The sequence below is a fragment of the Physcomitrium patens genome, chromosome 9 (genome assembly GCF_059467195.1).
Source record: "Physcomitrium patens ecotype Gransden chromosome 9, ASM5946719v1, whole genome shotgun sequence".
In the NCBI taxonomy this organism is placed as follows: domain Eukaryota; kingdom Viridiplantae; phylum Streptophyta; class Bryopsida; order Funariales; family Funariaceae; genus Physcomitrium; species Physcomitrium patens.
Window position 1 is genome coordinate 12,798,550 of NC_143418.1, and position 72,089 is coordinate 12,870,638.

The 72,089-nt window shown below is 35.4% G+C and overlaps 4 protein-coding genes and 1 long non-coding RNA gene across 33 annotated transcripts; 3 read left to right on the plus strand and 2 right to left on the minus strand.

The window, feature by feature from the left end:
- The first annotated feature begins 33,538 nt into the window (after positions 1–33,538).
- Positions 33,539–36,855, plus strand: LOC112286565 (ABC transporter G family member 6). 2 transcript variants are annotated; one of them, XM_024528536.3, is made up of 3 exons: positions 33,539–35,943; positions 36,124–36,180; positions 36,349–36,855. In XM_024528536.3, the coding sequence occupies exons 1-3, from the start codon at positions 34,065–34,067 to the stop codon at positions 36,621–36,623; spliced, it is 2,211 nt and encodes a 736-aa protein (XP_024384304.1). In that variant the 5' UTR covers positions 33,539–34,064; the 3' UTR covers positions 36,624–36,855. The 2 variants fall into 2 exon arrangements, with proteins under 2 accessions (XP_024384304.1, XP_024384303.1); XM_024528535.3 differs by having other exon boundaries at positions 33,541–36,180.
- Positions 36,856–38,877: 2,022 nt separating this feature from the next.
- Positions 38,878–41,131, minus strand: LOC112286674 (FLUCTUATING-LIGHT-ACCLIMATION protein 1, chloroplastic). The gene is made up of 5 exons (XM_024528795.3): positions 40,294–41,131; positions 40,015–40,117; positions 39,817–39,872; positions 39,408–39,686; positions 38,878–39,250 (listed from the first exon to the last, which is right to left on the minus strand). Exons 1-5 carry the CDS (start codon positions 41,050–41,052, stop codon positions 39,158–39,160), a joined length of 1,290 nt encoding a protein of 429 aa, XP_024384563.1. The 5' UTR covers positions 41,053–41,131; the 3' UTR covers positions 38,878–39,157.
- Positions 41,132–41,525: 394 nt separating this feature from the next.
- LOC112286673 (G2/mitotic-specific cyclin-2) lies at positions 41,526–45,098 on the minus strand. Of its 2 annotated transcripts, none has more exons than XM_024528794.3 (7): positions 44,503–45,098; positions 44,128–44,191; positions 43,746–43,935; positions 43,572–43,629; positions 42,940–43,452; positions 42,310–42,830; positions 41,526–42,202 (listed from the first exon to the last, which is right to left on the minus strand). In XM_024528794.3, exons 1-7 carry the CDS (start codon positions 44,515–44,517, stop codon positions 42,052–42,054), a joined length of 1,512 nt encoding a protein of 503 aa, XP_024384562.1. In that variant the 5' UTR covers positions 44,518–45,098; the 3' UTR covers positions 41,526–42,051. The 2 variants fall into 2 exon arrangements, with proteins under 2 accessions (XP_024384562.1, XP_024384561.1); XM_024528793.3 differs by having other exon boundaries at positions 44,128–44,194; positions 44,503–45,097.
- Positions 45,099–48,435: 3,337 nt separating this feature from the next.
- LOC112286213 (uncharacterized) lies at positions 48,436–50,568 on the plus strand. Of its 15 annotated transcripts, none has more exons than XR_016504801.1 (5): positions 48,436–48,775; positions 48,944–49,168; positions 49,327–49,423; positions 49,682–49,757; positions 50,039–50,568. It is a non-coding gene; the product is annotated as an uncharacterized LOC112286213 (long non-coding RNA). The 15 variants fall into 15 exon arrangements; XR_016504802.1 differs by having other exon boundaries at positions 49,698–49,757; XR_012218125.2 differs by having other exon boundaries at positions 48,451–48,775; positions 49,078–49,168; positions 49,698–49,757.
- A 5,151-nt stretch (positions 50,569–55,719) lies between these two features.
- Positions 55,720–66,461, plus strand: LOC112286599 (uncharacterized). Of its 13 annotated transcripts, none has more exons than XM_090253225.1 (18): positions 55,720–56,204; positions 56,756–57,147; positions 57,354–57,794; positions 58,142–58,198; positions 58,614–58,911; positions 59,340–59,464; positions 59,809–59,988; positions 60,280–60,537; positions 61,057–61,309; positions 61,412–61,516; positions 61,766–61,838; positions 62,092–62,332; positions 62,552–62,827; positions 63,037–63,326; positions 63,585–63,696; positions 64,377–64,430; positions 65,165–65,359; positions 65,520–66,461. In XM_090253225.1, exons 2-18 carry the CDS (start codon positions 56,920–56,922, stop codon positions 65,805–65,807), a joined length of 3,474 nt encoding a protein of 1,157 aa, XP_090109351.1. In that variant the 5' UTR covers positions 55,720–56,204; positions 56,756–56,919; the 3' UTR covers positions 65,808–66,461. The 13 variants fall into 13 exon arrangements, with proteins under 13 accessions (XP_090109351.1, XP_090109354.1, XP_090109355.1 ...); XM_090253228.1 differs by having other exon boundaries at positions 55,727–56,204; positions 65,168–65,359; XM_024528617.3 differs by having other exon boundaries at positions 55,750–56,204; positions 56,748–57,147; positions 57,354–57,486.
- The last annotated feature ends 5,628 nt before the right edge of the window (positions 66,462–72,089 follow it).

Consider the following 72,089-nt stretch of genomic DNA (forward strand, 5'->3'; position numbering starts at 1 on the left):
GTAATCTTGATATTAAATATTACCCACCTTCAGTCGATCGCTAATCATCTTGAAATAAACATCCCAATGCATAGCTTCCATTTTTTAGTTAGATTTAAAATAAGACTATTAATGGTAGCGACTTTGGCCTTGTCTCTTCTTTCATCCTTTAAATTTGGTCTTAGCGATAAGCTGTCTAGCATAATATGTTGTTGCCCTTGCTTGCACTGAAGTTGGATATCAAAAAGTTGTAACTATTCTTTTTAACAATGATGCCACAATTTTATATTTTCTAGATGCAAATCATGTACTAAGGGTCGATGGTCAATTCAAAGAACCATTGGCTTTTCTAATAGATAGTGTCGCCATATCTTTATGGTATGTATAATTGCTAATTGCTCTTGATCATGTGCAGAGTAATTGTACTCTGTCCTTCTAAGCTTAAATGATTCATATGCCACAAATTGAAGGCCCCTACCAAAGTCTTGTTGAAGGACCATTCCAATAGCAAAGTTAAAAGCATCAATATGAAGTATACAAGGAAGATTAAGATCACATGGTTGTAATATTGGAGCAGTAATGAGTGCTTCCTTCAACTTATCAAAGGCATTTTGCTGCTCTAGTTTCTATTCAAATGGGGCACCCTTCTTCAATAGGCTTATTAATGAGATAGCAATGTGAGAAAATCGCCAAACAAAATAGTGATGGTAACCAGCAAGGCCTAAAAAAAAATTAACTTTAGAAGCATTTTTGAAGATTAGCCAATCTTCTACTACTTTTATCTTATCTTATTCCATATGTATACCTTCAAAAGACACTATATGCTCCAAAAAGGTGACTTTAGACTTTCAAAGTTCATATTTTAATTACTTGCAATAGAAGCAACTTCCTTGCAGCCAGCGCAGTCCCTCTCATAGGTGTTGCTCATGCTCTTCAAGGATTTTACTATATACAAGGATATCATCAATGAAGACAACTACATACTTGTCTAAAAGGTCTCAAATCAATCTATTCATTTGACCCATGAAAGAGGCTAAAACATTGGTGATGCCAAAAGGTAAAACTAGGTATTCAAAATGTCCATAGTGCATATAAAATACCATCTTTTTCACATCCTTTCTTGTAATAGGTGTTTGCCAATAATCACTTTAAGGATCCAATTTATTAAAGATGATCGCACTTCAAAGTTAGTCAAGAAGATCATCCACACATAGAAGTAGATATGCATTTTTAATAATTTGCTTATTGACGCCTCGATAGTCAATGCAAATGCAAAGTCCAACATCTTTTTTGGATGCAAAGAGTACATGTGCTCTCCATGGTGATATGCTTTCTTTAATGAGGTCTTTTTCTAAGAGTTTGTCTAGTGTCTTTTGTAGCTCTTCAAGTTCTTTTGGTACTAGATAATAAATTGATCAACTTATTGATTTGGTTCCAAGCAATAGTTCTATTTGAAAGGAGACACCTCGATCAAGATGTACGCCATTAAGTAGATTGGTTGGAAAGACATCTTGATATTCTCATATGAATTACTCTGCCCATTCTATTCCTTTGGCTATTATTTCTATCATTAATACAACATTAGAACCACCATATATAATGGTTTTTCATGTTGTATTTGCTTCTTCATAAATGTCATGCATACAAATAAGTCTTTGATTGTAAATTGTCTTTCCACTTAACTTGATGCAAAGGTACAAAGAATCACCTTGCATCTTCCATCTTTAAAAGAAATTATCCATCATATCCAATCAACTTACTTATTTTCCATTTCTAGCCATGGCATACCAAGGATAACATCATACCTTAGCTTTTTCACCTTAAATCTTTGTCTTAAGATACAGACATCTATCAATCTCAAGGTTTCTTTTCACATGTCTCACTCAATACGTTTTCTTAGTCATATGTAAGGTATATACTTCTTCTCTTTATTGCCTTAGTTTTAATTCCAAGCTAGTCAATAATTTTAGTTGAAATGCAATTTTCTATAGAGCCATAATCTACAAGCACTTAACATGGTTGTCTTCTTAGTAGTCCCACTATCGAAGTAGAGAGAGTTTGCCTCAAGAAACCATTCGGCTTCTAGCTACCACTAAATGCTCAATCAAGTCTAAGATATAAAAGTACCAAGTTTATATATATAATATATTTCCTTTTACGGCAATTACATCATAACATAAGCCAAATACTAAGAAAACACCCAAATGTATGATAAAGTATCTTAAAACCTTATATATCCTTATAAGAAATGTTTTCTAAACTTCAACATCTCATATCTCACGATCGGACTATCCAAAAAATCGTAAATTTTACATGAAATATTGATATACTTTCGAAAACTTATACAAAAAAATTCAATTGCAAATTCGTTACGAATCTTGAGATATCACCAAAACCCTAATAATATCTTTGAACCCTAGCTTACATACACTCGTATACTAATTTCTTCATATTTCACAAAATAAGTACTCAAATACCATGAAACTTTGATCTATAGCTTTTTAACTTAATAACTCACAGTTATAGAAATTTTGAGCCAAAAATTCATCTAAGAACTCAAGATATGGCTCCAACCATTACTATCAACAAAATGACTCACTTACTGCCTTTGAATTACATGTGCTGTCTTCAATGCCCTATAACTCCTTTATTTAGACTTGAAATTCATCAAAAAGTATATGTAAAGTATAGCCAAGAAAGTTTTCTCTCCAACTCCTATCGCCAATCTTTCATTGCTTTCCGTATGCATATGTTATGCTTCAAAGAGTGACAATAGGTACAAATTTGACACCTTAACTTTGAACACATATATCTCCTTCACAAAAACTCGAAATCATACAAACTCTTTATCCAAATTATATCTAAAACCTTAAACTTGCTGATCCTAGCCTTTAAAGTTCGAATGAATTCGAAAGAAAAACCCTAATCCCTAATAAGGCCTCGTGCAGCCTCTTTGAAGCCCATTGGACATGGCCTTCGACCAATAGGAATGAAGTTTTCCATTCTTTGCCTTCATTCAACCATACCTTGCTTTCATCCCTTCCAATAAGCCTCCTATTAGTTAAAATTTTCTTCTTTAGGCCCCAACCTTCTCTTAAGCTTTATACTAAATATCTAAATCCTACATAATATAAATACTATAATTAAAATAGATAAATCTCCAAATAAATTTTCTTATATCAATTCTCTTTAAATTTATTTACTAACTACTCTAATCTACATCAAGACTTATAAACATATTATATATCTTAATTAATTTTTACATACTATAAGCAATTATAGTACGATACCTTCAAGTACACCAATCAACTCTTTTTAAAGTTGTCTGAGGCTATGCCATTTGTCTCTAAGAAACAATGGCTACTCTTAATACTGGCCTCTGGTGCCTTTACTAGAGAGCCTTGTTTTTCTGCTCTGACTCATTATCAACTTGGTGAGTTTCGAGATTGTGAATTCTTCTTGTCTTGCTGGTACTTGTACTTTGACATTTTGAACGACCTTCAATATAATGGCCTGGTTCCTGACAATAGAAACACAATCTTTTTTGTACTAATATTTGTCATCTTTATAGTGTCAATGATCCTTATAAGGCATCAATCTCCATTTGCATTGATTGTTGTGCCATAGTATTAGATAGTAGTATAGAACTTCGTACTATAGGTCATGCTCCATGATTTTGGAAATCTATAACATCGACCCATTCTGTAATCCAAATTGAATCTCTGAATGTTTGTGGATCCCTTAATTCTACGTCTTGCTAGACTCCAAGTTTCAAACCTTATAAAAATTGATCTATCATCTCTGCCTTTGAAACATTGCTAATTTTGAGACATATAGATTTGAATCAAGAGACATAATCTTGCACCAATCTACCTTGTATAAGAATTACCAATTGATTGCATGCTATCTTCTCCGCATTGATGGGTTGTAATTGATTCTTAAACTTGGTTTCAAACTCCACTCAATCACAAAATCCACTTTGACCTCCATAGCTTTGAACTCAATGTGACAATTTAATAGCTCCTCTATCTATCAAATAGCTAGTTGTATATATAATTTCTTTAGTGGTATTTGTCCCAAATAGTTGGAAGTATTGTTGCACATTATCGTATTATGTGCTTTCTTACTCGAGAATGCACCAAGCGTCTTGCTGTAGAAGGTAGTATGGAGATTCGCTAATATTCAAGCAGTCTATCGATTTTTGACTGTTGGAATATAAATGATTATAAGAATATACCATAAATCTATACAAATGTCCTTCGACTGCTTGCCGAAATCCTTTTTGTCCCAGCCGGTAGGTCTCTAGACGTTACAGAGAATCCTGAACAATCCAATCTACTAATCTCCAATACCGCTTTATACTCACTACCTTGTATCCACTGACTGTCTTGTTAGATTAACCCAAAAATTTTCATTCACTCCGCATACTCAATCCTATAGACACCCTTTTAATTCTTCAATCACGGACGTAACTTTGATTTCACAAAACAGTCAAGAGTAATCACACCCACTTAATTAAAATCTCGATTCACCAGTACAACACTGACTTAAGTAACGATTGCCTCAGTCTTCCCAAAATCTTATGAAGAAAAAAAAAATCCCAATTCTTTGTCTTTTTTCTCCCTCCGAAGCATGAAGCTAGCTCTCCCACCCTTAAAACCCTAATTCTCCCTCCTTCATTTCTTAACTTATCCTCCTCTTTAATCCTAATTCTTCCCTCTTTCAAACCCTAGCCTCTAAATTTCTTCAATCTTTTGTCTTGGATCCGGAATTGGCTCCGCCATCCGAGCTTTCTCCTCTATTTTTTGCCTTTTAAAAGGTTCTTTTTCCAGAAACAACGTTCCCTGAAAAGGCATAGAAAATAGGACAGCCTAAAATGGAATCAAAACTCCCGTAATTGGGACCACATTGAGTTGCCCGACCAATTCAGGTCTCATATTGGCTAAGAGGCCCGTGGTAAGACCTGGATGTTCCTATAATTGGGTCAAATTGGTCCTTCGTATCAAGCTCGCTCAATCATCAATTTAGTCCTTTCGATTCTGTTGACTCCCACTATTGGACTCAAACGGAGCATTTTGTTACAGATAAGTATGCCTTGACCGACTATGACGGGGTCTCTGAAATTGGCCCCTGAATATTGGCACTGGAATCGATCGTTGCTTCCAATATTTGAAGTAACTAAACATTAATAAAAGTCCCCTTTCTTTATATTTTCACGATATACTAGTGTTACAACACGACATCCACCCCTCTGAACATGTGCATCCTCCGGTATGCACCAATTTACCCAATTGCTGTTTGATTTATAATATATTCTCTACGTCTTTGTCCAGTTCGTCTTCATCACCTTCATTATCCAAATCACTTTCACCTTCTTGTTGCGGAATCTCTATACCTTCATTAAGGTCTTCTATATTCATTTTTGTATTTCTTTGTTTAAACAATTTCACTCTCTTCCCTGCAATTGGTATTTTTAACCTTGTGCCATCTAACTCCCGCAATGAGTAAGTCGCATTATCATGAACAGTTGTTACTACATACGGTCCAAACCAACGTTTTGAAAACTTCCGTAAAGTGCTATATTGGTTATCCAAACTACTATCATAAATAAGTACCCAATCACCTTCTTCAATTGCTTTAGGTCTCAATCGATGTTGCTTATCGAATTGCACCTTATTTTGTAACCTTGCTCTTTTTAACCTTCCCAATGCTATTTGCACATCTTTCGATCTTTGCTCCAATTGTCGAATCCTAAAAGCCATAAGTTCTTCTCTTGTCAATCCATCTTCCCACGGTAGCATACTCCAAGTAAGTACCTTTTCTTCAATCGACATAATTCGTTTTCGACCTGTCATAAGTTCTACTGGCATATATCCTATCACTAAACTATGTGTTGTTCGATCAGCCCATAATACAAATGACAAAAGCCATGGCCACTATCTAACTTTCCCATTACAAGCTTTAACTAATGCTTTCACAATCGGTGGGTGACCACGTTCACTTTTTGCATTCCCTTCTGGATTATAAGCAGTAGTCAGTGATAGTTTAATTCCACATCTTTCAAAGAATTTATGAGCTTCTTGTGCATTTAATTCTCCACGATCTACAGTGATTTTTTCTACGCATCTGTAGCGGTAAATAACATCTTCAAGCAAAAACCTATAAATCTCTTCTATAGATTTTGTCCTCAATGCTCTTCCTTCTACTTGTTTTGATAAATCTTCATGAGCTAAGGCCAAATATCTCATCTGCCATAACCCAACTGGCATAACAACCAAATCAACAACCCATTTAAAATGAATAGCCAGAGGATACGTAGGATGAAGACCATCTTGATGTCGGATATTAGAATACGATTGACAGATTTCACATGACTCTATAAATGAGAGCACATCTCGATACATATTTTTCCACCAATATCATTCCTTGAGTTTAGCAAAAGTAGTCCAGATTTCTCTATGCCCTGCCTATAAACTATCATGAAACTCCTTTAATAATTTTAATTTTTCTTCTTTTTTACATATCACTTGTTCTGGCATCCCAATTCCTTTCTTTGGTCTCTTCTATAAGAATCCATCTCGAAGCAAAAATCCATATGCTTTTTTTCTTATTTGTTTGAATTTTTCTGTAGACAAATTCCTTTGCTTAGTTAAGGTATTCAAGTAATGACCAATATCCAATAATTCTCCTTCATAAGATTCTTCAAGAAATAGCTTGTCTTCTCTATTGAGATTTGATATTGAATAGAATTTCAATCCGACGTCATCAATGTCTTCAACCATTTCGTCCTCTCTCTCGTATCTTGCTCGAGATAGCATGTCTGCTACTAAATTGTCCTTTCCAGTAACATGCTTAAATTCCGGATTTAGTGACTTAATATAAGGAATCCATCTCAACATTGCAATATCCGGTATTGAATAGTTAGTAATCATTCTAAGCAATGGCAACTAATCTGTTTCAATTACTACTACTGTGCCAATCAAATAGTCCTTTTCAGCTTTCATAGCCGAAATAACTCCCCAAAGTTCTCTTTTGACTTGCGAATATGCACGCTGACGAATACTTAAAACTTTAGCTCCAAATCGAACTGCAAATCTATTCTCACTTGAATCATCTTGACCCACAGTCCATCCAATGGCAATTAGACTAGCATCCACAGTAAGAATCACTGGTCTATTGCACTTATAATCAACCTTCCTTAATATTGGAGGTGACATCAATAATTTCTTCAATCTTTGCATTGCCTGAATATGCCTTTCTTCCCATTTAAATCGGTAGCCCTTGCGTAACAGTTCATATAATGGATCCGCTATGTGAGCATAATGAGAGATCCAGATTCGATAAAATACACATGTACCTAAAAACCTGCGAACCTGTGTTAAAGAATCACAATCCTCTTTTATCCTTCCAATTGTATCAACTTTAGTCGGATCTGGTTTTCTTCCGTAAAATCTACATAAATGTCCAACAATCACAACCTCTGGTACTCCAAATATGGACTTCATATCCGATAATGTAAGATGAACTTCTCCAAGCCGAGTTAAAATCTTTTCACAATCTTGTATATAATCAACAACATATTTGCGACATCCCATCTTATCTAAAGTTTTATCCTTGTCTCCTTCTCTGCACCCTTTTATAGGAACATCATCCAGAAAAGGCATAGTCTTTTCTGGAATAAAATCTCTCAATACCTTATTCATTCCATTCATCATATGCGCAACTGAGTTGGTCACGCCTTGAGGAAGAGTACACATTCTAATCAATCCAAGTGGTGTCCTCATCGTTGTCATATCTCTACTTCCTTCGGCAAGTTGAAATTGATCATAACCTGAATACAAGTCACCCATTGAATAGACCGCCCTTCCAGCAAACGCCTCAACAAATTCATCCACAATAGGTCCAATTCCTGCATTCTTGACAATTATTGCATTCATCAGTTGCATATCTTGAATATACCATAGTGACCCATTCTTCTTAGGTACCATAAACCATCGACTAGAATACAATGCAAATGAGGGTTCCAATATTTTCATCTTCATCTTTTCTTTTAATAGTTCCACCAATTTAGGTAAATGTGCCCTTGGTACTAGAATTGGTCTTAGATTCCAAGGTACATGCGATACAGTGAAGATAACCATATGTGTTATAATATTTGGATCCACACACCCAATTTCATAAGATTCGAAGGCAAACGATCTACCTTGTTTAGCCAGCATCTTTTTGAAGCAAGTAATTTCCTCCTGCAATAAAGAACCATCAAAACCAATCTTCAATTCTTCAAAAGTTTCTTTAGTAAAATTGATGTCCAATACTCATTGGATCTCTTAAACTTGCTTCTTTTGATGCTTCTCCTATTTTTTCCTTAGAATCTTCTTGTAATGGTCCGACAACAGGCTTTACCTTCTTATCTGTCGTTTTATATTTCGTCTCTACAATGACTTTTGGTGCTTGAAAAGATTCAAGTATGGTATAAACCTCTCTCGAATGAATCTCAATAATCTTATCATTATCCCCTAACCCAATAGATGTAATCAATTCCAATGAATCTTCCAGCCCATTTTCTTCATAAACACCTAAAATCCTCTCATCATATTGCAATGTATCTAACTTGCGTAATTCTCCTTCAATATTATATAATCTTTTTTTTTCTTTTCTTTTAAAATCATCAATTTTCTTATACATAATATTTCCATTCTCCAAAATATCAATAAAACTCGCATCAAAGGCACCTTCATCTCGTGAAAGTACCTCCTCTTTTGTACCTCCATAATCTCGCTTTACAGTGGTACCTCCCCAAAATCCTTAAATCCTTCAACAATCTTTGGCAATGGTTTCTCCCTCAACCTATCTCGATTCCGTTCATGGCTAGGAGGTACTGTTAGAAATTATACAACTTTCCTCCCATCTTCGCTACGTACCCTTGTATAAGCAGAACCATCGTCGAGTACTTTAGTTTCCATCATATTGCCGTAATATAAGGTTGTCCTAAAATCAACGGATAAGACGTTGTATCTTGAACAAAGAAATATTGCTCCATTGCAACATTCCCAATCCGAATTTTGACATCTGGATAAGCTCCATATAATTCGCCTCGTGTGTTATTAGCTGCTGGTATTGCCCATCCATATTCTATATCAATTGGCCATTTTTGCTTCTTATAAAGATCTTTAGATATGAGATTTATTTCAGAACCATGGTTGGAAAACGGATTCGTCCAGCTACAATAGGGACCGTGCAGCTGGAACCTTGTACAATTCCTAATGAAGGTCCTATCCTCTCCTCAGAACCCTCTCCTTGTTTTATAATAGACTTATGTTTAGGACCTAAGAATTACAAAGCCTCTGCTTTATTAGATTCGGGAGCCTCAGCATGTTTTTTAGATGAACAATTTGTTAAAAGTCTTAAAATACCCTTTGTACAGAAACCTAAACCAGTACATGTAGAAGTCATAGATGGTCGTCCCTTGTCTTCTGGAGATGTCACTCATGAAACTCATCCTATAAAAGTAACAATAGACGGTCATGATAGCTACATAGCTTTTAACATAATTAAATCCCCTTCCAATCCAGTTATTTTAGGTTTATCTTGGCTAGAAAAATATAACCCTCGAATAGATTGGAATTCGCGTAAACTTGACTTTTCCCAGAGCGTTATTAATAGTTCTACTAACCAAGTAAAAAATTATAAGTCTAATATAGTAAAACCCGCACTGATAGGTGCAAAAGCATTTATACACGCAGCAAAAGAAGGATCAACTTTTGCTATTTATACTGCACCTATTTCTGAAAACGTAAAGACTTCAAGTGGCATTCCAAGTCAATATCAGGAGTATCAAGACGTTTTTGAGAAAAAGAATGCAGATATTCTTCCTGAGCATCATCCATATGATTGTTCAATCGACCTCAAGGAAGGAACTCAGCCACCATTTGGACAAATTTACAGTTTATCGCAAGATGAGATGGCTGAACTCAAGACATATATTGACGAGAATTTAGCAAAGAATTTCATACGCCATTCAAAATCTCCAGCAGGAGCTCCAATTCTATTCGTAAAGAAAAAAGATGGATCTTTACGAATGTGTGTTGATTATCGAGGATTCAACAAGATCACAATCAAGAACAGGTATCCATTACCTTTGATATCAAGACTCCTTGACCAGTTGAATCAAGCTAAGATCTATACAAAAATAGATCTAAGAGGAGCATATAATCTAGTACAGATCAAAAAAGGAGATGAATGAAAGACTGCCTTTCGAACCAGGTATGGACATTTCGAATATAATGTCATGCCCTTTGGACTCACGAATGCATCAGCTACTTTTCAACATCTCATGAATGATGTATTTCATGAATTCTTAGACAATTTTGTCATCTGCTATCTAGACGATATCCTGATCTTTTCTAAGAACGTCGAAGAACATGAAATACATGTTCGTCAAGTATTACAAAAACTTAGAGATACAGGATTGTACGCCAAGATGGAAAAGTATATATTTCACACTACTCAAGTTGACTTTTTAGGATACATCATTTCAAATGATGGTCTCATGATGGATTCTAAGAAAGTCCAAACAATCATGGATTGGAAGATTCCAAGGACGGTAAGAGATGTCCAATGTTTCTTGAGATTTGCCAATTACTATAGGATCTTCATCAAAGATTTCTCACGAGTTGCAGCTCCACTTACACGCTTGACTAGTAAAGATAAATTTCAATGGAATCAAGAAGCAGAAGCAGCATTTGAAGCCTTGAAGACATCGTTTGTCTCTGCACCAGTCTTATATCGTGTTGACTTTTCCAAGGCATTTTTTATGAAAACAGATGCATCAGATTTTGCCTTGGGTGCAGTTTTATCACAAATGGGAACAGATGACAAACTTCATCCGATAGCTTTTCATTCAAGAAAATTCTCAGCAGCCGAGATCAATTATGAGATCCACGATAAAGAACTTCTTGCGATCGTGGATTCCTTTCAAGAATGGCATCATTATCTAGAAGGCGCTTCTAGTCCAGTCACTGTATATACAGATCACAAGAACCTCGAGTATTTCATGTTAGCACGCGTGTTGAATCGTCGTCAAGCTCGTTGGAGTATGTCTTTGTCAAGATTCGACTTCATTATCACTTATCGGCCAAGAAAACAACAAGGTTTGTCTGATGCCCTATCTAGACGTTCTTATTTTGCACCAAAAGAAGGAGATGCAGCTTTTGAGCAACAAAGAACGGTCCTCTTGAAACCGGAGCAATTTCATCTCCGAGCAATGAAATCAACATTGACTGTTGATTCAACTTTTCTCAAGCAAATCCAATCCAGTATGTCCTCAGACCTTCTTGTTCATGATATCGAAAATAATTCTTCCAAGTCTCATGATCCTTCTAAGTTCGAGTTCAAGAATAATCTATTATATTTTGAAGGACGCCTATATGTTCCAGAAAGAGAAGCACGTTTACGTGTTCTTCAAGCACGTCATGACTTTCCAGCAGCAGTGCACTTTGGATATAATAAGACTTTGGAACTCATATCAAGAGATTTTTGGTGGCCACAAATGTGGAAGTCAGTCAAAGACTTTGTACAATCATGTGATATTTGTTCAAGATCAAAAATTCCTCGTCATCGACCTTACGGACTTCTTCAGCCATTACCTATACCAGAACAACCATGGTCTTCTATTTCTATGGATTTCATCACAGATCTTCCAAGCTCAAGATCTTATGATTCTATATTTGTGATAGTAGATCGTTTCACCAAGATGGCACATTTTGTGCCATGTACAAAATCTATCACAGGTGAAGAAACAGCTAAGCTTTTCATTGATAATATCTATCGCTATCATGGATTACCTAAAGATATCATATCGGATAGGGGAACTCAATTTGTGTCAAGATTTTGGAGGACCCTTTTCAAGATTTTGAAAGTGGACATAAAGCTATCTTCGGCTTTCCATCCTCAAACTGATAGACAAACAGAGCACGTTAACCAAGTCTTGGAGCAATATTTAAGGTGTACTATCAACTACCAATAAGATGATTGGACAACCCTTCTGCCATTGGCAGAGTTTGCTTATAATAATACGGTACATTCTTCCACGCAACAAACACCTTTCTTTGCCAATTATGGCTATCATCCACGACTTGATACTTTTGATTTTTCAAAAGTTGATAATCCTGCAGCAGAAGATATGGCAAATCGGTTGTCAGAGTTACATGCAATAAAGAAGACGCAATTGAAGGAAGCTCAAGAACGACAAAAGATAAACGCAGATCTATATCGTAAGGAGCAACCACAACTCAATGTGGGTGATAAGGTATGGCTACTTCGTCGCAATATCAAGACTACTCGACCTTGTGAGAAGTTGGACTATCGTAGGCTTGGCCCCTTTTCTGTTTCTGAACAGATCAACCCAGTTGCATATCGGTTACATCTACCGGAGTCAATGAAGATCCATCCTGTATTCCACGTGTCTCTTCTTGAACCATATAAGACAATGGATACACAAGGAAGAAGACAAATGCCACCGCCTCCTATAGAAGTAGATAATAATAAAGAATTTGAGGTGGAAGAGATATTAGACTCAAGGCGGCGCCGAAATAAGCTGGAATATCTTGTTCATTGGCACGGATATGATATTAGTGAACGCACATGGGAGCTATCCAGGAATCTAGCAAATGCATCAGCTAAAGTCAAAGTTTTTTATCAACGACATCCATCAAAACCAAGATGAAAATCTCTCTTATAAAAGAGACAAGATTGAGGCAAGATAACATTCAATTTCCTATCCTTGTTTGTAACTTCTTTACATTTGTGACGCTAATTAGATGGAGAGCCAACAACCAGTGGATTCAACTCAAGAACCTTCGTTTGCTGACCTGTCGGACGAGACATTACGATTGTCACAACCTTCAAGACGACGCAATCGAGATGAACATCTTCAAGAACGACATGTTCTTCCTCGAATAGATGGTGAGATACAACGCGTTTGGTATCACGATTTGGGAAGGGACTCCCGATGTTTGGTGATTTTGCTAGAGGTAGGAACAACTCCTGATGGTGTTCCAAATATTCTATTCGAAGGAAGTTACGAAGGCCTCAACAATGACCAAATAACTAGGTGGTCTTCCCGCCCTGGTATGGGACACTACCGATGGTTGAGAGGCCCTATCAATCATCTTCGAAGAGAACAAAGATCAGAGTATGTGGCGAATACAATTTGTCGCATCATAGATTTCCTCAACATATGATGACCGCTCCTCGTGGAACTCGTCTCTAGAAGGGGGGGTAATGTCACGGCCATAATCATGTAATTACATATACAAATAGGTAGAAGTAAGTAAAAGTAGGTAAAAGTAAGTTAATTCTATAATATTTAATATGAAAGCTTCTTAGAAGCTCTTTAGACGCTGCTTTGACTTCATAGGTGTCTTTAATTGATTTTTTGGATTAGAAACGTGGTCAACAAGTTGGCCATGTGCCACACATGTTGTTAGCTTGAAGATCAAGCTAATTATGTGGCCCACACGTAGAAAAACTTGCCTTGTAAGTCAAGGCATGTGTCCTACAAAGTCAACACATATTGGAGGTCCTATAGAACGTCACCACCTAGCCCCTAGTTAGATAGTATATATAGAGACAAGAGTGAAGGCTTCTTCACTCTTGTCAACTCCTTTCTTGCTTCTAGCCCAGGTTCAAGAGTCATTAGTTTCTTGTCTTGTGGCAATAGCCATTCCAGTTTCTTTTTAATATACCTACTTGTTTATATTTTGACTTATTATATCGAGATAGCCTTTTTGTATATTTTCCCTCATCGAGTCTTTGTCCTTGACACCTATCACTAAACTATGTGTTGTTTGATCAGCCCATAATACAAATGACAAAAGCCATGACCACTCTCTAACTTTCCCATTACAAGCTTTAACTAATGCTTTCACAATCGGTGGGTGACCACGTTCATTTTTTGCACTCCCTTCTGGATTATAAGTAGTAGTCAGTGATAGTTTAATTCCACATCTTTCAAAGAATTTATGAGCTTCTTGTGCATTTAATTCTCCACGATCTACAGTGATTTTTTCTACGCATCTATATTGGTAAATAACATCTTCAAGCAAAAACCTATAAATCTCTTCTATAGATTTTGTCCTCAATGCTCTTCCTTCTACTTGTTTTGATAAATCTTCACGAGCTAAGGCCAAATATCTCATCTGCCATAACCCAACTGGCATAACAACCAAATCAACAACCCATTTAAAATAAATAGCCAGAGGATACGTAGGATGAAGACCATCTTGATGTCGGATATTAGAATACGATTGACAGATTTCACATGACTCTACAAATGAGAGCACATCTCGATATATATTTTTCCACCAATATCATTCCTTGAGTTTAGCAAAAGTAGTCCAGATTTCTCTATGCCCTGCCTATAAACTATCATGAAACTCCTTTAATAATTTTAATTTTTCTTCTTTTTTACATATCACTTGTTCTGGCATCCCAATTCCTTTCTTCGGTCTCTTCTATAAGAATCCATCTCGAAGCAAAAATCCATATGTTTTTTTTCTTATTTGTTTGAATTTTTCTGTAGACCAATTCCTTTGCTTAGTTAAGGTATTCAAGTAATGACCAATATCCAATAATTCTCCTTCATAAGATTCTTCAAGAAATAGCTTATCTTCTCTATTGAGATTTGATATTGAATAGAATTTCAATCCAACGTCATCAATGTCTTCAACCATTTCGTCCTCTCTCTCGTATCTTGCTCGAGATAGCATGTCTGCTACTAAATTGTCCTTTCCAGTAACATGCTTAAATTCCGGATTTAGTGACTTAATATAAGGAATCCATCTCAACATTGCAATATCCGGTATTGAATAGTTAGTAATCATTCTAAGCAATGGCAACTAATCTGTTTCAATTACTACTACTGTGCCAATCAAATAGTCCTTTTCAGCTTTCATAGCCGAAATAACTCCCCAAAGTTCTCTTTTGACTTGCGAATATGCACGCTGACGAATACTTAAAACTTTAGCTCCAAATCGAACTGCAAATCTATTCTCACTTGAATCATCTTGACCCACAGTCCATCCAATGGCAATTAGACTAGCATCCACAGTAAGAATCACTGGTCTATTGCACTTATAATCAACCTTCCTTAATATTGGAGGTGACATCAATAATTTCTTCAATCTTTGCATTGCCTGAATATGCCTTTCTTCCCATTTAAATCGGTAGCCCTTGCGTAACAGTTCATATAATGGATCCGCTATGTGAGCATAATGAGAGATCCAGATTCGATAAAATACACATGTACCTAAAAACCTGCGAACCTGTGTTAAAGAATCACAATCCTCTTTTATCCTTCCAATTGTATCAACTTTAGTCGGATCTGGTTTTCTTCCGTAAAATCTACATAAATGTCCAACAATCACAACCTCTGGTACTCCAAATATGGACTTCATATCCGATAATGTAAGATGAACTTCTCCAAGCCGAGTTAAAATCTTTTCACAATCTTGTATATAATCAACAACATATTTGCGACATCCCATCTTATCTAAAGTTTTATCCTTGTCTCCTTCTCTGCACCCTTTTATAGGAACATCATCCAGAAAAGGCATAGTCTTTTCTGGAATAAAATCTCTCAATACCTTATTCATTCCATTCATCATATGCGCAACTGAGTTGGTCACGCCTTGAGGAAGAGTACACATTCTAATCAATCCAAGTGGTGTCCTCATCGTTGTCATATCTCTACTTCCTTCGGCAAGTTGAAATTGATCATAACCTGAATACAAGTCACCCATTGAATAGACCGCCCTTCCAGCAAACGCCTCAACAAATTCATCCACAATAGGTCCAATTCCTGCATTCTTGACAATTATTGCATTCATCAGTTTCATATCTTGAATATACCATAGTGACCCATTCTTCTTAGGTACCATAAACCATCGACTAGAATACAATGCAAATGAGGGTTCCAATATTTTCATCTTCATCTTTTCTTTTAATAGTTCCACCAATTTAGGTAAATGTGCCCTTGGTACTAGAATTGGTCTTAGATTCCAAGGTACATGCGATACAGTGAAGATAACCATATGTGTTATAATATTTGGATCCACACACCCAATTTCATAAGATTCGAAGGCAAACGATCTACCTTGTTTAGCCAGCATCTTTTTGAAGCAAGTAATTTCCTCCTGCAATAAAGAACCATCAAAACCAATCTTCAATTCTTCAAAAGTTTCTTTAGTAAAATTGATGTCCAATACTCATTGGATCTCTTAAACTTGCTTCTTTTGATGCTTCTCCTATTTTTTCCTTAGAATCTTCTTGTAATGGTCCGACAACAGGCTTTACCTTCTTATCTGTCGTTTTATATTTCGTCTCTACAATGACTTTTGGTGCTTGAAAAGATTCAAGTATGGTATAAACCTCTCTCGAATGAATCTCAATAATCTTATCATTATCCCCTAACCCAATAGATGTAATCAATTCCAATGAATCTTCCAGCCCATTTTCTTCATAAACACCTAAAATCCTCTCATCATATTGCAATGTATCTAACTTGCGTAATTCTCCTTCAATATTATATAATCTTTTTTTTTCTTTTCTTTTAAAATCATCAATTTTCTTATACATAATATTTCCATTCTCCAAAATATCAATAAAACTCGCATCAAAGGCACCTTCATCTCGTGAAAGTACCTCCTCTTTTGTACCTCCATAATCTCGCTTTACAGTGGTACCTCCCCAAAATCCTTAAATCCTTCAACAATCTTTGGCAATGGTTTCTCCCTCAACCTATCTCGATTCCGTTCATGGCTAGGAGGTACTGTTAGAAATTATACAACTTTCCTCCCATCTTCGCTACGTACCCTTGTATAAGCAGAACCATCGTCGAGTACTTTAGTTTCCATCATATTGCCGTAATATAAGGTTGTCCTAAAATCAACGGATAAGACGTTGTATCTTGAACAAAGAAATATTGCTCCGTCGCAACATCCCCAATCCAAATTTTGACATCTGGATAAGCTCCATATAATTCGCCTCATGTGTTATTAGCTACTCGTATTGCCCATCCATATTCCATATCAATTGGCCATTTTTGCTTCTTATAAAGATCTTTAGATATGAGATTTATTTTAGAACCATGGTCGACTAAAGCAACAATTGGTTCTTCTGTATCTCCTACTTTCACCAATACCTCAAAAGTTGCCCTTGTCCAATGCTTTCGAGTATTATGACTCAAAGTTTCCATTTTCTTATCACTATAATCTTCGAAACGTACTCGTTGATTATACCCATTTCTTTCATTTGTTGGTTGCTTGTATCCAATATCAACCTCTTCTTCATCTTTATATATACTTGCATCAATAGCATGACTCATTCCAGTTTTGTCCATTAATTGCCTCTTTCGCTTAATGCTATCAATGATAACATCATGAAACTCCTTCTTTACAATTTCTAAAACTTCTTTCAATGTAAATTCCACCTTAGCATTTAATATACGTTCTTCCAACACCCCTTTCAAATTTGTTGCTGCTTCAATGTCAGAAAGTAGCTTATAAGCAATTGATTTGTCTTTATCTTTTGTCTCCCTTGTTTTTTCTTCCAATGATGCTGAGGTATCCTTTACAGGCAATTCTTGTGAAGCTGCCTCCCGAGCCTTGTCTCCTCGAGTTTGTCTCTTTAAGAATTTCCTTCTCTCGTATCATCAAAATTTCCTCGTCCCTTTTCTTCCATCAAAGCTTCATGTTGGCTCTTAGCAATATATACATGAACTGAAAGAGACTCAATAGGATCCTCCCTACCTGTTGCACCTCGTATTGTAGCTACAGTCCTCAATAACGCTTCTCGAGGTAATTTCCCTTCTTGCATTGTAAAAACGGCAGAAGCCCAAAACTCACTAGTTTTCATACTTCTACCAAGGTCATCATCTATTCTAGCACCATAACTTGTACTTTCTCGTGCTGTTGTTTCATGCTCTTTTAAGTAATCTTGAACCAATGCGCTCATTCCTCCCTTGCCAAAATTGGTTTGAAGAAGATCCTCCCTATCTTTTAATGCTATCTTTCCATCTTTCTAGCAAATAATTCCTTGCCGTATCATATTATTAAATTCATTGCAATCTTTCCTAGTGTATGAAGCATCATCACACCAAATGCATCTTTGTATATATCCTTGTTTTGAAACATTCTTCAAATTATTTGTAGAAGTATTCTCTTCAAGTCTTGTCAATTTGATTTGAAGATATCGCATTCCTCGTATAATTTCTTCCATCCTCATATCTGCTTTCTTTGATAAGGATGTCGAAGGTTGAACTGTAGGCATTGTTGGTGGTGTTGTACATACTGGAGCTTTGGATGCTTGTACTGTTTTCGGAATATTGCTCCTATCCTTCCTCCTTTCTCTTTTTGTAAGCAACCCCACCGCATCTTCAACGTTCTTCCACTTTGTTGTCAATCCTTCATCTTCTTCTTTGTCTTCAAGAAGGAGTTCTAATTTCCCTTGCAATTCTCGATCAGCAGCTTGAAGAAATACATCAACTTTGTTTGGCTCCAATGTCAATTTTTCTACCTTCGATAATTGAGAGTACTGCCTCTCAAATTCCCTTAGTAGCTCTGTTGCTTGCAAATTCTTATTAGGTCATTCAATCCATTCCAGAAATAGCTTCTTAGTAATGTGATCAGCATCTTTCAAGAAATATTTGTCTTTCAATGCATGTCAAAAAATCTCCCATGAATTCCCATAACGATCCGTAATCGATGTAATATGGTCTCTTATCTTCGGTATCATGGCAAGTCCAAATAATTCAACCATTTTCTTCTCAGAAATCCGATTTAATTCCATTTCACGAACATAACAACTTAAATACCTTGAAATATTCCTTCCATCAAATTGATCAATTTTATTGACCACTACTTGTAATGCTTTGGTTGCCAAAGCTTCTTTTTGATCATTGCTTTGCTGTTGCTACATTGATAATGAGAAGGCTTGAAACATACTAGCAATAGACGGATCCATGTGCATACCTTCTCCTTTAGAAGTATCCCCACCAGAAACTCCTCTCAAAGATCCTTCAAAATTTTTATTTTCGTTCTCTATAAAAGTAAAAATAAAATCAAACAAAATCCAATACCTTTCACCTCAAGCTTTCACATTGAGTTCACCAGTTATGTCGTATTACGTGCTTTCCTACTCGAGAACACACCGGATGTTTGACTGTAGAAGGTAGTATGGAGATTCGCTAATATTCGAGCAGTCTATCAGTTTTTGACTGTTGGAATATAAACGATTACAAGAATATATCATAAATCTATATAGATGTCCTTCGATTGCTTGTCAAAATCCTTTTTGCTCTAGTCGGTAGGTCTCTAGATGTTACAGAGAACCTCGAACAATCCAATCTGCTAATCTTCGATATCGCTTTATACTCACGACTTTATATCCACTGACTGTCTTGTTAGATTAACCCAAAAATTTTCATTCACTCCGCATACTCAATCCTATAGACACCTTTTTAATTCTTCAATCACGGACGTAACTTTGATTTCACAAAATAGTCAAGAGTAATCACATCCACTTCATTAAAATCCCGATTCACTAGTACAATACTGACTTCAGCAACGATTGCCTCAGTCTTCCCAAAACCCTATGAAGAAAAAAAAACCCCCAATTCTCTGTCTTTTTTTTTCCCTCCAAAGCATGAAGCTAGCTCTCCCACCCTTAAAACCCTAATTCTCCCCCCTTCATTTTTTAACCTATCCTCCCCTTTAATCCTAATTCTCCCCTCTTTCAAACCCTAGCCTCTGAATTTCTTCAATCTTCCGTCTTGGATCCGAAATTGGCTCCGTCGTCAGAGCTTTCTCTTCCATTTTTTGCCTTTTAAAAGGTTCTTTTTCTGGAAACAACATTCTCTGAAATGGCACAGAGAATAGGACAGCCTGAAACGGAATCGAAACTCCCGTAATCGGGACCACATTCAGTTGCCCGACCAATTCAGGTCTCATATTGGCTAAGAGGTCCGTAGTAAGACCTGGATGTTCCCGTAATTGGGTCAAATTGGTCCTTCGCGTCGGGCTCGCTCAGTCATCAATTTAGTCCTTTTGATTCTGTTGACTCCTACTATTGGACTCGAACGGAGTATTTTGTTACTAGTAAGTATGCCTTGACCGACTATGACGGGGTCTCTGAAATTGGCCCCTGAATATTGGCACTGGAATCGATCGTTGCTTCCAATATTTGAAGTAACTAAACATTAATAAAAGTCCCCTTTCTTTATATTTTCATGGTATACTCGTGTTATAACATGACAACGTTGAAGAGCTATTGACATACATCTTCTTCTCTTAAAGTCTCAGAGTGTGAACTACGCTTATTCAATTCTAACCTAGTAGATGTTGATTCTCTTGTCCTTGAGGCTTCTATTTGCTCTTACAAAGTAGCTATCTAATCTAAGAAGTATTATATTTGAGTCTCCATTTGGAATTGCTCTGCCATATCTTCTATATTATAATTTTTTTGTTGGACTCTACTATTATAATGCCTTTTTACCTCCCAATTAACTTTTTAAGAATAGCTCATGGTAGCCTCAATACAATACTCAGTATAACCACAACAATTGACCTTGGACTAGATGGTGACTATTAACATGCTACTAAAAGTAAACAATTTAATACTCACTCTAATATCAATGAAATATGACCAAACTATCTCAAAAAAATTAAGATCCTTCTAATCTATAGCAAACATAAAGCTTCATTACAAAATAGAAAAAAATTGACTAAAAAAGAACCGAATGGAACTAAATAGAATAGGACATGAAAGACAAACTGAACAAATAAAAATAGAATAAAATTGAACCAAATAAAAAGATGCAAAACTAAAATTTATTAAAAGAAAGGATCTGAAGCTATATCTAATCATTTGCTCTAAACGGCCTTAACCAGTCCTTTTATACCTTGTTTTATTACCTTCAATATTCTAGAATGTTCTTAGATAGTGGATCCTACCTACATAACTGTCTTAAATTCATTTCCTATAAGGTTCCATAGTGGATCCTATTTGGTCCACTAACCTAATTCCAATTTTAGAAACTTCCATAGTTTTAATTATTTATATAATTATCTTATCTATATCTTGTTATGAAAAAGGCATTGATAAGAATAAAGAAGACTTCAATCTTGCTTCTATATATACTATCTAACTAAGAGCTACTTTCAACATGTGTTATTTTTGTAAACTACATATCTTAACTTACAAAGTAAGTTTCATATAAGTGTCTTACATAGCTAGCTTGTTCCGTAAGCTAATAATATATATATATATATATATATATAATATGTGGTTAATTTATTGACCAAGTTTCTAATCTATCAATCAACTATCAACACGTGTTGTTTAAAAGTGGATTTTAAAAGTCAAAAACATATCTATGAAGCTTCTATAAAGCTTTTCTAGAAGATATTACGAAATTAATTTATTTTTACTTTCTTCTACTTAATCAAATAGATAATTATTGGAATAATTAGATATACTTGTGACATTATCTCTCCTTCTAGAAATAAGTTTGATGACAAGCAATCATCATCTTTCATAAATCTTATTTTTTTTCATCTTGGTTTAGATGGATGTCATCAATAAAAAGCCTTAACTTTCTTTAATGCATTTGTAAGAGTATTTATTCCCTCCCATGTGCATTCATTAATATCATATCCATACTCATGAATAAGATATTATAATTTATTTTGGCATTGTCTTAAATCTAAGATATTTTCTATCTTAAATTTTTTATTATTATCCACTTCTATAAGAAGAGGTGGCATTTGTCTTCTTCTCAAGATATTCATTGTGTTATATAGCTTAAAAAGAGATACTTAGAATATATGATGGATCTTCATAGACTATGGTAGATATAATCAATAAGTAACAAGATTGATTTATTGACAAATGACAAAAGGTCCAAGCTTATAATAATCCAACTTATCATAAGAATGAGTAGTCTTGATATTGCAATGAAGTTACTATACATTGTCACCTATATTGAATTGCACTTGGTCCTTGCTATAGGCATCTCTATTAATCTTTTATTTTTGAGCTTCCTTTAATTGTACCTTTATTGTTGCATGTAGCTCTAGCAAATAATATGCCAAATCATTTGCCATAAGATTATTAATTTCAAAAAATCAAAAGTATTAAGTTGTGGATGATAATTATAATTGATAAAAAAAAGATATTTATGGAGTAGAAAAATATATTAAACTATTATATTCAAATTCTATCAATACCAAAAATATTGTTCAATCATCTTAATGATAATTGATGATACACGTCAAATACTGCTCAAAAATTTGATTCATTGATTTTGTTTGTCTATCAATTTAAAGATGAAAAGCCAAAGAGAGCTTTATATCCACTTTTAAAATTTTGAAAAGAGTTTTTAAAAATTTTGATACAAATTGAATCCTCCTATCTGATATAATATTCTTGGGAAATCCATAACAACAATAGATATTGTTAAAAAAAAAAAGCTTAGCCATTTTTTTACTTGTGATAGATTTTTTATATGATACAAAATATGTCATCTTAATAATATGATCTACTATCACAAATATAAAATCATACAGACTTGAGATTGAAAGTTTTGTCATAAAATTCATAGAAATAAGAAACCATGGTTGTTTCAAAATAGGTAATGGCTGAAGAAATCAGTAAGATTAATGACAAGGATTTTTAGATCTTGAATAAATATTATATGATTGTACAAAGTCTTTGATTACCTTCTACATTTTAGGCCAATAAAATCTTTAGATATTAGCTCTAAAGTCTTATTGTATCCAAAATGTTTGATTGTTGGAAAGTCGTGACGAGCTTGAAGAACACGTAATTATACTTTATCTATTAAAATATATAATTATTTCTTAAAATAAAATAAATTATTCTTAAATTCAAATTTAGAAGAATTGTAAGACTTAAAAAAATTATTCTTAATATCATGAATAGGAAGATCAAAGGACATATTCAATTGAACTTACTTGAAAAAGATTGAATCAACAATCAATATTGATTTTATAGCTCAAATGTGAAAATTCTCTAGCTTCAAGAGAATTATTTTTTATTAAACAAAAGTTATATTTTTTTTCTTTTGGCACAAGATAAGTACATCTACAAATGAAATTTGATAAATCTTATTGTTTTTGACGTCAATAAGTAAATATGAAATCAAATCTTGATAAAGACATGCTCCAACAAATTTGGCAACAATTCAAAACATGTATTGATATGAAATACTCAAGGTTCTTGTGATCTATATATATTGTGATTGAACTTGAAGTACCTTTTAGATAATAACTCCATTTTTAAAATGAATCCATGATTATAAGAAGCTCTTTGTTATAAATCTCATAGTTAATTTTGGCTCTTGAAAATTTCATAGAATAGAAAGCTACTAAGTGGAGCTTGTCATTTGTTCTGATTTGTGACAAAATGACATTTATAACAAAGTTTGATGCATTTGTTTCTATGAAAAATACCTTAAAAAAATTAATACAATACAAAATTGATGTAGAAATAAATGATGTATTGAAGGCTTTAAAAGATGCTTCAACTTCATTATTCCATTCAAGTTTGTCTTTACATGTCAATTATATAAGAAGAGCCACAACTTGAAAAAAAAATTGATGAAGATTTTGTAATAATTAAAAAATTTCAAAAAATATTATGTATCTATAATTATTTTTGGAATCTTCTAATCTATGATAGTCAAGACCTTTGGATCCATCATTAGTCGTTGGTTAAAAATGATGTATTCTAAAAAGTCAACTTGAGTAGTGTAGGATACATACTTTTCTATCTAAATATATATTTATGTATCTCTAAATTTTTATATTATACATCAAACACAAAATTCATATTTATTTGTATTTTTAGAATAGATTTGAATGTTGTCTAAATAATAGACAAAAAAATCATTAAGAAACTTACAAAAAATTTCATTCAAGACATGTTAAAAAATAGTTCAAAAGGAAATCTTCTATTCATCTTCTTTTTTGATGTGAATCAAGTTGTATACTCCCTATAGATCTATTTTTGTGTAGATTTTTTTTGATTGAATTGATCAAGTCCTGAAAATAGAGATAGAGAATACTTATTTTTTATGGTGATCTTATTAAGTCCTTAATAATCTATGTACATCTATAGAGATCTATGTTTTTTTTTTTTTTTTTTTTTTTTTTTATAAATAAGATAGGAGCTCTTTCTAAAATTTTTGAACGGCGTATGAAGTTTTTAGCCAAGTTTTCATCAATATATTCCTTAAGTACAGCTAACTCATTTTGTGATAAGGTGTAGATTGGTCTAAATGGTAGTTGAGTTTTTTTTTGTAAATCAATTGAATAATTATAAAATCAATGCTTTAGAAGAATATATATATATATATTTTAAAAAAAACATCCTAAAAATCTTGATATTGGCTAAAAATATTACTTGACATCTTTTTACTATAAAAAATAAGCATGGCATATATAATAAAAGATAATCCTTCTTTTGCCATATACAGTGATTCAAAAAACTATTTCAATATTGACATATTTTAAAAAGAATAGTGTATTATAGATGAATTGTAGTGAATAATGATATATGGTTTATATAGCAAATAAAGTATTCATTTACAACTACCAAATGAGCCTAGATTGAAAAGAATCTATTAAGTAATTGTGGAGCTATGTCCAGTCTAATTTGGAGTAGTATTAAAAAAAAAAAATTGAGTGTGGTGTCTATTTTTTGGATTCTATAAATTACTCAAGATTATAATATTCTATCATCATCAAATTTACTATGACAATATTATTACTAATTTAATGACATCATTAATGCTTATTAGCAGCTATAAAAGTACCATTCTTAATCACAATTTTTGGCATGGACATATTCCAAATTATCATATTCTAGGACCTTCTAGAATCTTCTAAAAAAATTTAGAACCATCTAGATACTTAAAGAATCTTTTACAATCTTTTAGAAAGTTCCATAGACTTCTAAAAACCTCTATAGAAAGTAACAAAGACTACTATAATCTTTATTATAGTATAAATAGGAGACTTTGGAATCACATTTGCTATCAATCTCATTCTTTGTCTTTAATCTTGACATATTTTTTGGTGAGATTCTTGTATCCTTAAAAATTCCTTAAACAACTATGAAATCTATTTCCTATTCTTTTCAAGACATCACCTCTACTCTTCTTCATTTTCAAAAATCTTATGGCCAAATTGCTTTTGAACTTAGCTACAATAAAGCTACTATTTCTAGATTAGTAAAAAATATTACTTTTAATAGGAAGAACCTTAAATTAGGCAAACCAAAGAAGTACATTATACTAAATAAAAGGGCAATCATTTGCCAAATCAACATTAGAAAGGTTGAAAATGCTATTGAGATTGCTAAAAACTTTAACAATATTATCAATAATCTTGTGTCAACTCAAACCATTTGAAATGTTCTCAAGAAATGGAATATAAAAGGTGTGGTGAAGAAAAAAAAAAACTACTATTATCCACTATTAGAAAAAATACTTGAATTTTGCTCTAAAGTATAAGGAATGGACTACAAACGATTGAAAGAAGATATTTGGTTAGATGAGACGAAAATCAATAGATTTGGATGAGATGGCAAAAAGGAGATGTAGAAACAAAAAGATCAGTCCTCACTTAACAAGAAGATCCAAAAAACAATTAAGCATAGGAGTAGAAATATAATAATATGGAATTGTATGAAATAGAATAAAATTGGAAGGAAGGCAGAGGATGTAGGGAGAATGGATGCCAAGGAATTTGTGGAAATTCTTGAAAAAAATCCTACTCCTTAGAATTGAAAAATCTAGCATTTCTGAAGAGAATGTGATTTTTCAATAAAATAATGATTCTAAGCATAATTCAAAACTAGCATGAAAATGATTTGATTATCATGGGATTAAAGTAATGGATTGGCCTATTTAATCTTTTGATCTTAATTCCATCAAATATCTTTGGAAGCACCTCAAACACCAACTCAACACCTAGAAGATAAATCCAAAGGAAATTTGGAAACTATAAGAAAGAATAGCTGCAAAATAAAATAATACTGATGTAATTTTGTACCAAAAGTTAATAAAAAGTATGTCTAGGAGGTTGAAAGCAATTATCAAGGCCAAAGGAGGTCATACAAAGTACTAATATATAATTCGATATCACATTCAAAAAAATGTTTCAATATTATTCCAAATTGGATTAATCATAGCTCTACAATTACTTGATGGATTCTTTTCAATCTATCTTCATTTCGTAGCTATAAAAGAATACTTTATTTGCTATACAAACCACATATCATTATTCACTACAATTCATCTATGATATACTATTCTTTCTAAAGTATGTCAATATTGAAATAATTTTTTAAGTCATTGTATGTGAAAGCTTTTGTATTTAGTACTAACAATTTAGATGTATTAAAATTATATATTTTTACTTAAATACCAAAATTTTGGATTTAACTATAAGAAAATTAAAGATACAAGAAATCCAATCTATTTGAGGATTATATTTTTTTAACCACAATAATACTAAAATAACTAGATTGAAAGAAAATATTATCACATTAAATATTATTGTGCTATTATAATCTTAAATTGCTATATCTCAAGGAATAGTCTCATAGATAACATTTTTAGAAGAAAAAAAATAACCATCTATGATTTTTACATATATAAGTTTAATTTTTTTCACTAATAATATTTCTTCTTTTTTTAAAAAAAGTCTATCTATAAAATAGGCCAAGGTTCTTATATCTAACAAGGCTAAGATTTTTTAATTTTTTGGCCCTAATTAAACTTCTATTATAAAATAAATTGAAGGATCTAAAAAGAGAATAAGACCTTTATTAGATGTTAAACAAAATTCTAACCATAGATTCCCTATTGTAATTGGAGAAACTTATTTTCTAAGACATCATCTTCTTTGAATACCATATTCCTCATTTTTTGATTGTATTATTTCTTTAGACAATGTTGATCACTATATTTAGATTTTCCACAATATAAGCATGGACCTTTTTGTTGACAACAAATTTTTCTTACTTAGTAAGAAGTTTAAAACATATTGTATCAATTTGCATAGGCTCTAGTCTAAACAAGTAAGTTTAAAAAAAACTTAGAAGGTATTGCTATAGCTTGGCTTATATTTCTTCAATCAAATCTTTGTTTTTGGCAACTTTTGAAGAATTAATTTTTACATGCAATGGCTTAAAAAATAAATTATTCAATTAAATCAGTTCTTAGCATTGTTAATAATAAATCATTGACATTATCTTTTAATCCATATCAAAACTGACTAATAAAGGCTTTGTTATTTCAATCCACATTACAAGTAAAATTTTGGAATTTGACAACATATATGGTAGCTAAATGTAATTCTTATTGTAACAATAGAAGCTTAATTTTTGCTATCTTTTTTCAATGATTTTTTTCAAATATAGTCCTAAATATTTTTAAAAATAAATTCAAATCATAGTATAATTATGGATCTTTTTTCATCAAAGTTGCAAATCAAAAGAGAGCACTTTTCAATAGAAATGTGTCTATAAATCCTACTTGAATATATCCATCAAGATATTAGAAAGATTGCAATCTTAAATAGAGCGTAATTTGTTATAGAAATCTTTCAAATTATAATCTTGTTCCATCAAACTTCTCTGGCATACTAATCCTTGCCTCTTTTATACTTTTAGAAGCAAGACTTTTTAAATTTGGTTAGAAGGCTAATCTTCTTACTTCCTTCAACTACAAAACTTCTTAGCATAGACTCTAGATTTTTTATATATGTGTAGGAATAGTACCTCCATGATTTTTATTAGAAATACATGATATTTTTATTCTTAGAATATTGACAAGCTCATAAAGATCTATATTAATTGAAAATCTATTCACACTTTTGTAGAGATTAGCATCCATAAACTTCTCTTCTATAGATAATTCAAAAAAAATCAAAAAATCAAATTGTCAAGGATATAAATCTCAAAAAAATAAATCCTCAATATATTTTTGTTTCATTTAAAAAGACTAATAAATCTCTCAAAGATGGTAATATATTGAACTAAAATGGTTATTGCCAAAGACAAGAAGACTAAAAACTCTTGAAATAAGACTAAGGACTATAAAGGCATTGACAAGAATAAAGAAGGATTTTTTTTTATTTCTATATATACTATATAACTAAGAGCTACATGGCAATGTTCTAAAGCACTTCCAACATGTTTTGACTTTATAAGACATATATCTTAACTTGTAAGGAAATTTTTTTATATGTGTGCTATATAGTTAGCTTTCTTTGTAAACTACCAATATATGTAGCACGTGATTAACTTATTAATCAAATTTCTAATCTATCATTCAACTACAAACACATGTAAAGTCAAAACCATGTCTACAAAGCTTCTAAGAAGTTTTTTTAGAAGATATTATGAAATAAATTTACTTTTATTTATTTCTATGTAATCATACAGGTAATTATTGAAACAAATATGTATATTTGAGACATTAAGCAAGAAAAGATTCAATCTAGTAAAGAAGGATTGTACTTATATTGTGGAGAACCTAAGTGCATTACTCAACATTGCTCAAAGAAATAACATAATCATAGAATGAAGAGTATAATTGCCAAAGTAGACAATGTATTAATAAATGGATTTTTTCAATTATAATAAGAACGATGTGGTTGAAATCTTACATAACACCTAATAAAGATCATATTCTTTTCTTACATCCTTCACTTTATTTTATAGTAGAATTTTGTTTAGGATCAAAAAATCACAAATTCTTTATCTTATTAGATTTAGGAGCCTTGGCTTATTTTATAGATGAAACATTTGTTAAAAAAATAAAAAATATCTTTAATTAAAAAAATAAATTCATGTATGTAGAAGTCATTGATGGTTGTTTTTTATTTTTTGGAGATATTATCCATTAAATAAGTCTTTTAGATATAGCAACTAAAGATCATAATAGCTTAGTAGTATTTAATATCATTACATATCCTTCTAATTTAATTATTTTAGAATTATCTTGGCTAGAGAAGTATAACCTTCGAATAGATTGGATTTCTTAAAATCTTGATTTTTCTTATAGTTTAGTCTAGAATTGTGCTAATAAAGTAGAAATCCATAAATTCAATACAACCAAAGGCTTATTGATAGGTGCAAGAGCTTTCATGCATGTTGCAAAAAAAATCAACTTTTGTTATATATACTACACCTATTTTTGATAGAAAAAAGACTTCAAGTGGAATTCCAAGCCAATATCATGATTATCAAGATATTTTTGAGGAAAAAAATACAGATATGTTTCCAACGCATTGTCTTTATAACTAGTCTATCAATCTTAAAGAAGAAATTCAACCACCATTTGGACTAATTTATAATTTATTATAAAATAAATTGACTCATTCAAAGAATATATTGACAAGAATTTAGTTAAGATCTTCATATGTCATTTTAAATCCCTAAGAAGAGCTTCCATCTTATTTGTTAAAAAAAAAATGGATCTTTGTGGATGTGTAGACTATCAAGGATTCAACAAAATTACAATCAAGAATAGATATCCTTTATCTTTGATTTTAAGATTCCTTGATTAATTTAATCAAATAAAGATCTATACAAAAATAGAACTACAAAGATCATACAACTTGGCATGCATCAAAGAAGGAGATGAATGAAGAATTACATTTCAAATCAAGTATGAATATTTTGAATATAATATCATGTCTTTTAGACTCACAAATGCACCAGTTGCTTTTTAACATCTAATAAATGATGTCTTTTCTGACTTTCTTGATGATTTTGTAGTCTATTATCTAAGTAATATTCTAATCTATTCTAAGAATAAAAAAGAGCATAAACTTTATGTTTGTCATATATTGTAATAATTTAAAAATATAAGATTATATGATAAGATAAAAAAGTGTATATTTTATAATATTTAGGTTAATTTTTTATAATACATTATTTCAAACGATGGTCTTATAATGGATTCTAAAAATATCTAAACAATTATAAATTAGAAGATGTCAAAAATTTAAGCATAGCAAAAAAGCTAAAGCATCATTTGAAGTCTTGAAGACATCATTTATTTCTACATAAATCTTATATCACATCAAGTTTTTCAAGGCATTTTTTATAGAAATAGATACATTAGACTTTGCTATCAGTGCAATGGTGTTACAAATGGAAGTAGATGACAATCTCCACTTAATAGCATTTTATTCCAAATTTTTTTAGTTATGAAGATTAACTACAAGATCCATGAGAAAGAGCTTCTTTCAATCATGAATTCATTTAAAGAATAGAGTCATTATCTATAAGGTACTTTTGATCTAATAAATGTATATATGGATCACAAGAACCTTGAGTATTTCATATCAACATATATTTTGAATTGTAGCCAAGCTCTTTGGTGCATGTTTTTATTAAGATTTAATTTTAAGATCACTTATCAATGTGAAAAATAACAAGGTTTATCAAACATCCTTCCTAAACATTCTTATATTGTATCAAAAGAAAGAAATGTAGCTTTTTATCAACAACAAATAATTTTCTTGAAGTTAGAGTATTTTTTTATTTTCTAGCAATAAAATCAACATCAATTATTGATTCAACCTTTCTCAAGTAAGTTCAATTGAATATGTCCTTTAATCATCTCATTCATGATATTAAGAATAATTTTTTAACTCTCATAATACTTTTAAATTCAAGTTTAAGAATAATCTTTTTTATTTCAAGGAACAATTATATCTTATAGAAGGCAAAGCATGATTACATATTCTTCAAGCTTATCACAACTTTCCAATAGCTAGATATTTTGGATATAATAAGTCTTTGGAATTGTTATCTAGAGATTTTTTGTGGCTTCAAATGATTGTACAAAGTCAATCAAAGACTTTGTACAATCATATAACATTTTTTCAAGGTCAAAAATTCTTTTTCATTGACCTTATAGACTTTTTCAACTATTACTTATTTTGAAACAACAATGATCTTCTATCTTTATAGATTTTATCATGATCTTTTTTGTCTCACTTTTTATGATTCTATATTTATGATACATATTATTTTATCAAAATAGCATATTTTGTATATATACAAATCTATCACAACTAAGATTTTTCTTAATAATATCTATTGCTATCATAGATTTTCTAAAGATGTTATATTGGATAGATGGATTCAACTTGTACTAAGTTTTTCTTAATAATATCTATTGCTATCATAGATTTTTCTTAATAATATCTATTGCTATCATAGATTTTTCTTAATAATATCTATTGCTATCATAATAATAATAATAATAATAATAATAATAATATTTTTTTATCAATAATATTTATCAAAACCAAGATGAAGAACAGAAAATCTTTGTTTTAATAGAAATAAAATCTAAAAAAGATTATATTCTACCTTCTATTTTTTTTATAATTTTTATTTATTTGTAGAGCTAAAGAGATGGAGAATCAACAACCAATAGATTCAACTTAAGAATTATCATTTGCTAACTTAATCAACAAGATATTATGATTTTCATAGCCTTCAAGACAATGTAATAGAGATGAAGACCTTCAAGAATGACATGTTACACTTTAAATATATGACAAGATACAATGCATTTGATATCATGACCTTAGAAGAGACTCTCGATGTTTGGTGATTTTATTGGAGGTAGGAGAAATTCTTGATGGTGTTACAAATGTTTTATTTAAAGAAAGTTACAAAAGCTTTAATAATAATCAAATAATAGGGTGGTTTCTTCTCCTTTCTTGGAATGAGATATTATTAATGGCAAAAAAGAACTATCAACTACCTTCAAAGAGAACAAAGATTAAAATATGTGACAAATATAATTTGTCAAATCTTAGACTTCATCAACATATGATCACCATTTTTTAATAAACTTGTCTCTAGAAAGGAAGAATAATATCATGGATATACATATTTATTCTAATATTTATCTAAATAATATGAATAAGTAGAAATAAATTAAAATAGATAAATAATAATATCTTGTAGAAGAGCTTTTTACAAGTTTTATAGATGCCACTTTGATTTTATACATATTTGTAATTGATTAGTAGGTTAGAAACTTGGTCAACAAGTTAGCCATGTGTTGTATATATTGGTAGCTTGTAGTTTAAGTTGATTATATGCATATGTATAGAAAACTTGCCTTGCAAGTTAAGACATGTCTCTTGCAAGTTGAACACATATTAAAAATCTTATAGAATGTTGCAACATAGTTTTTAGTTAGATAGCATATATGGAAGCAAGAGTGAAGCATTCTTTACTCTTATCAAGGCCTTTTTTGTCTTTAGTCTTATTTTAAGACTTTCTAATTTTCTTGTCTTAAGCATAAGCCATTCCAATTTAATATTATACTATCTTTAAATAATTTTTTAGTCTTTTCAAATGACACAAGAATATATTGATCTTTTAATTCTTTGAGATTTATGTCTTTGATAGTTATATTGATTTATAGATAGTTATACAAAACATTAAAAGTTTTGTTTGATCTTAAATGAATAAATATAGTTGTATATTTGTAACGTTATCAAGAGAGATTTTTCTTTGAATGTACAATATATTTTTGAGCATATGTTTGTTAAGCCAAAGTTTGATCCTTCAAAAGTTCTAATAATGTAAAAATTTATATTTTAATACTCTAAAAGCTAATCAAGTTTTTATGACCTTGAAAAACTTAGAACGACAAAGACAAAGCATGAAAATTATGTTGATTTGGTTAAATGATATCAAATTCTACTAATTAAGGTCTATCTTTAAGATAATACAATTATGTCTTCTAAGTAAACTAATTCGTGATCATATGTTGAAGATTAAATTAAATAATTTATTAAAAATATATTATATTTTATTCAAAAATTAATTAAATATGAATAATAAAGAAGATTTCTATATCAAAAGTTGAAAAGTTAGTATATCTAGACATCATTAAGATTTATTATTTTAATATATCAGACAGAATATTTACAAATTTGATGAAATTAAGTAATACTAAAAAAAAACTAAAAGTTGACATTCTAATAGAGAAGGTCTTAGATTTGAGAATTCAAGAACAAGGCCAAAATCCTTCAAAATTTACACCTACAAACATAAAAAATAAATAAAATAAATAAATAAATAAAATAATAATAATTGAGGCCTATAAAAAATTTCTCAAATAAATAAACTATCTTTGCAAAATAAGAACCTCAAAAGATAAAGATGTTTATTATAATTTGGTACCTTTTGTAGAGCCATACACTAGTCAAATCTTATCATATCAAAAAGACATTACATCTTTTACACAATTATTAATATATTATTCAAATTGCCAACAAGAACAACTGCTACCACTTGTGTATTGAACCATATTACTCACAACAAACATCACCAATAACTATTAAGCCCTTTAGTCAAAAGAAAAAACCTTAACACAATTTTTATATTTTTTATATTTTTTTTTGGACAATGTAGAGGTTTTTTGATTTTTTTGGGCATAAAAAAGGATACAGTTTTTTATTTTTTTTATTTTTTTTGGACAATGTAGAAAAAGTAAGGAACGCATCTAAAGTTTTCATTTTCGAAGTCACAAAAAGGTAGATGTAAAGTAACCAACTAACGTAGGCATTCGTAGAAGCTGCGCTGTAAATACATTCATCCCCCTCTCATTCAATAGCGTTCATCTAATGTAGATGACATCCATCCAAAGTCAGCCCCGCCATTTTCCCTCTCTCCCGCCAGCCTTACTTGGCCGTCGTCGTCGTCGTCGTCGAATTCGTGACATCGAGCTGCATGCCGCGTTTTCTCGCCCCTTCATGGACCGATTTCGAATTTGTGATTTTCGAATTTCTGTTCTGACAACGTCGTAGTACAATGAGCTCTACTACATAGATCGATCGCAGCTTTACGGTTCTACATTTTTAATTTTGTAGTTGTAGTAGTGCAATTTGGTTAGCGTCACTCGTGGGTTAGATTACTGGTCGGGTTGGAGAGGGGGAAGCTGATCTCACTGTGGCATGCTGGGAATCAAGGAGGGATACATGAGAGAAGTTCCGGCAACGCCGAGTGCGACCTCGCCTTATATCGTGAGGAGTATGTCCGCAGGAAGTTATGGCGGTTTGGATCTTGCGGTGCCTGTGACTAAGCCCATGGCTCCGAAGCCTCCTGTGGCAGGTGGTCCCAGCAAGCCGAAAGAACTCACTTCGAGGAATGGGAAGGGCCAGAACGGAAGCACCAGTACCGGTGCAGTGAGTGTTGTTAACAAGAATTTCAGCAATGAGGTCACGGTGGTTGGAGGCAATCAAGAAGTAATATCCGCACAGGTTAACCTCGACATCTGGCTCGAATTTCGTGATCTGACGTACACGGTGGCTAGTAAAAGAAGACTTGGTTGGGATTCTTTCAAATGGGTGTGTCCTTGCTTCTCGCGGCACAAGAATGAGGTTGAGATGAATCCTGCTCAGAAGAAAGTACCTGTCACGAAGAGCTTGTTGCAGGGCATATCCGGAAAGGCTAAAGATGGAGAGATACTGGCTGTCATGGGACCTAGCGGCTCAGGGAAGTCAACTTTGATTGACGCATTGGCTCAAAGAATTGATAGGAAGAGTTTGGTGGGTAGCATTACATTGAATGGGCAAGAAGTGGATCCGGATTTGCTGCGCAACATCTCTGCCTATGTAATGCAGGACGATCTGCTCTTTCCTATGCTCACTGTGAAGGAGACGCTAATGTTTGCAGCCAACGTGCGCCTCCCAGCGAGTCATGGAAAGGAAGCCAAGATTGCGAGAGTGAATAGTATGATTCGGCAGCTTGGATTGGGGAAAGTTGCGGATACTATCATCGGGGACGAGTCCCATCGAGGCGTCTCAGGAGGAGAGAGACGACGGGTCTCAATCGGAATTGACATAGTTCATGGTCCCTTGCTTTTATTCCTCGATGAACCTACATCGGGTCTGGATTCTTCAAGCGCCTTCATGGTAGTGGAGACGCTCAGGCACATTGCAGAGATGGGCAGCATTGTGATCTTCTCTGTCCATCAGCCCAGCGACAGAATCCTGGGTCTCATTGATAACTTGCTAATTCTAGCTAATGGTCAGATGATCTACATGGGTCATCCCAAAGAGCTAACAGCATACTTCACAGCATTTAATCATGGATATCCTATTCCCTCCTCTCATGGAAATGCAGCCGAGTTCGCCATCGACCTCATTCAAATTCTCAGCTCCATGCCTGAGGGCATCAGGCCACTTGTGACCCGGTATAAGGTGACGAGCTCCTACAACCATCTTCGTGGAGAGTCTTCGCCGGCTAACCGAGCCAGACTTCATCCGGCAACTCCCACTGGAGTTGCAGGTGCAATTGCTGCCAGCATTGCCAAGGGTAGATTAATGTCAACCTCAGGTTATGTGGAGCATTGCAACGACAGTGCGACACTGGTGCTAAAATTTGCTAACACGAGAAGTGAGGAGATCAAGTTCCTCACATGGAGATGCATCACTAATATACGCCGAACTCCCGAGCTTTTCTACACGAGATTGGGCACAGTTACTGTTTCTGGTCTCCTTCTCGCAACCATTTTTTGGCAGTTAGATCACACTCCCAAGGGTTTGCAGGAGCGTCTCGGCTTCTTCACGTTCGCAATGACCTTCTCGTACTATTCCTGCGTGGATACACTGCCAATTTTCCTTCAGGAGCGCTACATATTCATTCGGGAAACGGCACACAACGCTTATCGCAAATCGTCATACGTACTCGCCAATGCTTTAATTTACATCCCATTCCTAGGATTATTATCTTTCGCATTCGCAGTGACGACCTTTTGGGCCGTTGGTCTGGCTGGGGGATTCGGCGGATTCTGCTTCTTTTTCCTCATCATTTGGGCCTCATTCTGGGCTGGTAACTCTTTTGCCACTTTCTTGTCAGCTATCATTCCAAATGTGATCCTAGGTTACACTATTGTAGTTGCTGTCCTTGCATATTTTCTTCTATTGAGCGGGTTTTTCAGAACCAGGGACAGAATACCCAATTACTGGATTTGGTTTCATTACATCTCATTAATTAAGTACCCGTATGAAGCTGTGGTCCGCAACGAGCTCATGAGGTCAAGTGCCTCCTCTTGCTACGAAACAGCAGGTAACACTCCTCCCCAGAAGTTAACTGCGTGAACTGCACCAGTGTTGACTTACATTCTCTGAGATCAGTTATTCAGATGATTTCTAAATTCAGTTCGCCGTAGACGCAGCAATGTTAGATTCAGTGGGCGACTTGCTGTGGAGTGACAGAGTTCATTCCTGAGCGCAGGTCAAATCTTCACAAATACTCCTCTTGCACCATACATACCGGAGACGCTAGTTAATAGCGTGCTTGAAACCCTCAAAGAAGATGTACTCTCTGATACTCCTTACTCGGACTTGAATGGCTCAACCTGTATCATGGATGGCATGGCTGTGCTCCAGAATCAAGACATCACACAACTAGGCAAATGGAGCAATTTAGTCATCACAATAGCGTTCGGAGTCGTCTATCGGGTACTATTCTACTTTGTGCTTGGCAAAGCTCAAAACCAGAGACATTAGATCAACTTTGATTGAAACCGTCGTGTAATTTGTTGACCTGAGACAACATTGGCAGTGTGGACGAGGTTCAAAGGAATTTTAGTCTTACCCCGTAAAAGAACGTGTGCTGTTTTTGGGAAAATCTATCGTTCACACTTAAACCTATCGATGGCCAGAAGCCTGTACAAAAATAGGTGGTTGAATTCACTAGATTTTTTTGACGACACAATAAAGATTTGTAAAAATACACACATTCATCTGACTCTAGATGATTTCACAACTGCGGAATAACTGGACACAAAATTCTGTAATCATGCTTCTATTGCATCTATGTAATTGATGCTAAAAATTCGCCCACTTGATTCCTACACTCAACGGACATATAAATACAAATATACACACACACACACACACAAGATTCAATACATGACCGGCTGAAAATTAACCATGATAGCTGGGCACCCGTTGAGGGGCTACTGAGGAATTTCTTAGTCCAAAGTATCTAAACAGAGAGAATTTGGTGCTCCCTGACGCCTCTACGGTGGGCCCGTGCGAGTGGAAATACGTGATTCACACCAGTCCCTTTGTCTTAACGTGTGTGAATATGTGACGTCAATGCACCTGCCACATCACCCACACCGGAAGTATATTGCTGTCAAATGGTGAAGATGCTTTCAGGTTTTTAAAGACAATTGAAGTCCATGTTATAAATAACAGGAGAGAAGACATGTCCTTAATCGGAAGATACTACAAAAGTAAATTTATTGTGTATTTGCTAAAATACTATCTGTGAATGTACAAATATATACTTTATTTATATTTATTTTTATATTTATTCCGCAGATGTGAAATATATATAAATAGATATAAATAGATATAAATAAATAGAATTATTCCGCAGATGTGAAATATAAATTTATATCTATATATGATTGTCATTATTCATACAACTTAACTTTCTTGCAAATCATCGAAAAGATTTTTAACAAAATGTTACATTCCGGCCTACCATTCAATGCACTTATGTAAAAACCAGACATCTTTGAGGTGATAAAAAATTTGGGGTAAAGAACAACTGTATTTGGTGACAACATTAATGCACCCCTTTCAAAGAAACATCGTGAATCATAATATTTTCAAGTATATTTTTTTGAATTTGGTATTTTACATCACATGCTTTTACTTTGGAGTCGATTGATGAAAGTTGAATGATAAGTTAATTTGAATTCTATGGTTTGTTAAAAAAATAAAATAAAGTAAAAATAAATAAATAAATCTGAAATTGATGACATAAATGTTGTGGAAGAATTAATATGTGTTAAAACTTTGGGTTTCCAGTCAAAATTGTGATACTGTGCAAATAGCTTCGAAAATCTGAGTGGGGCAAGTTTGCGGTAGCATAGATTCTGTAGAAAAGCGAGATCACTAGTAGATGATGGACAAAACAACGTGCAATCCACCGCAAGCATGAAGCGTAGCTTTGTTCTAAAATGAGCACTTTCGGTGGTTAGCAATACTCAGAATCGTGGTGCAAGTGTGCTGGAAATGTGTCGAAGTCTGGCCAGAGGAGTGCTTGTAATCTCCCATCGACAAGAGGAAACGGCCCTAGCCACAGCGGTTCTATCCAGATCTAACGTAGAACGCCTGTTGCAATGCACAGTTTGTATGGAAATACACTGTGCATGCAAGCAACTTGAGCAAGTCTGGGCATGCTGAACTCGCTTTGCTACAAAAAGAACAAGGTATCTTCTTCTATTTCTACATGAACTGTTTTGAATTGTTTTTAGCAACCTCCCCAGTTCACATATTCTATGAGTTCGGGCACCAAACATCCATCTTTGAAAACTTGCAACAGTAGACAAAAAATCTAATTAACCCTGCGTGTGAGTTGCCGCATTACTCCCCGTTAATAGGACCACAACACCAATGGCGTCGAGCTGTGCTAATTACGGGCGCATGTTGACTGACTGGTTCCCTGTGTTAGTATTACGTGTAAATTCTACTTTGGTGGTCAGAGTGCAAAGGTCTTGGGGCAAACCCCAAAACTCTACAACTGAGTTGAATGAGTTTTGCAGTATATTAGTATCAGATATGCGTCCACTTGTAGTGCAAAATTATGCGACACTCAAAAGAACGGACCGACACCAAAACATGTGATACAGATAAACAAACATTTCCATCACACTTTTTTCACTCACAAATTTTTTCTTCCTAAAACTTGTACAAGTTTTTCCAAAAGAATCCACTCGTAGGTGTCCATACTCCACAACTTCAATGAGGTACAATTTCAATTCGTGTGTGATAAAATAGTAAATAAAGTAATAGTACATACTTCCAGGGACAACATTTCGTTGCCGGAGCACGCCTGGAACAAAATCCCAAGCTGCTCGTCTGTGAGCTCAAGGGTTCAATCCTTTTAGTTCGTGTCGCCGATTCCGTGAGATAGTTGAACCTCGTTTTAGCAATTTCCAGCCATATTAGGACTACAATCATCCTGTGCGCAAACTACTCCAAATATCGCTCCTTTAACTAGCCACTACAAGCACCTCTACAAACTACAGTGATAGTAGAAGAGGGTAGTCACGAAGAAGTTCTCGTTCATTTAATGTGTCATCTTCGTCTTGTGGAGTCCACAGCACTTCTACAGACTGTGCCCACAAATGCATTTCTATGAGAACGTGTTCACCATACAAACACACCATATCAAATCGATGCTACGATAAAACACTACTGATCAAACCGTGACGGGCCATGAAGGAAAGCCATCAAACCAGAATTGACAAGTCTGAGATGCTGAAACTATACCTGAATAGCATCAGTTGGTATTGAGCCTAATTTCCTAAGAGCAGCTTTAAGGTCAGCATTGCTGTTGATTGCTGGAAGCTTAAACTCCCCATCGGCTGCTACTAAAATCGTCACCACAATATACTCATTGTTTAATCTTTCGGACTTGGGTGCTGCCATGATTTTTTTCCTCAAGTTGTTCACATTGATAAGAGTCTCTGCATCAAATTTAGCTCTCTCTTCTAGAGAAAGGTTGTTGAACCGCTCCTCAGCCCCGGCCGCCGAGCGATTGACATCAGTCTGGGATACAGAACAAAACAACGTAGACATGCTCAGTTTTACGCTCAAATCAGAGTTGAAGAGCACTGCTGCCAAGCAGAAACCCAATTAAATTCACGAACTCTAAAGAGTAGGGTTTGTAAAGGGATACCGATGCGAAGGCTGAGGTGCAATACTCAGGATGTCTCATCAAAGCCAGACATGTCTCTGCACACGAAAGACAGGCTTCCAGTTAGCACAGTACTGATACCCGTTGGTACCACATTGGTTACTATTCCCACAAAAAATGAAAGATGTACAAAACGTTAACGAGCAAATGATAAGGTAGATTAAATTCCAGATGGCGCACCAGTAAGAACGGAATGAAGACCCTCTGCTGTTGTTGTATCGGCCTGATTTGCGATTCTGTCCAAATCCTTCTGAAGTGTGCGCGCCATGCCCAATAAACCCACCTGAAACACAAACCCTAAGTCTTCGCATCCTCTTGGAAAATATAGGCACTTCAGATGCAGTGAGCAGCGAAGAACTTTCACAACTCCAAACAATTTCATTGCTGCAAATATCAACTCAGTTAGAAAAAATACATGAAAAGAAACAAATGCAAAACACTGATCAACGGCGTATATACCTGCAGCTTCACCACGCTGGTCTTCTGAGACCCAGTAAATAGAGTAGAACCACCAGATTTGGATCCCTCTGATACAAATCCATAGATGGATTGTAAAACGATGAACCCAAGAAGGACAAAGAAGAAGAGGCCACCCCCTCCAAACCCAATCCCGTAAGTGGGCGCGGAGTAATAGCTACGCCCAAAGAACGGCGAAGGAGCAGCGTAAGGAACGGCATAAGAGAATCCTGGGCTTGGTGCAACGTACGACCTTTCGGGCCTAGAATACCCGCCTGACGGTGCCGAGTATGATCGGCTTGGGGCAGAGAACGACTTGCTAGAGAATGAGCTTCCCCCGCCAACCCGTCCGCCGACTCGTCCTCCACCAGCAGCGAGTGCCAACTCCGGATTACTTTGCAGAAGCAACAAACTAAGAACTATCGCCATAGCCGGCTTGGAGAAGCGGTTCACATTTTCGGACACTATTTCTGATCCTCGCTTCAGCAGTCGTGACCACAATTTGTCCTCCCGTGCCTTGGGTGTTGAGAGAACATCAATGTCTTCGCCAGCTACGTTGCCCGAATTAACACAACTAAAGACCCTCCTCTCATTCGTGACAGGAAGCGTGCGTGTGCGGAATGACAATTCCGTGCCAAGAAAGTGGCTAGATAATCTGAAAGCTAGAGAATTTCGAGAGTACCTCGGCACGGTGTGTGGAGAATCAGCAGTAGAAAGTGGGAAATTTGTCGGCCGCAAGCACGCATAAGTTGCAAATGCCATTCTCTCCGACCCAATTAGAGTCAAGGTTGTTCGCAATATGTCAGCGGAAATTAAAAAACCGAGTTTGGAGTGAAGAGGTCTGCGGAAGAAGTGAGTAGTGTCCTTTCAGACCGGCAATACATACAATAGGAGGAGGCAATGACGTAAACGGGAGGAAACTACTAGAAGAGTCTTGTAGGAACAGCGGTGGTCACCGCAATGTGATATACGACCAAAATCATCGCAAGGAGGCAAGCAGTGGTTGGCCAATTGAAAAGGTGTGAGAAATAAAGTTCACAATTTCAGAGAAGCGTCGATTAGGGAAGCAGCCGTGAACAAGACGTTAGCTTCGGTACGCGTACAAGTCTGCACTGAGGTGATATGGAAAAAGCCACAGTTGTAACAAAATGGTATGATTTCAAAGCAAGTACTCAGCGTAAGCTACTGCTTTTAGAGTTCAAAAGCTTAATCATACATCCGTGAAATCAGCTCTGTTGTAACCAAAAAGAAAAGATAAGTTTCATTGCAGATGGCAGTGGCAGATGATGGCGCAGGTGCCGTTCAATCAACGAGCTCTGTACAGCGAGTGGCTACAATAGAAAAGGGAGGGTTGCTGCTTAGATCCTGAGTTTGGAATTTAAGTACAGCTAAGTAAAGGCTAAAAGAGTAGCGGCTCGACGATCTACCACAGCCAAATTCTAGACAAGAGAGATCCAAATTGATTTAAAACTGGACCAAGGAATTCTTTATCTTTGATTCTAGGGTAGAAGGGCTAGCTGCTAAGTTCTGAGTCTGCCAATTGCAATACCAAAGAAAGAAGTATTTCAAGCTATCAGCCAAGTCTAAGCAGGTCTAAGTATAAGGGCTAGGTACACCAAGAGGTTTGGAGCATCATATGTACCGGGTGGTTGCCATCTCCTTGTGCTTGGGCATGAGGTTTTCACTCAGGCAGTGGTTAAGGGTACCACATTTGCCGGTGCGTAAGACGGAGTGACAATTATCGTCCGCAAGCCGAGTCAATCAGCTGCTTGATAGCGCAGCGCACAGCGAAGCAGCGTGGGGAAGCTTGGCCACGCCCAACAGCTTCGCAAGAGAGTACTTTTTGTGCACTACGGTCAGATTGCCCTCACTGGCCTTGCTGTGAAGGTTGGCCATGAGCGATGCACACTCCCTGCAGTCAAAATACGGAAAAAGATGTTAAAATATGGGAGGGACATTGTCACCGCAGCGAGTTTTAGAAGAGTAACATTTAATTGAAATCGGGGATAGACTACTCACTTGATCTGAGCCTCGGAGTAGCCGGAGTGGCGCTGGAGGGCAGGTCCCCAACGGGGTTGCCTAGCGAGAGTGACTTGGGCAGTGTACACAGCAGCAGCGGCGATCAGAGACGGAGCGTATTTGATCATAGGGTACTCAGACAAGCAGAGTTCCACCAGAAACCATGCGACCATTTCAAGCTGCGTGGATGCAGTCTTCTCTTGCTTATCACAGGCAGCAGCCTTCAGTAGTCGGACAATGAAGACATAAGGCGTTGGCACCGTGAGGTTGAATTTCAGAGTGTTGAGCATGTTCTTCTCCATGGTCAGAACTTCCTCCCGAGAGTACGCGTTATCAGAGATATGTACGAAGTCATTGACCTCAGGGGCCCAGATCTCCTCGTACTTAGCTGCCAGAAGCATTGCAGTTACTCCCACTAGTTGCAGGTTCTTGCGAGAGACGCTTTGTATGCACAAGTATCTATCAATCAAATTCGTCGTCAGGAACAACGTCTCGGGCATCAGCTTGAATTTCAAATGTACCTACAGAGCAACAATAGGATTAGGATCAGACGATAGTTAGAGTAAGAGAAAAAGAATTTGTCCAGTAGCGAGCACAACATGAGAGTGCCGAAGTAAGCGGAAAGCATACCTCGATGAGCCAATCAATCAGTATAGCTCGCATCTTCTCGTTGATGTCAGATTGGCGAGACATATAATCCGGAGGCACGCAGCTCTGCACTTCTGACTTGCGGTAGAAGCTATAGATGTCCTCAATGTAGTCAACCACAGCGAGCTGGTTACCCACGTCGTGTTCATCAATGTTGGGGACTGGTTCTTCAGCCTCATGCATATCGGCATCAAAGACACGACGTGCTACCTCGCTACGTTCTGTTAAAGTTGCAGTGAGAGTTTGCTCCTTTTCCTTCCTCACAACCTTCGAGCGGGCATGAGCCCTCAGGCGTGCCGGATTTCCTGTCTGGTTGGATGCAACGCTACTATTTGTAGACACTACCTGTGAATCTGCCGACACATCCTGGGACTCAGCGTTTGCAGCACAGGATTCCCTGGGTTTTGGTTGAGTGGTGCGTCTCTTCGTTGCGCCCCACGCGGCGACATCATCTACAGCTTTTTGTTCAGCTTTCGCTACCTCAGTAGGTTGAACCTGCCGTACAAATGAAAAGACTATGTTCAGCGCTTGAAAACGATGCAGAGGTAGAGGATTGTGTGCGTCCACATTACAAGCATTCACAATTACTGAAAGCATTCAGCGAGAGGTCATACCACAGCTTGAGGAACTCTCGCGGCTGCCTGCTGATTCTGGAGGTTCGCACCGAACCGTCTGTTGACATGCAGAGAACTTAAGATGAAGACGTGCACAGGAGGTCATGTTTCGAAAACCAAGCGATGGGCAAGAGTGCAAGTTTTTGGCTCGAAGAACAGGTTTTTGATGCATACCTAGTGATAGGACGCGTGATAGCCTCCGCCTGGAGCGCAGCGTGCTTCACAACTGCATTCTCTAAAACGCCGTCTTTGCTAACATTGCAACGGACTGACATGGCACCGACAAGGTTACCAATGTCACCGAGTGCTCTGCGATTACTGGCTTGCGCAGCTCTAGTGTTGCGGGCGCCAATGGTAGCTACAGCTGCACGTAAGGAACAGGGCGTATTAAGACGCCGGAATCTTGACACTGCCACTCCGGAGGTTAAAACAAGCCAACCTCTAGAAGTGAAACTTCAATCTCCTGTTATACTGAGAAACCAGCCAACTTTGAGCTAACACTCAATGTCTCAGGCAGTTCAGATCATTGACAAAGAGGAAGTCGACGAGTACATACCTTTCGCAGGGACTGCGGCCTTGCCGCCATCACCCCTCTTGTTCTCGTCGCCGAAGCCTGACTGCTGCTGCACTTCACAGAAGATATTAGTGGAGAATTCATGAAACATACATCGAGGCATATAAGTGCACCTGTGATTGTTGAAACCCCCTAAATCCGAAATCTTATCCCCTAAACCCATGACACCGCTGGGTAGCATGGGCTCATTGGACATCGATTCAATGTGTAATGTCTGGGCAACGAGACCATCTTTCCTGGCGAAAGACTACTTACGGCCTGATTCCCCCATGTCCGCATAGCCGCGACCAGCTGGTCACCTATGCATTGGATCCATTTCTTATGTGACCAGATAAGGGCAGCGTCGATGGCACTCACCCTTGTTGCGAACATGATTCCTGAATTCCGAGGTAGTTCGCACGAGTGTATCGAGGAACCGACACTATCAACTCCGCTAGCGCCTCTTTCAAAATCCACTGCTTCCAAATTGCTCCTCTGCGCTGCGACCTCGGAAGACGACGACGACAAAGACAGTATCACCCTTCTACAGTATCAAAGTCTTCACTATTACATTAAGGATTCAAATACCTCTGCAGTGCAGTCTAGACACAAAGGTGATACCGCTCTGAACCACACTCACCACTTCTCGATCAAACCCGACAAACAATCCGAAGCGAACACTGCCGACCTATCCCCGAAGTAACGATCGCGAAGCTCCCCTCAGAATTCAAGAACTCATGGATCAACCTCTCACCGAATTTACAGGCAGGCCAAAACGAAATTCAAATTCACTAACTCCCACGCTCACAATCCCAGGTTCTAATAAAGCAACAACTCTCAACTCCCCTAGTGAAACGGAACTGCGAGCGCTGGAGAGGAACAGTCCAAGACAGGATTTACATATAACTGCCTCACAAGAGGACAACAGATTAGTAATGGTACTCACGACGACGAATCCCAGACCATCGTCGGAAATGCGCATGCTCTGATTAAACCCCCCATGGCCCTCCCCTCATACAGCCCCAAGCCTCAACGGCTATGTCTTACGACCAGCAACGGTACTGCACGTTTGGCCGTCGATCTCCGCATCGGAAGGCTGCTTCCGCACCCGCGCAGCATCCCTTAAGTTCTCGTCGAACCGACTCTCACTCCCGTCGTCGTCATCGTCGTCGTGGGTCCCATTCGTCCGTCGAACGCCAGCTCCTCTTCCGACAGTCCGTTCAAGCCCTCCATCCAAGGACGGACGTGTCGTCGGTTGTGGTCCTCCACCGGACGACTACCGTCCGTCCGCTTCCTCCGTCTTCATCCGTCCAGACCCGTTGCTCGGTTCCGTCAATCACAAGCTTCTCGTTCATCCATCTACCCTGGACGTTGAACCCCAGTGTTCATTCGTTCGTTCTTTCGTTCGCTTGTTCGATCGTTCGTTCATCAGTTCTCCATCTAACGGTCTCCTTCGCTCGCTCGTTTGTGGCCTCGACTCGTGATCTAGTAAATAGAGTGGGTAATCGAGCTTTAGTGCTTCCATACTCCATTAGTCCCCTCATTAGTCCCTCAATTAAACCCACTATTTCAAACCCGTGTAGTGTGAGAGTGTATGCAGTTGACCCATCCCCCTTTCCAATGCAGCGGAAAACTCGACGCCTCTGGCCAAATATAAAGGCCAGCAATGAATATGGGGCCAGAGTCGCGCATTAACAACAAGCTGCCCCGGTGGCCGCGCACCACCTGGGCTATGTGGTGGGTCACACCCAGTCGCACCGTGACAGGTGGACCGTCCTGGGTGGGCCCGCCTCGAGGGTCGCTCTCAGCGTGGCATTGCTGTGCTCTCACCCCTTCAGAGGACACTAAAAGGGTCCTCTATTATATTTATTGTTATTATTATTTCTCGGTGCAATTTGGGCTCCCTCTATCCGAATATATATATATATATAAACACAGAGCTCCGCTTGCTTTGCTTGCAAGCTTTGTATGTCTGGGTTGCAATATTTGCAAACCATTTCTGGAGGGAAACCAATGGAAATAAAATAAAATAAAATAAAAAGCAAGAGTTTCAAAATAGTGCATTTTTGGGGGGTATGTTATGTTCATGCTTTGACTAGTTGGAACTATTGATATTCATGAAATATATAATGGTTTCACTTATACAAATCGTAAGATAAACATGAGTTTTATTTCATTTTGTTTTTTTTAGGTTTTTTTAGTGGGTTCTTCCTTAATAAATTGACTTTAAATCAACGCATTTGAAATATTAAAATTGACCATGAGTTGAAAGGCAAGAAGTTTGGACGAGGCACAATCAATGGTTGTTATGATGTTTTCACTGAGCTGGATATCTAACTAGAATTGGCAGAATCCATGAGACTTGAATGTACATTTCCCTATATATAGAATAAATAAAGAAAGAAATACATAAAAACTGGCGCTTTCATAAGAGTCATGTCATTTAGTTTTTCTGTTTCATTATTGTCTTTGCTAGTACTTGATAATTTTGTGGACATCTATAAAAAAAACATATAGTTAATGTGCATTTATGAATAATGTGCTGGCATTACACAACCACAAATTCAGCTTTTTTATGTTTCTCTTTATAAAAATGTTGCACACTGTTGAGGTCTGTTTAGAATTTCATTTCAAAAGTTTAATATTATATTCATTTAAGCATATAGATATTCAATCTTTGTGCCTACTAAATACGATCAATGCATTTGTTATTAGATGCATAAGTAATGAACCAACTTTAAGATAAATTAGATCCATTAATGTGGAGTTATATTTTCATGGACACAACCAAAATCTATCTTTAGGTTTGTTTAAATTCTAAAGATGTTTTTATTGGATGATCTACTCATTTCCAATATACATATTTTTATATTTAAGCAGCTAATTCTACTAAAAACATGTCATTTTAACCTGTTGTATGATACCTCTGTTAGTTTTATTTTAAAGATAAAACAGACTGGCAAAAAGTTATTTTTATTAACACCAAGCCAGACTCTACTGGTCTATTAATTCTAATTATAATTATTTTAAAATAACATTTCAATTACAGAGATCTTATTTCTGGTATTAATTCACTAACTTTTTATTTTGTTGAGACAAAAGTTTAGTGAGTTCTATTATCTAGATTTTATTGAATGCTAACATAAAAATGAGAAACATTATTTTAAAATTTAAAAGAATTCCATACATTTTCTACAAAATTTGTTAAAATATATTTTTATTTATTGATTTACTTATTCTGGAAGTTTTTAGTTTAAAATTATATATCTATTTTTTGCACAACAATGAGAATGTAATTGTTCTTACACAACTATATTCTTATATTCATTTAAAAATATATAAACAATTTTTGTAGTTGAAAAAGAAAATGTTAATAATTGAATTAATTTTTAGTATATTTATTTATTTATTTAATGTAGAATCACATAATTCTACATTAACTGAATAAAATAATATGTGTTTTTTAAATTTTTGAGTACTACATAATGACACTACTATATTTTTATACTAAACTCTCTTTTTGACTGACTACATGAGAAGTCATTTATGAGATTTTAAGTTAAAATTTGCAACTACATATGAATTTTGTGATTAAAATCTAAAATAAGATATTATTTTATTTTTAAATATATATATATATATATATATATATATATCATTAATAAGTTGATGTTTTTGATACTACAACTTCAAAATAATTAAAAGTTATTTAAAATTTATGTAACATAAAAAAATTACTTGCAAATTACTTCAATAAATTATCAAAGAATCACACTCACCTACAACATAAAAAAAAAAATATATTAGACTTGAATTCATTTATTTATACATACCAACAATTCAACAATACAAGAAGACAAAGGCAAGAAATTAAAGACAACATAAAATCCACCACAACCACAGAGGCAACATAGCTTTTCATAGTGACAATTGGGAGCTTCTAAACTCTACGCCTAGTGATCTTGCAGAGCTACGCTCTCCAATCTATAGCAACAACATGCAAATTTTGATCTCTAATTGATTAAAAGTTAAACTATTGCTTCACTTTTGATAAAAAAAACAATGAGATGTGTAGCCAATTAGAGGTGATTTTTGTGTCTTTGGATTATCCCTTGAGTTGTTTTGTTTTATATAAGAGATAGACACAAACATATAATCAAAAACATCAAAACAACCATAATGTATGTGTATTTCCTAACTATAAATTATAATATCAAGTATCATTTTGTAGTACTTTAAAACTAAAACCCTAATCCACCAAACAACACATAGTTCATATCCGATACACTTCCTCACTTACATTTATTTTCCAAATATGGAATCTAACTATTCCGTCAACAGGGCCATGTTTTTTTATGGGTTCCGTGGTGGTCGCCGTTGTTGCGTGCTCTGCAAGTGTCGGGGCGTTGGACGCGACAGTTGAAGGTGGGTTTCAGAGGTTGAAGAGTGAGGTTTATTTTTGTAGAGCCATTCAACCTGCGATTGCATTGCAGCATTCAGCTGAGAAAGCTTGCAAAGCAATCCGTGAACAGGGATGATAGAAGGCAACCACCGAGGGTAGGGCTGGGTTTGGAGGTTGTATGTGTGAATGGTTAGAGCAGATACTGAATTCGGTGAAGAAGAGGTGGATTTGAAGAGACCGAAACTGAAGGTAAGTTACCTCTGGTGTTCAAGGATTTACTGGATTGCTGGAGTATGGCTCTTGTCGGATGGTACGGCTTTGTTTTGTTGGAAATCTTGCCCAGAGACTTTGTGACTTTGGGTTAATGTGTTTGCACCCTTTTTGATGTTGGCTTTTTTTTTTTTTCTTCTTATACAGATATGCATGGTTAAGAGGAAGAGACGAGTGATGCCTTTGCACCTATCAGATCAGATTAATAAACTCATCGTGGATGATTCCGCTATTGATTCTCTCTATTGTATTTCTGCCTTTTAACCCTCGTTACTGTGCAGATTCTGCGACTTGCATATGTTAACTGTGGAGTGGAAAAGCTTGGGAGCAGTTTAGTGTATGTAAAACTCTCGTGGTTTATCTTCCACTTGGGTAGGGGATCCCTTCGTTTGATGTTGCTGTGCACATGGTTGCTGTTGTATCTTGTGTTCAGTTTTGACATAGATGAGGCTTACCCATGTTGATGAACTGTGTCACACTTGCGTGAATTGCTCATGGCTGAGCGGAAGTGGGAAATATTTTGTTCCCAGCCCTTGAAACAGGACTTCGATGAAGCTCTCAGTGGCCATCACGCAGCATGAGTCGTAGGACCGAAGAAAATAGTAGATTTCGACGTAGTTATCAACGGTGCCATTTCCTCACACAATTCTCGGCTTAGGACCATCCATCCGGTTGCTGGACATAATGCGTCATATTGATACTTGTGTGTATGTCCATCATGTTGTAATTCCTGCATTCAGTTTATGACGCACGATTTCCCAGTCTCTTCCAATCTCCTCGGGGTCTCACGCATTGTAGTAGTAAACTTCCAAGCTTTTCATTACTTCTAATAGCTTAGTCATCTAGATTGTTCACTTCTTCATTTAACTCACTGTTGTTTGCCAGTGCCTCAACAAAATAGTACGTAATGTTCATGAAGACTGGCATTCTCCCTCCATTAAACATGGCCCAGATTCCCTAGGCAAGTGACTTGAAAAAATCTTGCAGCGTGATCCTCCACTTTTAAGCATGATATTCGCGTATTTCAGTGGTTTTGCTTTTCAAATGGCAGAGTAATTTATATACAGCAGTGACACCTCTTGTCGACGTGAGTGCAAAGGTTGCGTAATATCACACAAGTTTGTCAGTTGTTTTTATTTTATCGTAAAAATTGCCTATATTGATGATAATGGTAACCTCTGTGCGACTCCAAGCTCTCAACTCATTTAGAACCGTGACTTGGTGCGAGTGATTGTTGTGCAGAACGTTGAATTCGACTTTTTGGAATCTTTACATGGGTTTACGTTTGGATCGAAGTGATGCTGAACTTACAGAATGGCTCTGGCCTTAAATCATCTTTTCAAAGGCTGTGGTCAATTTTGCTTTACCCTCACCAACCAATCCTGCAGGTCATGTCTTCGAAAGAAGGGTCGTCATACTACATTGTAGAGCCTCACTTGCATTTGTGATTCGTGACTGAATCTTCTATTTAATCCTACAACGAGAGTATTAGCTTCAAGAGGTCTCTAGCTTTTGTCAGGTTGTTGAGTACCAAGATCTTGTGGCAGAATATTCAGTTTTCACCAATCTCTTAAGTGTCGACCTTCCTACGCTTGTATCCCTGCAAGCAACACTGGAAATATCTCCTCTGTTGCAAACTTGGACGATGTTTTGGTCCACTTATCCTGAACTTGTGCATAGTAGTTTCAGCATAGAACGAACGGTACACACATCTTATGGTCTACCCTCAAATAATTATTTATAAGGACCATGTCTCCACTCTTTCAGCTGCAGTAATATCTGATTTTTGTATATTCCCTCGTGGAATTTTTACCTTGGTTTCTCAGTTTAGCCATCCATTATTCAACATTTGGGTGAACGCTTCATATTTTCAAAACCAGGCATGGTCTTCAAGAAATAGCCCACTGGTGAAGGATTCCATTTTGGCAAGAGTAGACTTGACACTGTACAACTGGTCCTTAATATCTCTCATTTGTTCCTGACTAAAAGAGGAATCGTGAGCCAACACTTGTGTGTATCTGTACATGTGTTGCATTTTTGCATCTGATTGTTAACACTCACTGTGTAACTCCAATACGTTCATAGTTCTTGGAGTGGTTCTGGACTGCATGAAATGATGTACTTAAAATGTACACAAATACACAAAATTACCGAAACCCATTCAGTGCTCAAATCCTCAACTCTTGTCTTCATTTTCATTTTCTTCCCCGTCTTCTTTTCAACCTTTTTCTTTTTTCTTTTTTTTGGTTTTGTAAACTTGGGTATGGTTTGATGGGTACATAGAAGCTCCTCCATCATCACACCACACAAGAAGCATGAAACATCCACAACCCAAATGTGTTTTTTTCCAATCCATATCATGAGTGGCAGCTTACCACATTATCTCATGACTTGAGCCATTGACAAGATCCAAAATCCAGTCAGCAAATCTGATGCCCACAACAAGCACACACACACAGTATCTTGCCCACAACTGAGTTTCTTTTCCTGACACAAACATATATATATATATATAAACAAACAAACAAATAATCTCACACATGAGGAGGTTAAAGGCAAAACGAGCACTATCTCTACTTGTCAAAAAAAGAGGGAAAAATGGGAAAAAGAAAAACCTTTTTTTCAGTGTTGTGCTTTCAGTTACATTGCTCAAGTGGGCATAAGTGAAACCTCGAAGAAGTTGTTGCTTTGTGGGGAGCTTGTCAAACACATACACTTGTGCATTGGCTTTGTGGTTCAGCCAAAGCGGGGTGGCTTTGTGGGTGTACTACCCTTCCACTTTTGGCTTTGGTTTCTTGTGGGAGAAAGCAAGGGAATAAAGTTTTAAGTTTAAGAGAAACAAATAAAATAAATAAATAAATAAATAAATAAGCCACGAGAGTAAAAGAGAAAAGGAAAAGTGAAGGAGGCGGAGAGTAAGCACTATAAATAGAATATCACATTCATTCAACTTGCAACAATTCTTTAATTGGTTAAATGACTATTTTTATTTTCCTTTCATTCTTCTTGCCTTATGTTTAGGGGAATGTTAAATAGAGTCATGCTTTTACCAAATAGACTCACCCTTGACAAAGAATATGGTAACAATAATGAATGTGGTTGGTTTTTATTAGTTGCAGATCCAATAGTGGAGAAATGAATCTAGAGGTCATTTTCTTTTCTTTTTGGGATGGTTGATTTGATTTGTTATAAACTTGGGTCTATTTAACATTCCCCTACACTTATTTATTTGTAAAATTATTCTTTTGGACAAGGGGAGCAAGGGGGAGATTATATATTTGTAAAAGAAGATTTATTTGAAATTTAAAATAAATAAATAAATAAATAAATAAATAAGCTCTAATGTCTTCCATGTTGCTCATTCATGTGTATGTATATATGTTTTTGAGAAGAATATTCAGAACAAAGAAGAAATAGCATTAACAAGAACAATTATTGGTCACTCTTCATTTCACAAGCAAGATTTCATTTTTTGTCACAATTCTCTATCTGTATATGTGTATATATAAATATTTAGTGGACTCTATACCGAAAGACCCTAATATGAGAACTCATCTTATGCAAACAATTTTAAAAAAAAAACTTTTTTATATATTTAAATAGACTTTAACCACAAAATGTGTCAAAAACGCACCTGTACAAAATTAAAGTTGCACGGGGTTCGAAGCCAGCTAGATTTTGGGGCTACGTCATATTGGGCTCATTGCATTAATAAAAATAAACCCATCCATTGTTGGAGGTCAATGCCAAGGATGGAAAATCTTCAAGGGCATAAAAATTCCACAAATAGTATAGCAAATTGGATATTGGTGTGGTCCACCCTATTTGTTCCTTTTTAGTGAACGGATAATTGTCAGGTGTTAGAATGATCTATTTGCTTGTAATCAATCTACAAACTTCATGGAGCTTGTTAATTCCCAGCCACACATGCAGAATGATATGAAACATTCCAAGGTGGAATTGCTTTTTTCCTGTGTATTTTTCAGCATTAAGTTGCATTTCATCTTGCACTAACTATGATTAAGTAAGCTCCAATACTTGAACAATTTCACAACCATCAATTGTGAGCTGTTGAAGGAGGAAAATAATAATCCAGACTAACCAGTAATAAAGTTAAGTGTTGGTTTGAGCTGATAATTATTGAATATTGGGTAGTCACTTCAAGTTGTGTCTGAAAGTATAGCAATCAAACCGAAAGTTGTTTAGGTAGAGCATCCAACAAATGTTTAAAGTTGTTAGACAAATGTTCTTCAAAGAGTTGGCATTAAATTGAATATCTGATTCTTTTCAGAGTAAAAAATAACAGTAGTAATAGTAATGCTTATCACTAGTGTCATTACTTCAGAACCCTCGACAGTATGATAAGTGGTTTGCATTTTCTTTGAATTCCCAGGAGTTTATGTCCGTAATTAGTAATTTTGTTTAATGTGTGATAATTGCAACATTGACGTCACATGTAACGATTTTCCAAATCTTTGAAGATATATCCAGATATATGCATTGACGTAATGTTTTGAATAAAATGAGAATACTCTACTATTACGAAATCTATAGCTTGTGGAAATATTTTAATTTCCTATAATTGAAATGACCACTTGGTTCAAAACCATAGTTTTACTTTGAATCTGTAAATCTATACAATTTGTGCATAGTAAATATGTATATGAAGCTGGGTTTTTACTTTTTACATTTTCCTGTACATTTAAATAAAAAATCCGGGTTGTAAAAACAGAATTTTTAAATTTTTCTTGAAAATTTTGAAGAATTTTCTTTTTCATGTATGCATATATATATATATATATATATATATATTGCTTTTGATCCACTCAAGAAAAAAATAGTTGTAATATATATATATATATATATATATATATACATACATGGTTGTAAGTTGGGTTTAAAAAATAATAAAGTGAAATATAAATGTAAAGTATTTCAAGAATTTATATATTCACATACATGTATATATTTTATTCATTCAAATATAGAGCATTTGATGTCAGCTTTTAAGTTGTTCCCAACCAAAATCATATCATAACCATATATATATATATATATATATATGATATTGCTAATGCCACCACAATTTTGCTATTCTCACCACAATTCCATGAAAATTTCAATCAGATTTTTATCAATAATCTACTTTTCCTATAATTTAGAGGATTTTTTTAAAGACTTTTTAGAATGTGATTTGAAATAATTATATTGAAACAACTCATTCTAGCACTTTGTTTTTTACACACACACCTTGTCATGAGTGTGTGTATGGGTGTGTACAAATAATGATTTGTTCTGATTTTTTTGTATTTGCAATTTTGAAACTAATAACATTCTGTAATAAGTATACAAATACAACAACCTTGCTATGAGCACAAATGTTGAATTTTGATCCTCCAACAACTTAGTTTCAGTGCCTCAGTTTACAACATTTCCATATGCATATATATTTATTTATTTTATCTATCTTTATCTCTCTCTATATATATATAATCTATAACTCACTCTAACTTTATTGCCGCATGAAGAATGTTTTGAGTATTTTCATTGCTATCATTACATGGGACAAAGGAGCCCAACCAAGGATAAGATTTAATGATAGCATAATGAATAAACCATCTTTATTTTTTGTGAGATTTAATTTCAACATACATATTTAACTCTTATTTCTATGACCTTACTCACATTTTCGACTATGGAAAAGTATTGTGAGTCAACTATTCATTTTTTTAGTTGGTTGGCCAAGGTGTCATGTCATCTCAAGTTTATGTTAACTCACCTAGACAACTCATCATACCTTTTGCTTTCACTAATCCATTCATTCTTTTTTGGCATATGTATATAAATAGATATGTTATATAAAACAGCTTGGATATAAAACAAAGAGACAAAGAAGCCTTTTCATTGGCTGTGAAAAAGGGAACTTGAAGAATGCAGGAGCTCAAGGAATGCAAGAAACATGGGAATGCATAACTTTTTGGGCCCCACAGTGTAGAAGAGGCCACACTAAGAAGCTTTTACATTTTTTTTTTTTTTTTTTCTTTTTTCTTTTTTTGTACAATGCAATATGTTTCCACTAATATTTGCTTGTAATTTTTCAATGTGTGACAGGAAGTAGGGGTGATCCATCGTATGTGGAAAAGAGGGGGGGTGTAAAGGAAGGAAGTGGGAGGTTTAAAATTTGAGAAGCTCAGATAGAAGCACACCAAAGTGGGGAAGTCAAATGGGCTTTCAATACCCCAGATATTGTCTTTTAGTGCAAACCCAGTATTACAAAAAGTACCACCTGGGTTAAGGGCATAAAACATCCCCCCCCCCCAGGGCTCGAAACCTCGAGGAAACACCTCGTCAGACGATAACTTATGGTTGACAAGGTACCGGGGAGAGGGGGATGACGGAACCCACCGACACGTCGGACTTCCCCGGCCCCGCTCGTCCACATGTGCTCTTACGAACCCTCCACGTGGCGCCAACAAGAGAGCTTCTACGCTGTCAGTGTGAACCCCGAAGATGCCGGGGCTGAAAAAGCCCCCCACCACCGGATCAGGAGGAGGAGGTAACGGGTGGGGAACTCGGGGAACGGAGCTCCCCTGCAAAGCCTTTGTTTATGCATGGGTTTTGTTTGCATAATAACTGCTTGCTGCCTTGTGTTGTGTGGTTGCTTGCCACTTGAGGGAATCAGAGAGCGAGGACCGGGGAATAGGGCACTGGAACGACGCCGGCTAAAGCTGGAGGAAAGGATGAATGACGTATGGATGAACGTTTCGTGGATGAAGTGGGGTTGCAATGAGGGAGGCGGGAACTCTTGAATGAAGAATGATTGGATGGGTAGGTGTATATATGGATGTATGGATGGATGCATTGTGGAGGACGGTGTAGCGAAGTGGTCAGGTGAGAATGCAGCAGTTGTAGGACTGCACCATTCGAGCTGCAAACCTTCTTGCGGCGATTGATGAGAGAAGGGAAGGCGGGTGGGACGGGGATTCGGAGCGTCAGGATAGTGGAGATTGTTGTCTGGGAACGCGGGGTGTAATTTTGTGGTGTTGGAAACAGTGGACCGTGGGCGGAGGACGGGGGAAATGCCCAGTAGGTGATGTGGTGGTGGTTTGCGGTGTTGGCAGAAAGCGAGAGAGGGAGATGGCGAGGAGTTTTGGAGTTGTGAGAGAAGGTTTTTTTTGAAGCGGCGCAGGAGTCGTTTCACAAAGATGAAGCTAGTTGGTGATTTTGATTATGGTTGGAGGAACAGGAGATTGGTGCTCTGGAGGAGGAGGAGCTAGGGTTTGATGATGGTGTAGAGAGGAAGTGGTCGCAGATTGGGGTTGAGAGTGGCGGCGTGGCGTCCTCGTGGATATGACTTGGATGGAGTGGGGCGGACGTCGATCTCAAGCGCGTTCCCGGGTGCACAGAGGTAGGTTAGGGTTGGGCGTACTGTTTGACTGAAATTGGGGGAAGGCGTTTTTGAGCTGCTTTGGGCGAGGAAGAAGCGGATTGGGCGTTGTTGAGGGAATGAGGGAACCGAGGTCGGTAATGTGTAGAGTTGGAATGAATTGGAATTTGGAAGCTTGAGCTTGAGCGAGAGCCTGCGCGGGTGGGAGGAGATGGAGTCGTAGTGAAGCTCGCTGTCTTGAACTGGATGAGTCGTCGCTTTTACTATTTGATTGATTTAGTAACTTGTGGAGATTGCGATCTTGGCTAGTTGTCAGTTTGGAGTGCAGTCACTCTACATGCTGTGTGTTCGCGTGTTTCCGGATTAACTTCCGCACTTAAGATTGTAGGGCTATACAACTTTCGTAGCTGACTGGGATAATGGATCATCCAACCGTGCCTTGGTTACATGAATTTGGTGATATTGACTTTAGTTTGATGGGGGGCGGCGTGGCGAGTGTTTGATATTTTTATTTCAGCTTAAATATTTTTGAGTTACAGTTCTTGTAACGCGATGTTCTCTCAGTATTGCAGGTTCGAGACTGCAGATATGTTTTAAAAAGTCTAGTGGGACAATCTTTCACTTGCCCAATCCTGGAAAAGTTCATTTTCACCATTTCTGATGCAAATGTGTAGAGTAGACTGATGTAGGTTGGCTAGTTTATGGAAATATAGCTCGTAATTATAGTGTCGGTTACATGGTAGGTGGGGGGAGGTACGAAATGGTCGAATGCTGGAATTCTGGAGGGCTTGTTGGAGAGGGAAGTGGAATAAGTCTTACTCAGGTCGAGAGAGCATCGACCTCAATGACTGAAATGGACAGTCCTTCGGATGTTGTACTGGTCGGGCGATCATCGTCAAGGCGTCCAAAGAGGAGTCTGAAAGCATCCATATGGTTAAAGCTGACTCTATTCATTGGCACACTGGTACGGAACCCAACGATGAAATTCTCCCTCTTCTAGGATTCTTAAATATTTGATGCTAGGAGTATTTCTGCATATTCTCGAAGAAAATACGCAGAATTGTCTCAGGACTTAGTGGCTACTTGATGGTACGGTGTGTATTTTTAATAGCAATCCTTTTCACAGCGTATCATTGGTACTGTCATTTCACTTCAAAAAATGTGCTGCAGGTGGTGGTGACAGGGGGAGTTTTGTCCCTGGTTATGTGGTTTAATTCCCGCGCCCAGCTTGTGCACGAAATAGAAAGACGTCTTACAACAGTAGCTGTTCTGAGAACAGAACAGCTGCAAGATTACCTTAATGGTGAGATTGATAAAATGCAGCTGGTCGCAACAAGGGTGCAGATTATTAATTATTTAGTAAGCCGGGTTAATGTAAACGAGTCTACTGCTAGGAGGGATTTAGAATCAGCTGTTACAGCAGTGTCAGAATTCATGAGTGCAGCGGTCTACAACGCCACAGGATCCTTAATGATGGCTACCAATGAAACGGAGTATAACCAAACGTTGAGTGAATCGACACTCAATCTGGTGAAGGTGGATGTTCATTTTGATATGCCAGTTTATACGTCAGATGGTTGGAAATATCTGGTGTCAAGAAATATCACTATGGTGGGTCTATGAATTTTAATAACTTGCATTTGGTTTCTTGAGTGTATGTCAACCTTTTTGTTTATTTTCTTTTTTCAGGCGTAAATTTTCGTCAGCATGGATTAGAAATTAGTTTTAGTATTTCTATGTCTTATGGTGTTGTCTATGAGAGATGTATATTTAGATATAAGAGCTATATGTGTCAACTCAACCTTGATCTCGATGGTGATATATTGTTCGTTTCTCTTGTAATTCATGCGTTTGAAATGGCTAATTTTGTGGCACATTAATTTTGACTCACTACTCTTCCTTGTTTTTAATTTTTCACTGAAGTTATGCATTTATTCATTTGAATTTCTTTGTTACAGGCAACCAATGGTGCGCTCATGCTACAAGACTCCAATGCTGTTGTTTCTAATTTAAAGGTTTGTGCCTCTAGATCATAAGTACCTGACTTGCGGGCACAGTATCTGCTGCCGTTTCAGTGTTTTTCTATTCTAAAATGCTGTACTGAAGTTGAGCCAAAGATTGGACAGTTTTCAGGCCGTTTAATTAACGTCTCACTACTACTTCTACTCAAAAGCAATTATAGTTAATGCGACATTTTGCCTTCCTTTCTATTATTTTTGTAATGATTTTCTGGGACAACATACTGTCACATAACTTGAATTTTTTGACAGCGATATTACTTGCAGATTGTGGTGTAGATTAGGTTTATTTCTCGATGAGTTCTCTATGTTAATTTTGTTCGTGATGTATTACAAGCCGCTTTTCCGTTTTCTGCCCGTACATTCCGTGCCGTTCATAGTTTAAGTCTTCGCATATTGTGCTTCTGTTCAGAAGGATTCAGTGATAGTTGGAGTATTGGTTGCTTGGGTCAATGCCTCTAGATTAGAGGAATTGGTGACTGATCGAACGGGTCTTCAAAATACCGGAGAGCTTATAGTTGGAGTTCCAGAAGGCAACCAAGTGCATCTTGTGCTTCCTCCATCCCTTGCTCATTCTGTATCAACTATTTCACTTACTGGTGCTATCAAACTTGCCTGCGTGGACGGGCTGAATGGGACAATGATCGAAATGGATTATCGACGACAAAAGGTCATCGTGGCTTACACACCTGTTGGATATCAAAATTGGGGTATGTAGCTGAATCATTTACTAGGATGACTGTGGTTATGGAAGTTTCATTTTAGTTCTATCATGGACTTCCCCCCCCCTTTTTTTTTCCTTCCTCTTTTTTTTTTTTTTTTTTTTCACGTGTCCTCTACATTACATTACATTACAGTGCACCTGTTTTAGTGTAAACCCGAGTTATGTACGAGTTCGGTTCACAGCTGTCGAATCGACAGCATTGTGGTTTAAGCTTGTTGTTCATTATGTCATTTACTCTGTATTGTTTACATTTTTACACTTAAGCCATCACAGGAAGATAGGTAGATTTTTTTTTTTTATTTATTTTTTTTTCACGATTTTATTGATAATGATCAATAAACATATTGTTGTGGATATAAGCTATGGTTCTGGTCATTGGAACGTTCTGGCTGACTTGTTTTATATATTTGTCAGGCTTGCTAGCAAAAATGAGTGAGCAGGAAGCATTCCAACCGGTACAAAGAGTTCGCGTTGTGATTATTTTAGCGATGATAATAATTTTGCTTGTGGGAGTTCTAGCTTCTCTTGGGCTTGCCAAGGTAGGTTGCATCTGGCTGTATCACTCCTCTATGACTGTTTTCTGTTTAGGATAACCTTCCAGTTCCACTTTCGTTCTTCAAATACAGAACATTGTCTACATTCTCTTACATCACATCTTTGTTGGGTTCTCGTGCACTCTTAATTATTTTCTTGTAGCTGAGGGGTGTTTAACTTTGCCGATTGATTATCGGTTTGCATATTAACAGAATTTTTTTGGGTCATGTTTATAATGTAATAATTCGTTAGTGAATACTGAATGAAAAGTAAGTTCAACAGGTGAAAATGGGTGAGCACTGGTCTGATTCTGATCATTTTCTGTGTTTGTATGTTGATAATGTTTCAGCTTTTTACCGCTCCAATCATCGAGTTGGGAAAAGTGGCAACAGCTATTAAAGGAGGAGACATGGGGGCGAGAGTGAAGATTGGATCTGTGATTCTTCGAGATGAAATTGATGATTTAAGACGAATTTTTAATAGCATGGCTGAAGAGATTGCAACCAGTCATGCAGCATTGGAACATAAGGTGCACCATTTAGCTCATTTGAATGCCTGATTTTGCTATTTTTATTCATTATTACATTCTCTATTTAAGTGGGCGGCTATGTCCTGAAGTTGGATTGGAAATGCTTCTGTAGACCTATTTTTCGGTCGTTACTTTTGCCATTGAAAGTGACACAACATATCATTCTCAGTTTGGCTAATTATTTCTTATCCTTCCCTACCCTTTCCCTTTCCCCTTCCCGCCTTCCTCCTCCTCCTCTTCTCTTCTTTTTTGAATGATTAGTTCACTTCTGAACCGGTTTGCATCCTGCAGTCTATGCAAGTCAGCGAAAGGGTTCGGGAGTTGGCTGAAGTTAATGCAGCTTTGACAATCGAAATAGAAGAAAGGAAGAGAGTGGAGGAGGAAGTAAAAAAAGCCAAAGATGCTGCTCTACAGGCTGACAAAATGAAGTCACAATTTTTGGCTAACATGTCACATGAGATCAGGACGCCCTTGAATGGAATTATTAACTGCACGGAACTGTGTCTGGATACTCGAACCTCCCCGGAGCAGCAAGAGTACCTCGATCTGGTATTACCCACAGCATAACTATAGATATGTTCTTTTTTGTCAGGTTCATTGCAACGATTTCTTCGACCTATGTGCATTGGGATTTTTGGATGGATATTGTACCTTTTGCTTGCTTCTTGAACCTAGTGCTGCTTTTCAAATTTTCAGCTGAAATATGAACATGACAAAACCGTTGGTTGACGATAGTTGGTCGCCGCTTATACTGTCTACATGTTACGGATGTGGTCATTTATCTTCTATTTTTAATTTCATATGCGGAGACATGCTTCTATGTTGATTTTAGGTAGTCTATCTGTAACCACGGAGGTACTACTCACGAGAGCAAGCGTTTGGGCTATTTATTGGACTTGCTTTTAATTTTGATAAAATAATGGAGGTTCCTAACTTTGATATTTGTATGTTTGATAATAAGTTTGCGTTTCCAGTCTAACAGTAACATACGGGCGCGTCTTTATAATTTTAGTTTGTCAGGTTTCATTTCTTTTCATTTGACAATTGGAACTGGTTCTCTTGGCGCAGGTCCGTTTTTCAGCTAAACATTTGCTGAGAATCATCACAGATATTTTAGATTTCAGTAAAATTGAGGCTGGGAAGCTGGAGATGGAAGATATTCAGTTCTCATTGTACGATCAATTGGAGCATGCAGTGTCTGTCTTGGCTGCCCGTGCAAATAAGAAAGGCCTTGAGTTAGCCTGTCAGGTGGATCATACTGTTCCTGATCAGATTATTGGTGATCCAGGCCGGCTTTTCCAAGTTTTTGTGAATCTTATAGGTAACTACTGTCACAACTTTTGCATGGTCGATGTGCCCTAGTTCTCCATGGTTGTCCATTTCCAATCCTTGGTTTTTTTGATTTTCCCCTGTTGACTTGCAGGAAATAGTATCAAATTCACTGCAGAAGGAGAGGTTATTGTGTCGGCCATGGTCAAGAGCAGGAATGGTGACAATATTGAGCTTTTATTTTCTGTTAGGGATACTGGTAAGTCTGTCCCTCATTTCTTTTCTTTTTTTTTGAAAATTAGCTGGTATAGTCACATTGTTTATCTCTCTGGAATTGCTAGATCCTGTTTCAAGCCTTGTGTTGTATTTACATATGTAACCTCTGCTAGTTTTGTGATCTGGTGAGCTGTGTCTAGTTGTGGAACTTTAAAGCGTTGGATTCGTTTGGGACTGAGACATGAGGTGTTTTATCTGCATTCTATCAAGCATGTTTTGTCTTTCATTTCAGGAATTGGGATACCAAAGCAAAAGCAGTCTTTGTTATTTCAGGCTTTTTCCCAAGTGGATTCATCAACAACAAGGTATAGGGACTTGTTTCTACGTTTCGAAAAAATTAGAGATTTGTTCGAAGGACACTTCGATCTCGTGAACTACTACTATCATTGTTATCATCAAGCTAATGTGTAACTTGATTCTCGCTTTTACTTTTCTATCCAGAGGACAAGCACTCATGAAGCTTGGTTTTTTATAATTTATCTGTGCAAAAATATTTTAAAATGCATAGTTATTTTGATTTCCAGTAGGATTCGTGAAGTAAGGATTATATTGTTGCAGGTTATACGGAGGAACAGGTCTGGGTCTTGTAATTTCTTCAAAGCTAGCTGCAGCCATGGGAGGGACTATGTGGGTTGAGAGCGAAGGAAAAGGAAGCACTTTCTCTTTCACTGCGAATTTTCACATACCGCCTGCTTGTGACCTTCCATCTTCTTTAAACGTGGAGAGCTTGAAGGACATGCATGTCCTCGTTGTCGATGATAATAGTGTCAATCGAGCCATTTTGGTGGATATGCTTAAGGTTTGTTATTTGGTGCAACGTTCTCGTGTTTTTTACATGATGCCAGCATGTTCATCTGCATCATTTGTGAAGCATATGTTTAGATATGGTTACGTATCATAGTTATCAAATATGACCTAGTCTAGTCTGGGCATGTCTGTTTCTTTGACATTACAACCCTTAATATGTTTTGTAGCATAGTGTTTATTTACAAGGATTTCACTTCTCTTTTTACCACAGGTATGGGGCATGGTGTCAGAGGGAGTCGATGGAATCGAACTTGCAAAGATTGCTTTACAAAGAGCGGCAGATGCGGACCGGAAGTTTCGAGTATTGTTGTTAGATATGTGGCTTCACGGAAAGGATGCTTCTGAACTTGTTTACTTCCTTCACGAAAGACCTAATTTGTTAGGATCAACACCTCGCATTATTCCCTTGCATAAGGGAGACAGTAATTTAATGGTGCGTTCCGTTGGCGATTTAGAGGAGTCCGATTCTGAAAGCGAAGGAGATGAGGTATTGGAATCTAAATTCAAGTTATGCACATTTATTGTTTTAGGGGAATTAATGATAGGAATAGGGTAATGGAATTCAGTACGCATGGTGTTAGAAACCTTTCACATGTTTTTATTGTATGTTACGTCATCGAACGTTATTGTGTCATCACAGTGATGTTATTTGCGGTAATTTCATGATTTGTTGATGGATAGAGTGCGTGTGTTCAGGTGGATCCAGAGGTTCCTGATTCTGTCAGGAAGAATCTTAAAAATTATGATACGAAAAAGAGCCTTGAAGATAGAGCTGGCAATAATTCATTTAGAGAAACGGATGCGCTTGGAAGTAGTGATAAGTCGATATCACATATTTTAAAGGGTTCTACACTCCGGAGTCAGGACTCACAATGCAGGCTTGGAAAGTCAAATTTGACTCGCCCTCTTGCGAGGCCTGGTTTAGCGAACGGACATGTTCCTTCCATTATAATGCTCACTTCTGTCGATCATTCAGATGCAACTAAGTATAATCTTAATCTCTTTCTTTCCTTTTTGAATCTTTGACTTGGTGCAATTGGAGCGTTAAATGCGTAGCGTAGCGTTGCTTTTCATTTTGTTTTGCAAGGATAGCTGATGGTAGAGTTTGTAGAGAATTTAGCGTGGTTTATTTTCTGTGCTTTTGTAAGATTGATCACTTTCTGTTCCATGATTACGATTTAGTGCTTTAAACTTTCTTCATGATACACGAATATTTCTAAACAGCTACTTTTTTTTCTCCGCAGATGTAGGCAACTTGGAGTACAAGTTCATATCTCAAAACCTGTCAAGCGCGTTGTTTTGGTTCGAGCACTACATGTTGCCCTTGGGATATCGGACAGTAAAGCTGTAGCGCAGGTAGGCCCCTATTGCGCTGTTGTTTTGTTGGTTCTTTCTCTTCTTTTTTCTTTTCTTTTGTTTCTTTGTTTGTTTGTTTTTGTCTATTTCAAATTCTTCACTTCTGCTTACTGATCCTTCGGATAAACTCAGTCTGATGTGGTTTACAGAATTGCACACCTAACTATCTCTTTACATGGAAAGTCAGGAAATAAGTTCTAGTTTTTAATCGCACAGTATATTTCAACTTGCAACTGCTATTTGGATAGCTTGGTTTCTGTTAATTTTCTGATAATTCTCGTGTTCAGTGAGGATGAAAGAGTCATGATTCAACGAAGCATATGACATTAATAGACTAGGTCGGGAAGAACAATCAGTGTTCTACCATACCTCTGATAGCCCAGTGACTCTGTTGTGTTTGGAAAGATATGTTCCTACTTTTACATCAGAAACAAGAATAGATTTCATGTGTTCGTTGAAAGCATTTTAAGAAACGATTTGTGCATTTTGGGTTTTGCAAGTTTAAACCGATGATTAGTCTTCTACTACACAGGAAAGGATTCATACGGAGCACCGTATTTTCAATTTTAATGCTTACTGTATTCTTTCGGTCTAATTTTGGTGTAAACGAATGCGAATATTTGGGGAAGGTTTAGAAGTATTTCTTCTAATTCAAATTTGACTTAAAATTGACTTATCAGGGACAACCTTATGGCAATTTATCTAGGACAGACTTGGGACAGGAGAATGGGGAGGTATGCCCAATTCGCCAACACATCCCAGGATTTTGAAATACAAGATCTTGTATGGTTTGCTGTGAAGTTGTTGACTTCTCTACGACTTTTATGGTGCTGGTTGCATGCGGCTTAATTTATAATGACCTTGATAGAAATTTTAATTTATTCAATATGAAGCTAATTTTATTAGGTTTGTAAATTAACGTTTCCCTACAAGCAGTGTCTCTTTTTGCTTTTAAATAAGGATTTAGACTTTCAAGCGTGTGAGTGTTGATTGAAAAATTTGTCCTTAAATTTTTATGTGCTGGTTAATCACTTCTTGGATCAATCACATTTAACCAAATGGCTATCCCACCTCTAGCGAATGTTCAGTGTGCTTTGATGTTGCTACATGACGATTTGATTGATTTGTGGCATTTTGTTCACACTTTTCTTTAGTTAGTATTCCGTGACGTGCATCTCGTTCAGTAAAAAGATAGATGGAGATCCACATCACCCGCTCGGTTGAGAATATCGCATCAATGGTCACCCCTCTGTCTCGAATTTCGGAGACATGTGCCTTATGCTCGTACTTTTATTTAAAGTCAATTGCAAAATGCAGCGTGGCTCAGTATGTAGACTTCGAATTGTGTATTGTAATATCTTTTGTATTGGTTACGAAGTGACCATGTAAGAAAGCTTACTTATCTTGTGTCTTGTCCGTATTGAACCTTATTTCTCAACTTATTTGTACTTTCCGATTCTTGTGGCAGCAGGGTAAAGCTGTGGCTGAAATTGCTCAACCAAGCAGAGGTCTACATATTCTCGTTGCTGAAGACAACATTGTGAATCAACGCGTTGCTGTTACTCTTCTACAAAAGTGGGGCCATACAACAGTCCTAGCTTGCAATGGCCATGAAGCTGTTGAGAAATCAGCTGAGGAGGATTTTGATCTAATATTAATGGATGTAAGTGCTTTTATTATCCGTCTTTAGTGGTATGTTTGGAAATAATGACAATCACTTTCAATATTTTTGTCTAGATTTTCCATATTCATTTATCTATGGAACGCTTTGGCAGAGTTCAGTACAGATTGTAAATGAAGGTGTATTGTGTATCGTGCCGTAGGTACAAATGCCAGTTCTAGATGGATTTCAGGCAACGACAAAGATAAGGGAAATGGAGAAAAACAGAGATCCAAGCCGTGGCAAGAGAGTTAGATTTATGCCCGTTGTAGCCATGACTGCACATGCAATGTCTGGGGACGCTGAGCGCATTATCTCTGCAGGTATGGACGGGTATATCAGCAAACCTTTGAATGCGAAGAAACTTCAGGAGCTTCTTCAAGCAGTTGCGTCAGGGTCACTGCAAAAATCACATTCTTTAATGCCCCTGATTGACAAAAACGATAGATAACACTGGATCCTGGAAGTATCACTTCATCGACGACCCATCCTCCAGCATGTTTCGGAAATTGCACCACTAGGGGTCGGTGAGCTGAATTTCTCTCGACCACCTATCAGAAGCAACTCTGACGATACAAGCAGGATTTTGTACTTTATCCACTTACAGCAGCCTGGAAACGGTCACAAGTTTTAGATGCAGTCTACATTTTTCCATTTTCTTTGATGATGCTATGAGAACCACCCAGTCTGGGGACGCGAATCCTTGTGAATTCGAAGGGTTGGAGGGTTATCTTGTAACCATCCAGTAGCTGCAGTGCATCAAATCAGCTTCCACACTATCAGCACAATTTATCAGCTCGATATTGTACAGAATCGATCCCGCTGTAAACTCTGATGAAACCATACACAATGTAGTTCTGGCGGATGGAGTACTAGCGAGGGGTTGAATTGTTGCCATTGAAATTCACCAAGTAGTGGAGTTAAGTGAGTGACTTCGCGGTCACTTGTGTGTTGATAGTAATTGTCATCACAAAAGAGTAATGGGCCTCAACGAAATCAGTCAATTGACGTCTGCTCTGAATGTACATATATTGATTATTTTGGTCCCAAAGAGTTATCTGTTATGATCACTTTTTTCAAGTCGAAACTTAAAGTTTTATGTGAACTTCATTCTTTCACTTCATCATAATGTTGATAGGATTTGCTGTATGTTCCTTGTGTACAATGGATATCATGCAGGTTTGTTCTGTAGTGGTCATACCCTTACATGCAGGAGTAAGAGATTTACATGAGATTGACGCACTCAAACAAGTGAGCGCTCCATTCCATTCATTGCCTCTATTTTTTTATTTTCTGTACTCGAACAATTTCCTCCGTCTGTATAGAACAGTTACAATTCTGTATGGATCGACATGACATGTTCCATTTTCGAGGCTCCATTTTGTTGGACATGGATACCTGCCTGAATGATTATGCTGTTAAAGTTGGCATGCATGATTTGTTCGAAAGGACTCAAATTTTCCAGGTCTAAAGGTTTAGAGTTTATCCTATCAAATAAGCCTTCTTGCTTGGTCGGGTAAGGAATGTGTTGCCAATGATCATGCCTCCGTCTTCAAGATTACTCTAGAGTAATAACTGAATGACATCTATCTTTCAAACTTGAGAATGAGTAGCTAGGTAGAGTGAATAGCAACATGATTGATTTTTGTATTATCACATAGAAGGACTCTTGTGTGGACTACTGTAAACAAGAAATTTTCTAGTGTACTGAAAAATAATGACAATGATAATAATAATAATAATAAGCTTTGAAAATATAATAGTTTGGCAGACTAAGCATTGCCAATAATTTGTTTTCTTAATTTGGTATTCTACAATTACAAAACTTTTACTTCAATTTTTATTTCTACCACTAAATTAATTTGGATATATATATATATATATATATATATATTTTTGATAAATAAAATTGATTGATAGTCAAGCAATAATTGAGAATGAAATCAATACCACCTTATTTGTAGGAAATGTCTATCTTCTCAAGTAAAGGGTAGAAAGCACCACACAAATTAAGATGGTAGGAAGATGTAATAGGATGACTAATTCAATTCTTGGGATTATAAATTTTAAATCTAAATTTGTTAATTTTTTCTGTGAGATTTTTAAATTAGCAACTTGAAAGATAAGATAAAAATGTTTCTTTTAAACAAAGATTTAATCCCTCACATTGTGGAGCTTCTCTATTTTATAGTATAGATTCAAGATAAAAAATTAAATAAAAAAAAACAAAGAAAAAGATTTTTTTTTTTTTTTTTTTTTTTTTGTATTAAGATAAATATATGTATATATATATATATATATATATATATATATAGATAAAAAATACACATAACTCATTCATTTCAACTATAAAAATCTCAAAAATGCATTGCCTAATCTATTTTCTTCTTCTATTGCTTTCTATTGTAATTTTTGTTATAGATATCTTGACCAATTATATAAATAGAAATAAAAATATATAGAATTAGATTATATAAATAATAGGTATTAGATTGTTAGATGATTATAAAAATGTTATATGGTTATTGAAACTTCTTCTAGAAAGTTATCATATCTAAAAAAATACATTCTAAAGTTTTTACACTTAGATTAAAATTGAAATCTAATTAAAAAAAAAGTCAAGATTATTACAAAGTTTTCTCCTATTCACAACTTTCTTTATATAAACAGTGATTTCTAGTTCAATGCCTAAAAAACAATTCTTACACATATCTTTTGATATTCCTTCCCACATTGCTAATTTATTTCACAAATTTTAGAATTCAGGGTTTTAGGAATTGAGAGTTTAGGTTTTAGGGTGTGTTTGGTTTTTTGGTGTTGTTATTTTTTGAACTTGAAGGCTTAGGGTTCAGAATTTAGAATTATATGGATGTGCCTGGTTTTTTGACCTCCTTATTTTTGACTTTTGACTCAATCTACCTCCCCCTTTCATTTTTGTTGTCTACAATTCTAATCATATGGATGACTTGATCTATGAGTTCTTAATTTGTAAAATCTATCAACTTTGACTTCGACTTTAGGATTGTAACTTTTTTTATAGAAGGATTTTTAGCAATTTTAAAAACACCTTTAAGTTCATTTGGAGATTGCTTATTTTATATATGTCATTGAATTGTTATAAAATTGTGTAGGTTTTTAGGTATTGAGGGTTTAAATTTTTTCTAGATATGTATAGCTTTGTAGATATTTGAGGAATATTCAAAACAATTGTTAGTAGCTTTAAATTTGAGCCATATATATTTTATGAATTATGACTATATAGTACATATGCTTTGATATTTAATTGTAAGTTTATGATGAATTTTCTAAAACACACAAAGATAATTAGGTTTTTTGAAATCACCTATTCTTCTCTTTAAGTCTTTTAAATACCATTATTTTTATTTATTTTTATAATATAAAATATAGTTTTTAAAATTTAGTATAATTTATTACATATAATCTAGTAATTTTTATTTTTAATTTGATATATATATATATTTTTTAATTTATTAAATTATCATTTAAAAAAAATCCTATGTATTTCTTTATTATGACTTTATTAATATTTGATGTTTTTGTATGTCTTATTTTACTTCATGATACTATGATGCAATTTTAAAAAATTATACATGTTCTTTATGCCAAATGCAACTTAATTATAAGTTGCATATTTTTTATTTTTTATATTCTATTTTATATAAAATTTAATTATATAATATTATTAGATAATTCTAGTATATTAGATAATCTAATATACTATAAGATTTTATTTATCTAATACTATTAATTAGAATTTTTAATACTAAAAATAATACATCTTTTAATTTTAAATATCTTAGGATAATACTATCCTATTACATAACCTAATTATGTCTAATGATGTTGCTATTTTTCTCTTTAAAACTTACATTGAACAAAAGACTTCTTTAAGTAATTCCATAGTGGTTTTTAGAATGATGATAACAAAATAAGGACATGTATTCCAAATTAAAATTAATATTATTTCTACAAAAATATTTTTCATCGTAAAATTTTAAATATATTATTAATTTTAATAATATTACTTTGTAATGTTAAAATTACTATGTAATGACATTACTTTGTAATGTTTTTTTTTTTTTTTTTTTTTTTTTTTTATCTTTATAATTTTAAGATTTTTAAAAAATAATATAAATAAGACTTTTGGAATTTTTTAGAATTATATCTTTTTCAATATCACTTCAAAGAAAATAAAGAAAGCTTTTATTATTATGGTTTAAAAGATTGATACTCCCTAAAAAATTATACTTGATATTTTTGAATTGCTGCCACTTTTAGTGATTCTTATCTTCTAACTAGCATATCTTATTGAGTTATTTTGTGGCATCTTAAACTCTTATAGTAGCAAACTATACATTTACTTGTTTCTACCAAAATACCTTTAATCTCTCTTAATGTCATTTAAAACCCTCAAATGTAGTGCATAGCAAAAATATATAGAAAACATCCGCTTCAAATATATATATTAAAACATAATATTATGCACAAAATATATCACAACTTTTTGTTTAATGTTTCATTAAGTTCAAGATTAAGAATAAATTAATTCATCATGCAATTTATGTGCTTTCTAGTTAAGTTCATTAATATCAAATTGATAGATTATATAGATGATTAGTCTCAATCATGCAATTTAATTTAATCTATATAGTTGAGAACTTGCTATAAACTAATGAATTTTTTTTCAATCTCTCAAAAATCACAATTTCTTTATGAAAAATTGAATACTATGTATTTAAAAACATAACCTCACAAAGAATACTACTTCATAGACTTTTAATGTTTGTTGATTTTATTAAAAGTAGAAATGATTCTTGATGGTGTTACAAATGTTTTATTTGAAGGAAGTTGCTAAAGCATCAATAACAATGAAATATCAAGGTGGTCTTCCTACCTTAGAATGAGACATTATTAATGGCTGAGATGACCTATCAACTACCTTTGAAAGAAATCAAGATCAAAATATGTGGTAAATACAATTTATTGCATCTTGGACTTCATCAACATTTGATCATTGCTCCTTGAAGAACTTGTCTCTAAAAGAGGGATTTATATCATAAACATACATATTTATTCTAATAATTATTTAGATAATGTGAATAGATAGAAATAAATTAAATTAGATAAATTTGATAATATCTTCTAGAAGAGCTTTCTAAAAGCTTTATAGATGCAACTTTGACTTTATATGTATTTGTAGTTGATTAATAGGTGAAAAACTTGGCTAACAAGTTAGCCACATATTGCATGAGTTAGTAGATTGTAGTACAAGCTCACTGTGTGGTACACATATAGAAAACTTATCTTGCAAGTTAAGACACATGTTGAAGGTCTTATACAATGTTGCCACATAGCTCCTAGTTCGATAATATATATGGAGGAAAGAGTGAAGCCTTCTTCACTCTTGTCAAGGCCTTTTTAATCCTTAGTCTTATTTCAAGACTTTTTAGTCCTCTTGTCTTTAGTAATAGCCATTCTAATTTCAATACTATGGTAGTTTTGAGTGAATATCTATTCTTTCCAAGTGATAGAAGAGTGTATTGAGTTTTTATTTGTTTAAAATTCATGTCCTTAATAACATGACTATTTGTAATATGACATTGTCATAATATGTTGTTCATGTTGTAAGTTGCTAATGTTGTTGTGGTTTTGTTACTTGTTATAGTAGAATTGCTATTTGGATCAAAGTGTTGTAATTCATTGTCACATTATTGTTATTTTTATCTCACAAAATGACAATAATAAATTTAAGTATGAATGTCTTTTGGTTGTTTTATTAAAGATTAACATTCTATTAATTTGGAGGTATTTTGAACTGTGATGCAACCATATTGTTGTTCTTTAATTTAGGTGCTAAACCACCATATCTTTCTTTATGTTGTGCATGGATTTGCATTGATTTTAATAAATATAATAGTGAGGCTTTGTCAAGGACAAGAACTCGATGAAAAAACAATTCAGACAAGTGAGCCTTCACTCAAAGAGAGGTAACAAAATATATATAAACAAGTATATATATTGAAAGAGAAACTGGAATGGCTATTGCCAAAAGACAAGAAAACTAGAGATCCTTGAAACTAGACTAGAAGCAAGAAGGGAGTTGACAAGAGTGAAGAAGCCTTCACTCTTGTCTCTATATATATTATCTAACTAGGGGCTATGTGGCGACGTTCTATAGGACCTCCAATATGTGTTGACTTTGTAGGATACATGCCTTGACTTACAAGGCAAGTTTTTCTACGTGTGGGCCACATAGTTAGCTTGATCTTCAAGCTAATAACATGTGTGGCACATGGCCAACTTGTTGACCACGTTTTTAATCCAAAAAGTCAATTAAAGACACCTATGAAGTCAAAGCAGCGTCTAAAGAGCTTCTAAGAAGCTTTCATATTAAATATTATAGAATTAACTTACTTTTATCTACTTTTACTTACTTCTACCTATTTGTATATGTAATTACATGATTATGGCCGTGATATTACCCCCCCTTCTAGAGACGAGTTCCACGAGGAGCGGTCATCATATGTTGAGGAAATCTATGATGCGACGAATTGTATTCGCCACATACTCTGATCTCTGTTCTCTTCGAAGATGATTGATAGGGCCTCTCAACCATCGGTAGTGTCCCATACCAGGGCGGGAAGACCACCCAGTTATTTGGTCATTGTTGAGGCCTTCGTAACTTCCTTCGAATAGAATATTTGGAATACCA

Excerpts from the sequence above, each read along its gene's own strand:
- LOC112286565 (XM_024528535.3), top strand. The coding sequence starts at position 34,065 with ATGCTGGGAATCAAGGAGGGATACATGAGAGAAGTTCCGGCAACGCCG. Across the intron at positions 36,181-36,348 it reads CTCTTGCTACGAAACAGCAG|GTCAAATCTTCACAAATACT; the intron begins GTAACACTCCTC and ends TCCTGAGCGCAG.
- LOC112286674 (XM_024528795.3), bottom strand. The coding sequence starts at position 41,052 with ATGGCATTTGCAACTTATGCGTGCTTGCGGCCGACAAATTTCCCACTT. Across the intron at positions 39,687-39,816 it reads GCACCTCAGCCTTCGCATCG|ACTGATGTCAATCGCTCGGC; the intron begins GTATCCCTTTAC and ends TCTGTATCCCAG. Across the intron at positions 39,251-39,407 it reads TACCAACTGATGCTATTCAG|TCTGTAGAAGTGCTGTGGAC; the intron begins GTATAGTTTCAG and ends TTGTGGGCACAG.
- LOC112286673 (XM_024528793.3), bottom strand. Across the intron at positions 43,453-43,571 it reads CGAGAGTTCCTCAAGCTGTG|GTTCAACCTACTGAGGTAGC; the intron begins GTATGACCTCTC and ends TTTGTACGGCAG. Across the intron at positions 42,203-42,309 it reads TACTCCGAGGCTCAGATCAA|GGAGTGTGCATCGCTCATGG; the intron begins GTGAGTAGTCTA and ends TTTTGACTGCAG.
- LOC112286599 (XM_024528607.3), top strand. The coding sequence starts at position 56,147 with ATGACTTGGATGGAGTGGGGCGGACGTCGATCTCAAGCGCGTTCCCGG. Across the intron at positions 57,148-57,353 it reads CTCTATTCATTGGCACACTG|GTGGTGGTGACAGGGGGAGT; the intron begins GTACGGAACCCA and ends AATGTGCTGCAG. Across the intron at positions 58,199-58,613 it reads CTGTTGTTTCTAATTTAAAG|AAGGATTCAGTGATAGTTGG; the intron begins GTTTGTGCCTCT and ends GCTTCTGTTCAG.